The 62,559-nt window shown below is 46.8% G+C and overlaps 2 protein-coding genes across 5 annotated transcripts; one reads left to right on the forward strand and one right to left on the reverse strand.

Moving 5' to 3' along the window:
• The first annotated feature begins 12,504 nt into the window (after nt 1-12,504).
• LRRC24 (leucine rich repeat containing 24) lies at nt 12,505-51,898 on the forward strand. Of its 4 annotated transcripts, none has more exons than XM_061608226.1 (6): nt 12,505-12,656; nt 14,234-14,413; nt 42,831-43,005; nt 45,269-45,547; nt 47,820-47,988; nt 49,936-51,898. In XM_061608226.1, exons 3-6 carry the CDS (start codon nt 42,844-42,846, stop codon nt 50,952-50,954), a joined length of 1,629 nt encoding a protein of 542 aa, XP_061464210.1. In that variant the 5' UTR covers nt 12,505-12,656; nt 14,234-14,413; nt 42,831-42,843; the 3' UTR covers nt 50,955-51,898. The 4 variants fall into 4 exon arrangements, with proteins under 4 accessions (XP_061464210.1, XP_061464201.1, XP_061464186.1 ...); XM_061608217.1 differs by having other exon boundaries at nt 42,834-43,005; XM_061608202.1 differs by lacking the exon at nt 14,234-14,413.
• Nucleotides 51,899-57,123: 5,225 nt separating this feature from the next.
• IQCN (IQ motif containing N) lies at nt 57,124-58,632 on the reverse strand. The gene has a single exon (XM_061612172.1). It carries the CDS (start codon nt 58,630-58,632, stop codon nt 57,124-57,126), a length of 1,509 nt encoding a protein of 502 aa, XP_061468156.1.
• Between the last annotated feature and the right edge of the window lie 3,927 nt (nt 58,633-62,559).

Here is a 62,559-nt window from a genome sequence, read left to right on the forward strand (position 1 = left end):
ATTTCAATGTTGGCAATGCGAGAGTGTCAACAGAATAGTGGTGGTGGTGCAGAACAGGCAGCCTGGGGCACCCAGCTCTGTCCCCAAAAGAAGGGTGCAGCCAGGGGGCGGCTACCATTGCCCTCCTCTAGCATCAGCCACCTGAGACACTTGCCTCCCACTGCCTAATGGTAGAGCCGGCCCTGTCCTCCTTCCCCTCCTTTGGGAACTGATCTTGTCTTGATGTCCTCAAAGCTGACTTCTGTCTGCTGTGTAATTCAGTTCAGCCCTTCCTTTCTGTCACTCTATCCTGTTTTCTCAGTGGCCACAAGGAACAATTGATCTGTGTTCCTTTTTTTAGAAACAACCTGTGCACGTCTTTTTTAGAAATAACCCCCAACTGTATCCTTTCCCATCTCCCCACTCCCTCCCCACACCCTCTCTGCCTGTCCTGTCCTCGTGGACCTTTTCTGTTGAGCGCACACCATCTCCCATCGTCTTGACTTTTCGCAAGGGACTCCCTTGTGAAGCTCTTTTAAATCCTTGCCGGCCTCCTTTGAGGCATCAGCTGCTTCTTTAACCAGGTGTCAGGGGAACCTTCAGCCAATCTCAATGCCACAACCAGGGAACTATGGCAAGGGGAAAGAACCGGCCCACGGTTGGCAAATGAATGTATTGAAAAGGTGGCTCTTCCCTTCAATTTCCACTTTTTGAGACAGGGTGGTGGTGATGGTGGCCCTATTTAGCTTTTTGGCTGCTTTGGCATCTGGAGAAGCTTTGGAAGTGGGTACCAGAGGCATGTGCATCTGCCAGTCCTACCATTAGGCAGAGTGGGGCTGCATACACACCATATAATCAAAATGTAAATGTACTGCCTTCAAGTCGATTCTGACTTATGGCGACTCTATGAAGAGGGTTTTCATGAGGCTGAGAGGCAGCGACTGGCCCAAGGCCACCCAGTGAGCTTCATGGCTGTGTGGGGATTCGAACCCTGGTCTCCCAGGTCCTAGTCCAAAACCTTAACCACTACACCACACTGGCTCTCACCACCATATAATTAAAGCACATATAATTAAAGCACATTAAAATACTTGACTTCCCCCATTTTGGGAACTGCAGCTTACGGGTGCTGGGAATTGTAGCTCTGTGTGTGTGTGTTTGGGTGTCCTTATTTATTTTATTTATTATTTGACTTATATCCCGTCCTTCCTCCCAGCAGGAGCCAAGGGCAGCTTTGACTGTGCTTTAAGTGCGTGGTGTGCATGCAGCTACCTCAGGTGGCAGAAGCTGTATGGCAGAAAGTAGACAGAGCTGTGTGCTAGCTGCGGGTTTAGTGTACAGCAGCCTCTTGTAGTTTGGGAACGGCCATAGCTCAGTGGCAGAGCATCTCCTTTGCATGCAGGGGGACCCAGGTCCAGTCCCCAATGCTGGGAAAGCCTCCCTGCCTGAAACTCTGAAGAGCAGCTGCCAGTCAGTGTGGACAGCATTGAGCTAATGGCCTACCTCAGTATGAGGCAGATTCCTGCGTTCCTAACGGGAAGAGGCCCAGTCTTCTCCTTTGCCTTGAGCAGCAAAATCTCTTGGACCGGCTCTGCTGGCAAGGTATTAAAAGCTAGTCCTACTTTGTTATGAAATAGGATGGGCACAGAGACTTTGTCATAAATATGAAAAAACTGGGCATGTTTAGCTTGGAGAAGAGAAGACAGAGGGGAGATACGATAGCACTCTTCAAGTACATGAAAGGTTGCCACACAGAAGAGGGTCGGGATCTCTTCTTGATCGTACCAGAGTGCAGGACACGAAATAATGGGCTCAAGTTGCAGGAAGCCAGATTTCGACTGGACATCAGGAAAAACTTCCTAACTGGTAGAGCCATATGACAATGGAACCAATGACCTAGAGAGGTAGTGGGCTCTCTGACACTGGAGGCATTCAAGAGGCAGCTGGTGAACCACCTGTCAGGAATGCTTTGATTTGGATTCCTGCCTTGAGCAGGGGGTTGGACTGGATGGCCTTATAGACCCCTTCCAACTCTACTGTTCTATGATTCTATCCACAGACAGCCAATCTGTCAGGGATGCTTTGATTTGGATTCCTGCATTGAGCAGGGGGTTGGACTTGATGGTCTTATAGGCCCCTTCCAACTCTACTGTTCTATGATTCTGTGATTCTATGCATTCAGCTCTTTGACAAGAAATTCCTCCTCATCCTTTGAATTTGTTACCTTGTTCTTGGCTGGGATCACTGGGTCTCTCTGCACATACATTTTACTAAGTGCTTGCATGCAAACACCCCCACTAATACAAGGAACAGTCATCTTGCATTTATACAGTACTTTTAATTTGCAAAGTGCTTTACAATCTTTACTGTGTTTCATTTTTCTCTCTCTCTCTCTCTCACCCACACCCACCCACCCACCCACCCACCCACACCAGGTGATGATGGATAGTTATTATGACCCTTTTTCCAGGCTGCAGATTGAACGAACGTATCTGCAAATGGCCAAATCATCATGGCATGTGTGGGATTTGACCCCAGCTCCCCTAAAGCTGGAATCAGTGAAGTATTGCTTGCGCCAGCCATGGTGGCGAAGCCAACTGAATGGTGGAGGCAGCTGTGGTTATTTATTTATTTAAAATAATTATATACCACTTTTCTCCTGTAAATTATATCCACTGCAGCCTACATAATTCTACATAAAATAACAATAAAACTCCAATTAAAGAATTTGAAGCAGACAATAAAACAGCAGTCGCCCACTAAAGTCATGGAGAAACCTGTCGCCTACATGTGCCAGCCATACCTGAATGGGGGGGGGGATTCTTTCAGCAAGGTGTCACATCGGTGTAAAGACAGTGACCTCCACCTACCTTCTGAAGGTGGGACAGCCACAGAGAAGCCTGCAAGAGGAGCTTACAGTGCAAGCTGGCTCCCGGAGGGTTGTTCCCAGTCATGCACACGGTGTCATTTCTGTGAATCATAGCACTGAAATATTGAACATTGTTGTTTTAAATCCTTCCACATCACTTTGATTTTTTTCTGAATATAACATGCTTAATAATATGTTGTAAAAGAAATCAATAAAAATAAATAAGTAGCCATTCATAATCCATTAGGTCCCATATGGAGGATATTTTGGGTCTGTAAAAATCCCTGGTTCCACTCTGATGACAAGATAAAGCAGTTAATCAAGAGGGAACTAATCTTGGTAGTAAGAAAAACAAGAAGGATCCACTAAGCTAGCCTTCCCCAACCAGGTACCCTCCAGATGAATAACAACAACAACAACAACAACAATAATAATAATATTTATATCCTGCCATTCCTCCCAGGAGGAGCCCAGGCCAGCAAACAAGGGCACTAAAAACATTAAAACATCATAAAAACAACCTTTAAAGCACATTAAAACAAAACATCTTCAAAAAAGTTACTTAAACTAACCCATGAAAACATCTTATAAGATTAAAAACATTTTTAAAAAGAAGGTTTCAGGAGCATATTAAAAAGCAATTTCAACACAGATGCAGATTGGGATAGGTTTCAACCTAAAAGGCTTGTTGAAAGAGGAAAGTCTTCAAAGGGCGCCAAAAAGATAAGAGAGGTGGTGCCTCCCTACTGTTTAAGGGGAAGGAATTCCACAGGGTAGGTGCCGCCACACTAAAGGCCCGTTTCCTATGTTGTGCGGAACGGACCTCCTGATAAGATGGTATCCGCAGGAGGCCCTCACCTGCAGAGCGCAGTGATCGACTGGGTCTATAAGGGATAAGACGGTCTTTCAGGTAGCCTGGTCCCGAGCTGTATATGGCTTTGTACACCAAAACTAGAACCTTGAACTTGGCCCAGTAGCAAATGGGCAGCCAGTGCAATTATTTCAGCAGTGGGGTGACAGCAGTGGGATGCTTTGGACTACAACTTCCATCAGCCCCTGCCAGCATGTGGGACGGCACCCAGTTGGGGAAGGCTGCACTAAGCTGACCAGATACAATGGTGAATTGTTGTGCAGCCAAGGGAATTTCTCCCATATGTACCTGACCAAAGTCTGATGTCAGCTCCGGAGGCTCTGCTCTCTATCCAAGCGCTGTGGGAAGATAAGATGGGCAGGTACAACAGACAGGGCTTTCTTGGAGGTGTCGCCAATCCTTGTCACAGCCCATAGCACTGGATCTCCTTTCGAGTAAGTGCAGGAGTGCTGTGGTTTGCAAACTGTGCAGATTCAGTTTCAGAGGGCAGGGAAAATGGAAGGGAGGCGAGAGGAGGAAAGAACTGAGTGTCACTAAATGGCAAGAAAAGGAAAAAGATTACAGCAGGGAATATTTTGCTTGGGCGGTGGAGAACTGTGTGCTGTTACACAACATGTGACTAATTTTTGGTGCAAAACTAACTTGTGGAGCTCACCACAGTTGGGGGAGAATGTGATGTTGGTCACTAGCAGAGATGGCTTTAGAAGGGAGTAGGCTGAGTCATGGAGGACAGGGCTGTCAAATATGATCGCTGAAAGAGAAGTTGCATGTTCAGAAGTAGCAGACCTCTCTCAATACTTGTTGCTAGGGGACCATCAGAAAGGAAAGGCTGTTGACTTCATGTTCCCATTTCTGAGCCTCCTAGGAGATCTGTCTGCTCATTGTCAGAACCAGCCCCACCCCCAGCCCCCACCTGCCTTCTTACTTACAGCCAGTCCAGAGAGTGGCAGTGCCTGTCACTCTCTTCCTCTTCCTCCTAAAACTCAGCAGAGAGAAGGCTGGAGTCAAAACAAGAATTAGCTAGCTCTGCCTCTCATTAGCTCTCTGGCCTCACCTGCTGTTGGGCTCCTTGACGTCTGCCCTGCAAGTCCCCCACAGTCGCCAGCCGGCCACTACCGGATGCAAGACTAGAGGGGGCAGCCTTGATCTGAGCCAGCAGGACCATTCTTATGCTCTTATGGCAGTTGCCTCAGCACGGTTATTTGAAGTCATCCTGCCCATGTGATATTTGCTTCCTTCCTTCCCTCTTCCTTCCTGTCTTCATCCATCTGTCCTCTCCGGAGACGCTTTCCATCCAACCATAATTTGCACACAGAACCCCTTTTGACCTGGGAACTGGCATGCCGGATCAGGCCAAAAGTCCGCCATGGTCCAGCATGAGGTTTCAGATGCTTCCCAAAGTGCCGTTCCTTTTGGGGGGAGTTCCATGCCAGAGCGCGTGGAGACGGTGCCATGTTCAGTCCCCAGCATGTAGCTCGTCTCTGGCAGTAGCAGGCGACGAGGAGGAGGGCCCTCCTGTGCCGGGCCCCTGGAGAGCGGCTGCCAGGCAGGGCAGACAGTACCGGGCTGGATGAGCAAATAGTAAGGCCAGCAGGGCCACATCCACACCAAACATTTATTCCACTATTATCCCGCTTTAGACAGTGATGGTTCCCGCAAAGAATCCTGGGAAGGGTAGTTTGCGAAGGGTGCTGGGAGTTATTAGGAGACCGCTATTTCCCTCACTGAGCTACAATTCCCAGAGTTCTTTGGGAAGTTGTTGTTGTTACATGCTTTCAAGTCGATTACGACTTAAGGCGACCCTATGAATCAGTGACCCCCAACAGCATCTGTCATGTACCATCCTGTTCAGATCTTGTATGTTCAGGTCTTCTCATGGTGTGTCCAAAGTATGATAACCTCAGTTTCATCATCGAAGAAGCTGAGAGCAATGCCATCAGGGGGCTAGACTCCTAGCAGGGGAACCCAAAGTGGAATGGTCAGAGCTGAGACACCAAACTAAGATGCATCCAGACTCAGAGAAAGCAATGGTAAACCACCTCTGCATACCTCTTACCATGAAAACCCTTTGAATAGACTATCCAATGCAACATGATAACAAATGCGATTGGAGGTTGCTGATTCATAGGGTCAACATAAGTCATAATTCAAGGCACATAACACACACACACATAACTCCTCCCAGCACCCTTCACAAGCTTCACTTCCCATAATTCTTTGGGGAAAGCCACGACTGCTTAAAGTAGAATAGTGGAAATAAATGTATATTGTGAATGTGGTCCAGGTTCCTCTGTTCCTAGGCAATGGCTTCTCACAATTGCTCGCCATTAATGTCTGGCATTCAGAGATATCCTGCTTCTGAATGCAGAGATTCCATTTAGCTGTCAAGGCTAATGACTGTAGGGAGACTTATCTTCTACTAACATGTCTTCTTCCTTTCGTTGCCTTCTGTTGCCTGACTCTTCGCTGTACTCCCCCACCCATCACTGTACATGCTCTTCCCCTTACCATCACTTTGCACCTGTCTCCCTGTGTAAGCATTCGGGGTGGGTTCACTATGTGATTGTTTCATTTTTCAATTTGTCACATGGGCTGCCAGTTACAATTCACCATAAATTGTGTTCTGCTAGTTATCGCGGTTCCCGGTACTCTTTTTCCCCTTCTTGTTATTTTTTCTGAAAAATTACACAATTTCCCCTGTTATGCTGCTGTGTAATTTATATAACGTATACAGCAGCAGCTGATCCCCAAAATAATTACATAAACAATTACATAATTCTCAGCACAATGTAAAAAAAAAATACAGTGTCACCGACAGCCGTGAACACACACAGAGTGGGAACCTGTTCAATGACAAGACAAACTTGTGGATTATCCAAGAACTCAAAACCAAATCTGATTTTGCCAATATTCTATACCATCTCTAGTAAGCATGCATTCCTTTCCCTGTAAAGGCCCTCATCACACCCTTTCCAGGGCACCCCCTTTCCCTACTTCCCCCCATCCAGGCCGCTGTTGTCTATGCTGCTGCCTTGCGTGTTCTGAGTCATGTCTGACTCATTTGAAGCCATCAGCTCCCCGTCAGCCCCCCAGAGAGCCTTTCAAATCACAGCTGCCCTTAGTTATTGATTTTATGCAGCAGCAGCAGCTGGCCTTAAGCCATTTCTGGGGGCATGCAGGGCACTTCTACAGCTGGTATAGCACAGTGGGGAGGAGAGCCTGGCTGGGAGTCCAGAGTCTGTGTGTTCAAATCCCTTCTTGTATCTCCTGGGTGTCAAGGGCCGGCTAAAGATCACCCCCACAGGGAGTGGCTCAGGGGTTACGCGCCCTGCCACCTGTGCAGCTGTGGGCAAGCTGCATAGTCCCAAGGAGCCCAGTTGCCCCCCAGCTGGCAGTTGCAGACAAGGAAGGGGCTGGCGTGTGCAGCTGGGGCAAGCTGAGCAGACCCTGGCCAGCTGGGGAGGACTAGCCTCAGAGGGAGGCAATGGTAAACCCCCTCTGAATACCACTTACCGTGACATCCCTATTTGTAGGGTAGCCATAAGTCAGGATCGACTTGAAGGCAGTCCATTTCCATTGAAGGGCACTTGCAGTCGCACCAGTGGGGATGGTATGGGAGAAGAGGTGTGGCCCGGGCTTTCCCAAAAAGATGTGGGCATGGAGGTGGTGCTGAGGATGCTCATGTTCCAGGAAACTGAATGGGCCCTTCAATGGTGCTTCCATCTGAAAGGTGCTGAAGAAAGAAAACCAAAGGCAATCCATCTCTTCCCTCCCCTCTCCGCTCCCAATTCCAGGTGGAGATGTGGGAACATGTTGGTGCACAGGACTGCGTACACCCCATACATTTAAAGCACATGACATCCCCCCAAAGCATCCTGTGGGGTGTCAGTTGGAAAGGGGTGCTCAGATTTGTAGCTCTGTGAGGAGTAAATTGTAGTTCCCCAGAGTCAACTATAGTTCCCCAGTGTTGGAAGTGGGGCAAGACTCCTGTTTTGTTCTTTTGTTTAAGCTCCAGAAGGAAGATAGAGCTCGGGTCCTCCAGATGGAGAGGCTTGTTCACCTTTTACCTGTGATGCTCTGACTGACTTCCTTCTGTCGCTAGGCTGTGACGCCTTTAGGGAAGCTTACCTGCCCCTCCTCCTTCCGCCCTTTCCATTCCTTTCTTCTCCGGCTGTCCACGAGAGAGGAGACATCCCTTTGTCTCTCTCTCTCCGAGCATGGGGATGACTCCCAAGCCTGGGCGTTGCACCTCCAACGTAGCTAGTTAGTTAGAACTAGGTATGCCTTTTCTATCTACTATGTATTTCTATAAATAAAGTAGCTTTTCTTATTTTACTGTCTCCAGTCTCAGTAATGCTGTTGCAGGGTAAAAGCCTGCTTTCTTAGGCAAACACACGCACACGCTGGCACACTTGCATTTCAACATCTGCTGTTACTCTCTGCTGCTGTGGTGCTGCTTTTAAATGAAATTAAGCAACACAACTACACACAGTGCAACACCCAGAGTCTTGGGGTGAAGCAATGTGCTTTAAGTGTATAGTGTGCAGACAGCTTCTATGTGTGTGTGAGCATGAGTGAGCCAGCAAGACGAGTGATACCAGGTAGAATTGTTGTGACCCCACCCCTTAAACACTTGCTCTTGGCCAACGGCAATCTGGACCTGGGAGGGAGGCAGGAGAGTTCCACTGGGCTTTTCAATCAGTTAATGTGGCAGGGGGAGGGTTTGTGGTCTACTCTTAGTCAATGCTTCTAGCATTACACTACATACACATGACCACATCTTTTTGAATCATAAGTAGAGATTGGAACTCCCACCTCACTCATAAGTGTGCATGAAAACCAAACAAAACTCCGTTCCCCCTGCCTTCACCCCCTCAATTGTTGTTTATTGTTCATTTGATTATTTATTAATTAAATTTATATCCCACCCTTCCTTGTTATATGTCGCCTTCCACACACATCTCAATGCAATGTACAAAATGCGTAAACCACCAGCTGAAAACAACACAGAAAACAACAGCAGATTTAAGAAACATATCAAATAGACACACACACCCCTTGCAGAGTCTTATCTTCTTCATCCAACTAGGCAGGCCTGTTGGAACAAAAATGTCTTGACTTGTTTCCGGAGAGTGCTGAGAGTGGGCACCTGTCGTGTCTCAACAGGTCCACATAACAGGGGCAGCCACACTGAAAGCCCTGCTCTGAGTTACCGGGGAGTGGGCTTCTGATATCCTTAGAACTTAAAGAAGCTCTCCTACAGAACGCAGCAACTTACTGGGTATATAAGGGATAGGGGGGTCTCTCAAGTTGTTGTGAACATGACAGTGTGGTTATGGGGGAATTTAGGAGTATGCAAGGCAACTTGCAACCGAATGAGCTCTTGTTCAGGGTTCCAGGCAGATACATATGCTCTTTTTCCGGATACGCCATTCCATTCCCCTCCCCACTTTCCCAAACATCTGGTGTTCTGTGGCCACTGCACACACTCAGACCTCACTGGTCTGTTTTGTGCTCCCCTTTTGAGGGTATCTTTTCCTAAAATATTTTTTTGGGTTGGGTGGGGGAGGTGTACTTTTGTGATCCTCAGGGTTTCCAAGAGCCTGCTAATGCTTCCCTCTTGTGTGTGAATGGAGCACAAGAATGAATGAATAATTTATTTCGATCAAATATCAGTACATAGCACAGGAATGTATTTTGCACATGTTCTGATGCACTTCCCTCATATGGGTCCACACAGAGCACCAGCATTTAAAACAGGTTCTGGAGCAAAACCTGCCTTCTGCCTTTTCCTTGCTCTTAAAATGCCACCATGTACAAGGATGGTCTGACAGAAAGCTAGAGAGAGCCAAGAGTGGAAGGCTCCCTGGTCTGAAAGACGGGCATGTGGCTCCTGCGATGGAGGAGCAGAGAGTCCTAGAATCGTAGAGCTGGAAGGGGCTTGTGAGGCCATAGAGTCCAACCCCCTGCTCAATGCAGGAATCCAAATTAAAGCATACCAGACAGGTGGCTGTCGAGCTGCCTCTTGAAGGCTTCCAGTGTTGGAGAGCCTCTACCTCCCAAGTCATTGGTTCGATTGTTGTACCGCTCTAACAGGAAATTTTTCCTGATGTTCAGTTGAAATCTGGCTTCCTGAAACTTGAGCCCATTATTCTGTGTCCTGCACTCTGGGAGGATCGATCTGGAGAAGAGATCCTGGCCCTCCTCTGTGTGGCAACCTTTGAAGGAATTTAACAGTGCTATTATGTCTCCCCCTCAGTCTTCTCTTCTCCAGGCTAAACATGCCCAGCTCTTTAGTCTCTCCTCATAGGGCTTTGTTTCCAGTCCCCTGATCATCCTTGTTGCCCTCCTCTGAACCTGTTCCAGTTTGTCTGCATACTTGTTAAAGTGTGGTGTCCAGAACTGTATGCAGTACTCAAGATGAGGCCTAACGATAGCTGAATAGTGGAGAACCAATACTTCACGCAGTTTGGAAACTATACTGCTGTTAATGCAGCCTAAAACAGCATTTACCTTTTTTACAGCCACATCACACTCTTGGCTCATATTCTGGTTCTGATCAACAACATTTCCAAGATCTTTCTTGCATGTAGTATTGCTGAGCCAGGTATCCGCCATCTTATAACTGTGCATTTGGTTTCTTTTTCTAGGGGATCCCAGAGAATGCAGTAATTATCAAACTATTGCCTTAATATCCCATGCAAGTAAAGTCTCAAGATTCTACAACAAAGGCTCTTGCCATATATGGAGCGAGAAATGCCAGACGTCCAAGCTGGATTTAGAAAGGGAAGAGGCACCAGGGATCATATTGCAAACATACATTGGATAACGGAACGGAGCAAGGAATTTCAGAAGAAAATCACCCTGTGCTTTATAGATTACAGCAAAGCCTTTGATTGTGTAGATCATGAAAAACTATGGAATGCTTTAAAAGAAATGGGGGTACAACAGCACCTGATTGTCCTGCTGCGCAACCTATACTCTGGATAAGAGGCTACTGTAAGGACAGAATATGGAGAAACCAATTGGTTCTCCATCGGAAAGGGAGTGTATTTTATCACCCTATCTATAATCTGTACGCAGAACATATATGGAAAGCAGGACTGGATTAAGATGAAGGAGGTGTGAAAATCGGAGGGAGAAATATCAATAATTTAAGATACGCAGACGATACCATACTACTAGCAGAAACCAGTAATGATTTGAAACAAACGCTGATGAAAGTGAAAGAGGAAAGCACAAAAGCAGGACTACAGCTGAACGTCAAAAGGACTAAAGTAATGATAACAGAAGATTTATGTAACTTTACAGTTGACAATGAGGACATTGAACTTGTCAAGGATTATCAATACCTCGGCACAGTCATTAACCAAAATGGAGACAATAGTCAAGAAATCAGAAGAAGGCTAGGACTGGGTAGGGCAGCTGTGAGAGAACTAGAAAAGGTCCTCAAATGCAAAGATGTAACACTGAACACTAAAGTCAGGATCATTCGGACCATGGTATCCCCGATCTCTATGTATGGATGTGAAAGTTGGACAGTGAAAAAAGCGGATAAGAGAAAAATCACCTCCTTTGAAATGTGGTGTTAGAGGAGAGCTTTGTGTATACCATGGACTGCGAAAAAGACAAATAACTGGGTGTTAGAACAAATTAAACCAGAACTATCACTAGAAGCTAAAATGATGAAACTGAGGTTATCATACTTTGGACACATCATGAGAAGACATGATTCACTAGAAAAGATAATAATGCTGGGAAAAACAGAAGGGAGCAGAAAAAGAGGAAGGCCAAACAAGAGATGGATTGATTTGGAGATAGGGACAACATGAGTCTCCTCCAGTCATCTGGAACTTCACCCTCCTCCATGATTTCACAAAGATAATAGACAGCAGTTCTGAGAGTTCTTCAGCCAGGTCCTTCAATATGATGTGGTTCATCAGGTGCTGGAGATCTGAACTTGTTCAAAGTGATTAGATATTCCTCGACCATTTGTCTATCAATCTCAAGCTGCAATCTTGCCTGTTCTAATTGATGTTTCCCGGGAGGGTCATAGACCCTCTTATGGGAGAAGACTGAACTAAAGTAGGAATGGAGCACTTCCACCTTTTCTTTCCTTCACATCCATTCCACTCTTGCCTGCCTCTGGTCAACAGGCTCTTCTGTGGCAGGGGTAGCTCACGTGGTGCCCTCCAGATGCTGCTGCTAACCCACCACTCCCGGCAGCCAGCTGGGCCAATGGTAAGGGATGTGGAGGGTTGGAATCCAACAGCATGCAGAGGGCCACAGTTTCTCCATTTCTGGCCTCTTGTTTGGGAACCCTTTTTGATGGGACGTGAGGGTGGGGAGGGCGGAGGTCCTCAAGGAACTCAACCGTAGGAGCCTCCGGCTCCCTGTTGGTTCTGCAGGACCTCTTGGCTTGTGTGTGTTTTAATGCTTAGACCCTCAGGATCGCCCGGCAGGGACTGGCGTGGGGCCACGGCGGCCTTGCTCTGCGACGGGCGGGATGGGGGATGGCGAGCCCTTCCCGGAGGAGGGGCCGGGAGGCTCCCGGTGCCTGTCTTGGCTTTCGGCCGCATCTCGGCCTGCATGGGGCGCCTGGGGAGCGCGCGGCGGCTGCGCATGGCGAGCACGTGCCCGGTGGCCGTTCCTTCCGTCGGGGCAGGCAGGCAGGCAGGCAGGCGGGCGGGCGCCCAACCGGAGCAGCCGCCGGGCGAAGCCGCGCTGACGTCACAGCGGAGCGGCGGGGGCGAGGCGGGGCCGCGCCGCCCATCGGCTTCAAAAGCGAGCGGGGGGCGCCGGAGGGGCGGCTGGGCAGAGGCGGCTCGGGCGCCCGGCTGGACGGAGGGACGGGCAGAGAGACGGACGGGCGCCCTCCTTCCCCTCCTGCGGGGCGGGCCGGCTGATGCCATGGAGAGCAGCCTGGCGGCGCTGCAGGTGAGCGCGTGGGGGGGGGGGCGACCTTCGCGGGAGGGTCCCGGCTGAAGAAGGGCGCCCCCGTCACCCCCTCCGGGGAGCAGAGCCCGGGCAGGCCCCACCAGGCGGGCCAGCTCCGTGTCAATCTCGGGGGGGGGATCTGCCGAAGCAGGCGAGGCTTGGGCTGGGGTGGACCTCGACCCAGGCGAGGCCTCCGGGACTCCCCGCCACAAGGTCCTTCCTCTGTCTCTGTCTCTCTCGCCCCCTCTCCCCCGGCCTTTGCCGAGCGACCCTCGCCGCCTCTTGGGGCAAAACCTCCCCTCCCCCTCCTGTCAGTCGCGCCGCTCCGGGGGTGGGTGGCGGGGGGGGGTCCTCGCCCTTGTCCTGGCGTGTAGACCCCCCCGCTGTCCAAGGCCGAGCCGGCGAAGAAGAGGGGCCTTTCGGGGACGCTGGCGAGCCTCGGGCGTACCTCGGAGCCCGGCTGGGCGAGAGGCGCGCCGGCTCCGCGCAGAGGTCCCGGCTGGGTTACTCTGGGCTCGCCCCGAGTGGGTCTTGCCTGGCCCCGGCCACGTTGGCCTCGGATGGCGGGCTGGCGGCTCCACTCTCGGAGGAGAGGCGGGGAAGGCAGCGCTGCGGCCGGCGGATCCACTAGGCTCGGCGGCGCCGTGCCTTGCCTTCGCCCGCCGGCTGCTGGGCTGGGGCCTCGCCGGGAAGCTGGCGGGGGGCGATCCGGCTGCGGGGCTGCCTTCCGGGGACCGCTTGTCCCTGCAGGGTCGCACATAGGAAGGAAGAGAGCTGTTCCGGGCGCCTGGTCCTTGGGAGGGAGGATGCCGGGGTTGTACCGGGGACCTTTTGTAGGCAAACGGATGCGTCCCACAAAGCAAGGCTCCCTTTACCCCCGCCCCGCCAGGTCTTAGTGGGATTTGCACCCGGGATCTCTGTGCCCGCAGTGAGAATCCCACCCCTGGAGAGCAACAGGCATTCAAGAGGCAGCTGGACAGCCATTTGTCGGGAATTCTTTGATTTGGAGTCTTGCATTGCGCAGGGGGTTGGACTGGATGGCCTTATAAGCCCCTTCCAACTCTGCTATTCTATGATTCTAGGCCCGTCTGGGGTGCTCTTGCGACTGCCCCGAGGACGGAGGGGGCACCTCTCGGGTTGCATGCAGGCGCTCCTTCCTTGTATCACTGTCCCCAGGAGACCGCTGGGGTGGTTCCTGACAGCGGCACAGTCCTGGCCAAGGGTTTAGCGACCGCCTTCCTGGGGCTGCCTGTCCTCCTTCACTGGTTCCCCAGGTAGCATTCAAGGCGCTGTCTTTCATCTAGAAAGCCCCCTGTAGCTTTGGACCTCCATCCTTGCCCCCCACCCCCAGATGTCCTTTTTATGCATACGTGGTGGTTTGTGCTCATGATGCCGTCAGGACGGTCACTCCTGATCCCACCTCCAATACAGTTTGCCCTCCCCATAGTTTTGGGGCGGTCACACGTCCTCACTTCCAATCAGTACATGTCCTGCAACTTTCTGCTGAAATGCTGTGATTCTTTTTATATGCCACAAACATTCTGGTTTACTTTTGTTCTTCTTCTGTTGTGCTACAGCCCTTCCAGACAGCAACAAGGTGGCAGCATCGCAAAACAAACTAAAGCAGAATAAATGCCCCATTGACGCACACTTATTGCGTCAAGCGCATGTCACAGAATACACTGCAGCGAAATATCTGGCTGGAGCGGCACTTTCCTTGGAGGCCAGCTTCTTCCTTAGGATGCCACGTCCAGGAGGTGAAGGCCTGTAGGGCCATGGTGTTCTTAGAACGCTCCTCTCTAGGAGACTCGCCAGAGTCTGAGCCCAAACAGTTTCCTGATGTGCTGAGTGAGGCATTCTGGTTTTGGTTTCCGTTTCTAGGGTTAGCTTTAAGTTCCATATGGCAGGTGTGGAGGAATCTTGGGTCCCCCAGATATTGTTGAACTGCAGTTCCCATTATCCCTGCCCATTGCCCATGCTGGCTGGGGCCAGTGAGCACTGTAGTCCAAAACCTCTGAAGGGCACCAGGTTGCCAAAGGCTGTTAGAGAGTCTCCACCTGCCCCAGGCGATCATGTTCCCTGAGTTCATGGGAAGGGCGTCCCAATGTCATTCTTGCTAAGCAGGCGGCATGGAAGAGAATTCAGCAGCTTCCTTTCTTAACAGTTTTGAAGGCTGCTTGGTTGTAATATATTTTAAAGTCTGCTTTTATGATGTTTTACAGTATTTTCAGTGCTTTTGTTTGCCGCCCTGGGCTCCCACTGGGAGGAAGGGCGGGATATAAATCTAATAAAATCTAATCTAATATTATATTATAATATATATCAATCTAAGTCAAATATATGAATAAATAATGTTCTCTGCTCTGCCTTTGAAAAAGAAAAGCTATTCTCCGGTGGATAGAGGCATCCTGGAAAGGCATGGAATGGGCCTGGTCACAAAACTGTAGGAAGCTGCCTTAAGCCAGGCAGAACCTTGGTCTATCTAGCTCAGTGTTCTCTGCACTGACTGGCAGAGGCTTTCCAGGATTTCAGGCAAAGGACATTCCCACCGAGATGGCAAGAGTTGACCCTGGGGCCTTCTGCATGCAAAGCAGATGCTCTGCCACTCAGCTGCACTGTGTTCTTGGGGGTGACGTACACATGAGCTAATGCTTCAGAAGTAGGGTTGTTGTTGTTATGGGCCTTCAAGTCGATCACTACTTATGGCAACCCTATGAATCAGTTGTCGGAGAGTGGCGATGCTGGGAACGGAGATTACTGAGTGAGCGTATACGTGTGTTTGAATCTTTGCTAAAGATTCTACCTTCCCTGCAAATTAGTCAGACAGAGGCTTTAAGCTTTAAAATAAGAAATAACTACTTTATTCTGGAGGTACATACTTGATAGAAAGAGTCCTATATCTAACTGGCTAAGTTGGAGATGCAAACATAAAGCCTAGTCTTTGGCCTCCTGCTGGGAGGAGAGCGAGAGAGACAAAGAGAAGATGTCTGCTCTTCCTCTCAAGAGAAAGAAGAAGGAAGGAGGAAGGAGATGTGGTCAACATCCTAAGCTTATCAGTCTAGCAGGAAGGGAGAGTCAGCAGATCAAAGGACAGGTATTAGCCTAGCAATCAGGAGGTCTCCTCTCTAGCTACCCTTTTAACCCCATACAGCCTCAACCCACAAGTTGGAGTTGAACCACATATTGCAACATCAGTGACCTCCAAGAGCATCTGTCATGAACTGCCCTGTTCAGATCTTGTAAGTTCAGTCTGTGGCTTCCTTTATGGAATCAATCCATCTCCTGTTTGGCCTTCCTCTTTTTCTACTCCCTTCTGTTTTTCCCAGCATTATTGTCTTTTCTAGTGAATCATGCCTTCTCATGATGTGTCCAAAGTATGATAACCTCAGTTTCATCATTTTAGCTTCTAGTGACAGTTCTGGTTTATTTGTTCTAACACCCAATTATTTGTCTTTCTCGCAGTCCATGGTATGCGCAAAGCTCTCCTCCAACACCACATTTCAAATGTTTATTTTTCTCTTACCCACTTTTTTCACTGTCCAACTTTCACATCCATACATAGAGATGTAGAATACTTTTAATCATGTCTTCTCATTATGTGTCCAAAGTATGATAACCTCAGTTTTATTATTATTATTATTATTATTATTATCTGGCACCCAGAGGTGCTCTTTCCAACAGACATTCAGATAAGTCAACCTGTTCTCATTATCCAGGGCTATGTCAAACTTGCATGAAATAAATTGTTGTTATGTTTTTTCATTCATTTTTTTTCATTGGTGATCACTCGTGGACGAGTAAGATTGTCTTCCAAGATAAGGTCTTTAACAGTGGTGCCTTCAGGTTGATTACGACTTATGACAACCCTATGAATCAGCGACAACAGCATCTGTCATGAACCACCCTGTTCAGATCTTGTAAGTTCAGGTCTGAGGCTTCCTTTATGGAATCAATCCATCTCTTGTTTGGCCTTCCTCTTTTTCTACTCCCTTCTGTTTTCCTCAGCATTATGTTTTTTTCTAGAGAATCAGGTGTTCTCGTTATGTGTCCAAAGTAGGGTTACTTCTTTCAAAAGGAGTGTTTGCCCTACCACTTTCTCTCACAAAACCCTCTAAAAAGAGAATTAAATGGAAGGGTTTGTGAATCCTAATTTGCAAGCCCCTGCTTGCCAGCCTGTTGATTAGCCAGTGTTTGCACAATCTTGTGAATGGTCTTTTGCTCCATCTCCTGGTTCACACAGGTTGCCATAGCTACTCATGGCAAATGATGGAGCTGTATAGTAACAAACAGGGAGTGCCCCAATTCCTTGTATGCACAGCAAAGACTGGGATCAGAGGCTTCCCCCACCCCCACAAAAAAAAAGGATTGAAGCTTTTGGTGCAGAACTACTCTCCAGCTTCTTTCTGGAAGACTGTGCAGCAAGCAGGAATCCAACAGGTGCAGCTCCCCATAACAACACAGAATTGTATTTGGTTTGTTATAAACCTTCTCCTGTTTAATTTCTGCCTGTTTTGCCGCTATTAAAGGCTCCCTGTGAGTGACTTGAGCAGATTCCCCCCCTCCTGAATTATCTGCCGTGTTGCAAATAATTCTGGGGAGCATGGCTACTTTATTGCAATGTGAGCCCCAAATATTAAAGCCCCAAGCAGCTGTTTGGATTGCTTCCATGTGGAGACCGACCCATAGTCTGAAGGTGTCACTTGCACACAGTGCTTGGACGTCCATTTCAGAAGTTAAACACCTCTGTGATGTTGTATCTGACCACTAGTAGGTAAGATCATGCTTAAAAATGTGGGAAATGATGGGGTTTAGGGATTAAACTGCATGAAAATGTTTAAAAAAGCTCTTCAGGTATAATGAGAATTTGTGTTTTAATATAAAAAACAGGTGATGCTGCTTTTCTTCTGACAAAAGTTGGATGTTGTGCTACACTGCAGGGTGATTTTTTTACCATTTATATGGCACGATAGTGTGCATGATAGTATGAACTCTGGTGGGTCTTTGTGGATGTTTTCTGCAACAAGTCATTGACTCAATAATAGTGCATTAGTGGTGGATTTACACTGTACTGTCCAGACATCATTCCACTTTACACCATTACTTGTTCAGCGATGCTTCCTCAATGTAAAAGCATTATTGCCATCTGGAGGGGGACTCTTGCGATATAGCACAACACAAAAGGTACAAAAAGGAAACGAGAACGTTTGTGGTGTAAAATGTTACAGGAGTTCACCAGGAAGCTCTGGGCCATGCACTGATTTGGAAACAAAGCAGCATACCCCCCCCCCAAAAACCTTTACAGGCCCAACTAGTATCGAGAGAGGGATCACATTGAACTGCCCCGATGCCATCATGATCACAAATCATCATTCATGCACAACAAGAATGACATCTGAAGTGGCCCCCAAGTCCAGAATAATTTATTCCCAAATGCAACTCCTTCTCTGGAAGGGGAGGCACTGTTCTAAAGAAACTTAGCAGTCATGGAATAAGAGGAGAGGCCCTTGTGTGGATCAGGAACTGGCTAGGAAACAGAAAGCAGACAGTAGAAATAAATGGACAGTTCTCCCAATGGAGGGCTGTAGAAAGAGGAGTCCCCCCAAGGATCGGTATTGCTTAAGAGCTTTTATTTGCTGGATGTACGTGTGAACTGACCATAACCGTTTGCTCTTTGTTTGTTTTTTAAAAGACAAATGTTTAATCTTGCAAATCTGGTTGGCACTTGTAGTGTAGCAACTGTACACACATGGAATCAGAATGAATCCCCTGCCCCCGGTGTCTAAGCCCTAGAGATCCAGATGAGAAGCCTGAAACACTGGCATTATGTGCACATCCTGCTTTGTCTCCCCAAAAAGCAACAAATGGACAGTGTTTTAACAAGCACCAGAAAATTCAGAGGCTGTCCCTTGTAAAGAGAGTGGCTGTTGGAGGTTATGTTATGATAGGGATGTAAAACTCGGCATTTGCTTTTACATGCATTGGATATAGATATCTTTCTCTTTTGAGACTCTGCCTCATATTAACCACCTTTGTTAGCTGAGCCTTCAGGCAAATAACAAGTCTCCTTAAGCCTCTGTTGTGAAAGACCCTAAATTGGTATGACAGGAGCCTTCCACTATGACAGCAAAATGAGGGAATTGTGCCCTAGGGGGTCCCGCTTGCCATGGCATCAGTGCCACCCCTCTCCCCTGATGTCTCCCTATGTGGTGGGCTTTGCAGCCAGTCTCCTGCTCCTTGGTAACAATGGACTTGCCTGGCAGAAGGGCCCAGCCTGTGATTGGGCCAACAATAAAGGCACTAGCAATTATGTGGTCCCCTTGCTGCATACATGGGTGGATTTCAGAGGGCCCCCCCATATACTCCTTTCCTTCCCCCTTCTGACTCACACTGTCCCCACCCATACACCAGGAGAGATTGCATCTCCACTGAGCAGGTTTTACACAAGCTTGACTGTAGGGGATTGGGGCAATGGTTCTCGGCCTCAGTGCTAGGAAATGGGCAAGTTAAAATGTTAAATTCGTTTATATGAACTGCCGTATTGAAATGAGCGATGCCCAAAGGCTTGGAGAGGGGAGGTGTCTCTAAGCCTGTTGGTGATGCCCCTTTACATAAGCGCATAGTCATATTTTTATCTTGCATCTTTTCACAGAAGTGAATATGCACGCTCCTGTCAAACTTGCACCCTCAGCTCAAGCAAATTCCTTATACACATGTGCACTTGCATGCATGTGCACATGTGCAAACACAGTAGCATTTTTTTCACATAGGGAACAGCCCTTCCTATTACACCTTTTCAGCAGGTAACCCACTGTGGCTACAGTCCATAGTTCTCCTGTGCAAGTCCTGCTGCAGTCCTGTTGTGTGGCTCCTGCTTTTCATGGGGGCTTGTGCAGAAAAACTTCCCAGCAGATCCTGCCTTACTTGTGTCAGCTGCTGTGGGGCAAGAGCAACTCCTGTTTTTGTTCTTTTGTTTATGTTCCAGACGGGAGATAGAGTTAGGGTCCTCCAGATGGATAGGCTTGTTCACCTTTACCTGTGATGCTCTGACTTCTTTCCGTTGTTAGACTGATACGTCTTAAGGGAAGCTTACCTGCCCCTCCTCCTTCCGCCCTTTCCTTTCTTCTCTTCTCCAACTGTCTGAGAGAGAGGAGACACCTTTGTCTCTGCTCTCTCTTTCCTAGCCGTGAGAGCAACTCCCAAGCCTGGGTGTTGCGCCTCCACCTTAGTTAGTTAGTTAGAACTAGGTATGCCTTTCTACCTACTATGTATTTCTATAAATAAAGTAGCTTTTCTTATTTTACTAAGTCTCAAGTCTCAGTGATCTCAATGCAGGGTAAAAGCCTGCTTTCTTAGGTAAACACACACACTGGCACACAGACATTTCAGACTGCTGTTGTTCTCTGCTTAACAAATATACAAATTTACACAACATTGCATTTGCAGTGAATTACAGAATATGCTCTTCAAAAATACTAATTGAGATATTGAATCTAACAACTTCTGATTGTCCATGGAGGTTGCAATCCTATGCATATGTATTTGGAGGCAACTCCGATTGTGTTCAGTGGGACTTTCTCCCAAGTAAGTGTGCAGGACAAGCCAGCCTTTCCTGTTTGGGAATTTAGGTTTGTGCGATGTTTACAAAGTCTATATTTTTTCCTGAATCTGAGTATATATGAGCATATATAGCTAACACAGAAAGGCCAGTTAGTTTTTAATAGAATGAGCCAATATTTCTATTCCTTTCAAAAAATGTGACTGTGTTTCTAGAACTTCATCTCACCCTGCTGTTAAGAAGCTGTTTCTGACTGGACATTTGGCTTTGCTGGCAGAGGAGATAAGGCATTATGAGGAGTTTTTGCCTGACTCCTGCAGAGGAGCTCTAGACTTGGAATAAATTTTGTTCCAATATAATAGACTCAGCTCATGGAAAGTTTTGCTCCAGGTGAAAACGTTGGCAGATGAGGAAGGACAGTATGCAGGTCAGGGATTTAGAGCCCCAGGACTTTTAATGCCTTCAATTGAGTCCTAGGCATCCATGGCCACCCTTTCTGTTTCAGGAAACTGCTCCCTTCCTGCAGTTCCATATTTGTACAGTTCACAAATTCTGTATTCAAGAGTGGGAGAAACGCCAATGCAGCGTAAAAGTTGTTATCTTTTTGCAAAACAGACGTTTAATAGATAGTTTTCTTCAGCATGGAGATGCAGTGACTAAAAGAAAATTTCTTCACCAGCTGGATTTCTGCCTGTCAAGCTCCTCTTTAAATGCCCAGAGCCTGTGTTGGGATGGGGCGGGGGATGGGAAAGGAAAAAAAATAAACCAGACATCTTTCTTATGGAAAGCCAATCGGTCTGTTTTTCCTGCCGTTTCAGTTTCTGCCCTTTGCAAAGGATCTTTGGAACCACATTAGTTGTTCATATGGAATAGTAGAGGTAGCAGTTATTTCAGATTATTTTGGTGTGATGCTTTGCATACACCTTGTGTGTGGTAAAACAGTGAAGTTGCAAAGTTGGAGAGGAGGCTGGCAGTTTATGTACCTCTCCAGCCATGTAGCGTAGCCACTTGGGGTAGCAAAATGTCTTGGGCTAGCCCTATATATAGCTCAAGGCCTGATGGACGTAGCTAATTGGAGAGGAAAGAGGGTGCTTTAGAGGCATTCTCCTGGATCGTGCTCTCAGGTTTTGGCTGAAGAACTGCAATCAAGCTGGAAACCATTACAGTGGAAAAATGTTTGTTAACCTTCCTGTTCATCCTCTCCCCCCAAACCAGCCCCACAGCCACCAAATATAGCAGTGACAAACAGAGGCCTGACTATTCCATAGATGCAATCTGTTTGTACAATAATGCTACTGAGCCCTTTTACATAACACTCACCGGCCACAATACTCTGAGTAGTATATACTCTGAGGTCCTTTTGCTGCACCTAATGGAAATCTGCTTTGTAGTAACCTGGAAAAGGGTCTACTCTGCGTTGGCCTCCTGACTATGGAACTCTATTCCTTCTAAATGCAGCTGGTGCCAGTTCTTGCGAGTTTGGTTGCTAGCTTGTTTTCTGCAGTCCTTGGTAGGATGTTAATGTTCAGGCCAGGTTACTGTTACTGTTTATTGCTATATTGATTCTGCTGATGCTTTCACCTGGTCTTGTTTTATGATACTGCGGTTGGTGTTTATGGTTTTCATTTCTTTTGTTGTACCCTGCCCTGTAATTGCTTTGCAGTGAAGGGTGGCCTAAAAATATTTTAAATAAATATACAATTTTTAAAGGCTGTGATTACTCTCTGGCAGACAGGCATAGGACTGTAAGCCTCATTGAACATAGTGGGGCTTGTATGTTATAGTAAACTTGTATAGTAAAGGTTGCAGCATTTGGGGCTTTTTAGTTTAGAGAAAAGGCGGGTCAGAGGAGACATGATAGAAGTGTATAAAATTATGCATGGCATTGAGAAAGTGGATAGAGAAAAGTTCTTCTCCCTCTCTCATAATACTAGAACTCGTGGACATTCAAAGAAGCTGAATGTTGGAAGATTCAGGACAGACAAAAGGAAGTACTTCTTTACTCAGCGCATAGTTAAACTATGGAATTTGCTCCCACAAGACGCAGTAATGGCCACCAGCTTGGACGGCTTTAAAAGAAGATTAGACAAATTCATGGAGGACAGGGCTATCAATGGCTACTAGCCGTGATGGCTGTGCTCTGCCACCCTAGTCAGAGGCAGCATGCTTCTGAAAACCAGTTGCCGGAAGCCTCAGGAGGGGAGAGTGTTCTTGCACTCGGGTCCTGCTTGCGGGCTTCCCCCAGGCACCTGGTTGGCCACTGTGAGAACAGGATGCTGGACTAGATGGGCCACTGGCCTGATCCAGCAGGCTCTTCTTATGTTCTTATGTTCTTATAGAGGATTCCATTGCAAAACCCAACAACTAAAATACAGTATTGTAACAATTTTTAAAAATCCAGTAACATGAAACTCCCAGTGGAATAATTACAAAAGGATGAAAGGATTGTGTCCAACTAGGTGCTGAGTGAACAGCCTATCAGTGCAAGGATTTCCACTTGCACAATGGGACTTCCCCCCTCTCCTCCCTCCATGTCTTCCCCAAATCTCTAGGGCAGATTTAGGGGGCATGTGGGAGGAGGGAGGGAGTTCCATCATGCAAGTGGAAATCCTTGTGCTGACAGGACACTTGCAGGGTTGTATCTAGTTTAGCACTAAGTAACTCAATGGCAGAGTGCATTCTTTGCATGCAGAAGGCCTCAGGTTAAATTCCTGTCACCTTCAAAACCTGTCCAAATCCTGAAGACCCATTGTCAATCAGTGTAGATTGGGGATTGCCAACCTGGCACCCCCAAAGGCCTTCAGTGGTGCCCCCAAGGAGGTGGCCCAGACTCTGAGCTTTCATTTCAAAAGAAAAGGTAAGTCTCTAGCCCCCCCCCCAGTATGAAAGTTATGGAGCAAAATGTGCAGATATCCTTCTAAGCAATTTGCATTAAATGAGCCAGCCTGGCTGCTCTTCCTGTCAGGGTTTTTAGACCATGAGTGAAGTCAGAGTTGTGATTGATAAGTGAGTTGTTTGGACACCAGACAATAGGAATTCCTGGGGTCCCAAAGAGCTTCTGTTTTCCCCTCCCTTTTAGTGTACTTTTAGGTGTATGGCAGGCAGAATTCAACAGGTCAAGCTGTTTCTAGTATGGGCATACAATTATGGGGAAAGCTTCACCATGATTACTCTTTCATTTTGTATTATGCCACGCCCCCATGGCAGTCATTTTTTAACTGGTGCCCTCAGCCCTCTCTCAAAATTTGAAATGTATCCTCTGGTCCCAAAAGATTGGCAAGCTGTGGTGTAGACAGCACTGAGCAAGGTGGACATAGTACCTGATTCTGCAGAAGGCTGGTTCCTACGTTCCCAATCATATATGATAAAAATGGAAATAAGTCTGCATAAGTATTGGATAAATAGCTAAATGTAATTTACCAATTAACTTTAGATGAAAACTTGGGTAAATAAACAAAAAGTGTTTGCATCTTTCCTCCCCCCCCCCCAAAAAAAAATTTGCTGGGAAGGGCTGCAGGTGGCCTCTTTGGCAGTTAATTGGGGCCATAGCCCTGGCAGTTATGAGGGTATCTTCCTCTGGGCTTTTTGAAACATATTTGTCTTCCCTGCTTGAGATGGACGATTGAGCCATATTTTTCTGCTGCCCTTCCTAAGTGGCCTATGCTTCTTGCTGGTGGCTAATCCAGCTCCTTCGCAGGCCAGCTATCAAATCCTCCCTGTGCTCTTAAGCTGCTTTAGAATTATTTTGCTGCTGTCTAAATACAGAGGAAACCCAAAGGCGGAAAAAGCCTAAAGAGCCCCCAGCATGCTTCTGTGGCATTTTCCCACTGGGTAAATGGAGCAGCCATCCAAGGCTCTGGGTCTGCTTTGGTGAAAGTCGCCCCTCCCCAAACATGCCACCTTAAAATCTGTCAAAATTGCAGAAAGAGAGGTGATCACCACACCGTGGATTGGTCTCCCTGCCCACAAGCCCCTCTGTCCGTTATCTGGGCCAGCCTATCTCTGCCCCAGAATTCCACTATGTTTTTAGACCTCAAGGTCAGTTTTGGGTTCCCCCCCCTCGTATGAGCTTTATGATGAAATGTCATATCCATTATAATCTCATAGAATCATAGAGTTGGAAGGGGTCTTGTAGGCCATCTAGTCCAACCCCCTGCTCACAGCAGGAAATCCACAGCTAGAGCATCTCCCGCAGATAGCTGTCCAGCCTCTGCTTGAAGACATCCAGCGAAGGGGATCCCACCACCTCCCTAGGCAGTCGGTTCCATTGCCGAACTGCCCTTACTGTCTTCTCAAAGCAGGATCTTTTATAATCCCACGTTAAGAAGGTGATGATTTTATTTGTTTATTTATTTATTAACATTATTTTTACCCCGCCCTTTTTCCAAAACTGGAACTCACGGCGGCTTCCAGATAAAAGCACACATATAATTAAAAACATACAAAAGTCTAGATTAAAATCGAATTAAACAATTTACAGTATTAAAACCATTCATACATACAGTTAAAATAATTCAAACTCAGTTTAAAATAATACAGTTAGACAATAGCAATGCAGCACCCTTCAAGTCCTGTCCTTAACAGATTTTACATTTAATCTCCACCCTAACCCTTTGAGGATCAGAGTGGATTACAATGTTTTGATGTTTTAAAGTGTTTTTAGTGCTTTTGTTTGCTGTCCTGGGCTCCTGCTGGGAGGAAGGGCGGGATACAAATTAAATAAATAATAGATAAAATATTTTAAAAACACATTATAGCTACATCTCACTTATAAGCGCTTCAAACTCGCCTTTCTGTCTTTATGGCGTTTGACCCTCACAACAATCTCCTGAGACAGATCACTCTAATTCTTGCTTTTGCAGTGGGAGTAATTAATAATTAATTAATTAATAATTATTCCCAAGGTGAAAAAAATGGAGAGGGAGAGAGAGGGAAACTCTCCCTTGGCCACCCTAAGAGGTTCATAACCAAGTCAGCATTTGAACTCATCTCCAGGAGGAGGAAATGGCAGACTATAGAATAGAGAGGGATTTCTGTGAGGAGCAGAGCAGCTTTCTGTTCTTGCTCAAGTAGCTGGTAGGCTTTGGATGATTCAGTTCAGAGACAATGTTTTCCTGACATTAGGGAGATGCCCGCATGAGCACCCTTCAGGCTGGGGTGGCGCATGGGATGCTGCCTTATATCGAATCAGACCCTTGATCCATCCAGTCTGGCTTTGCAAGGCAAGGATGGTGCTATGGTAGTGGCTGGCATTCTGGCAGTGCCATTTTGAACCTTGGAAGGAGCCTAGCATTGCAGCAAAGCTCTGCAACTGGGCAAGAACCATACGACAATGGCACCAATGACCTAGAGAGGTAGTGGGCTCTCCGACACTGGAGGCCTTCAAGGGGCAGCTGGACAGCCATCTGTCAGGAATGCTCTGATTTGGATTCCTGCCTTGAGCAGGGGGCTTATTTATTTATTTTATTTATTATTCAATTTATATCCCGCCCTTCCTCCCAGCAGGAGCCCAGGGCGGCAAACAAAAGAGCTAAAAACGCTTTAAAACATCATAAAGACAAACCTTAAAATACATTCAAAAAACAATGTTAAAAACATTTTTAAAAGCTTAAAAAACATATTTTAAAAAGGGTTAAAAACATATTATTAAATATATATATATATATAAATAAATAATAATAAAAAGTACATATCAAAAAGCAATTCCAGCACAGATGCAGACTGGGATAGGTCTCAACTTAAAAGGCTTGTTGAAAGAGGAAAGTCTCCAAAAGGCGCCGAAAAGACAGCAGAGATGGCGCCTGGGGTTGGACTTGATGGCCTTATAGGCCCCTTCCAATTCTACTATTTTATGATTCTAAGGTGGGCAGCACTGCTGTGGCAGCCTGAAAAGGGCTGCTGTCCTGCTCTGGGCCCATGGAGCAAGGCAGGTCAGTTGTTTCAGCACCATGGAGAGCTCATAGCATGTGTGGCTTCCTCTGGGAAGCGAAGTGAACAGAGCCCTTTCAACCCGACTGCAGTCTAAGCATGCGTCCACACCGTACAATTACAGCTCAGGGCTTCTCCAAAAGAATCCTGGGAGGTGCAGTTTGTTAAGGGCACTGAGAATTGTAGCTCTGTGAGGGGTAAACCGCAGCTCCCAGGATTCTTTGGGGGGAAGTCCTGTGTTTTAAATGTATGGTATGTGCACAGTCCTAGGCACTACCTGCTTTTTGAGAAGTAGAGTCCTTAACAGGCCAATCCTCTGGCCTGGAGACGGGCTCTTCTTTTGTGTTCCATGACCATCCTCCTGGTGCATTCCCTGCACTGCTGAACTGGTGAGGTACTATCAGAGGCACTTAGTTCTTTAGGCCCAGGGCAAAGCTTCAATCCTAACTATGGGCCCTAGTGCAGGGGGAGCTAGTCCAGTGGGCTCCTACCCTGTCAGCTAGCCTCAGGTTCAGTGGTCCTCTGATCACCAGCACCAGGCTCAGAGCCAGGAACTTGGCTGGACTCTATAGCTGGTGACTCAGTAGGCTCCGATTTAGTGACCTGGTCACTGCTGGACTCTGGGATTGTGACATCTCCTGTGCTAGATCCACAGACATTTCTGAGAGCCAGCACAAGTGCAGGAGTTGTCTCTTGCTGTCCTGCTAGAATCCTTGGCCGCTGGATCCTAGGAGCCAACAGCTCAGCCTAGCAGCACACACCAGACTGGGCTGCACACCCGTTTGTTCTCCAAACTGCTACAGCATTCCATTTACTCACCAGCGTATGAGGGAGGTAGTGAGGCTCGATAGCAAAGCACCACTTGTCAGTAATGTCATTGTATACAAAACTCAAAGAGAAGAGAATCCCTCAACCTCTGTTGAAAACCATTTTCATTTCCTTAAAACTTCATATGTAAATATTAGACTTAAATATTAGACAGGCACCATCTCTGTTATCTTTTCAGTGTCTATTGAAGACCTTCCTCTTTCAACAAGCCTTTTAAGTAGAGACCTTATCCCAGTCTGCGTCTGTGTTGGAATTGCTTTTTTAGATGTCTTTATACCTTTTTTAAAAAAACAATATGTTTTTAACCTTTTTTTAAAGATGTCTTGAAAGCTTTTTAAAAACATGTTTTTAAATATGTTTTGCTTTAATGTATTTTAAAGTCTGTTTTTATGATGTTTCAAAGTGTTTTTAGTGCTTTTGTTTGTTGCCCTGGGCTCCTGCGGGCAGGAAGGCCCAGATATACATAAAATAATAAAATAAATAAATATGTGGGCAATGTTTTTACCATACCTTGATTAAAATTTGGTAGACCCACAGTGGTGAGAGGAGGCAGAATTGCTTTGGGGTCTGGATCCAGCCCACAGGGTGTCAGTTGGCCACCCCAAAAGTAGAGAGGAGGGGGGCAGTGTTGTGACCTCGGGATTGGATTCCTCATAAATTGGGGGGTGAAGCCAAGGATTCTGAGTAGGAGACAGGATTTCCCTCTGAGCCAGCCCCAGATCTCCCTGTTAACTTGGAAGTATTGGTGCACAAGGAGACCATTCTGCCAGTACCTCTGGGGGGCAGTGGAGGCTGGTGGCTCTGATGTCAGTGGGGCAGTGAATCTGCTCCAGGTTTTAGTCTGAACTTTCAAGGTGCTGTCTAAGGTGCTTTCAGCTCCTTGAAAGTTCAGACTAAAACCCGGAGCAGATTCACTGCCCCATTGGCATCAGAGCCACCAGTCTCCACTGTCTATGGGCCAAGGAGGTGTTTGTTGCCACAGTGAAAAGCGGAGACCCCCCCCAAAAACTGGATCCTTTGCTGTGCTATGAAATTTTCCTTATTCGCTTGTGCTGCAATGAGTCGAGATCACCGAGATAACATAGCTAGGGTCATTTATGTCCGTAGTTCATCACTGTACCTCTCTTCTCTACTGCATAAAAGTGCCGGTGTGCTGTCACCTGCTCCCATCCCACTTGTACTTCCTCGTAACAGAGAAGAAAAATCACTTGGACATTTCTTAAGAGGACTCCACTCCAGTAAAGCACAGATGTCTAAATTTATATTTTAAAGATATTTTCCTCTTATTTGTTTATTTTAAGGAACTGGGGCCCTAATGTGCATCCACAGGGAAAGAAATGGTGGGAGCGACCAACAACACAATAGGTTTGCGAAGGTTGATTGGTTGGAGTCTCTGCATTTCCTCAGAGCCGCTCCCTTTATGATGACCACACTTCTCCCAGGGCTGAGCCATGAAAGAGATGGAAGGACCTTGGCTTCCAAGCGCAGCAGCGTGTCTCTTCTTAGCAATTAGCCGGCGGAGAGGACTGTGCTGCCCTGCAGCCAATGTATTCACACTGTGGGGGTGCTGTGCATTTACAGAGTGGCGTTAGAGGGTGCTTGCCTTCTTGGCCTCCCTCCCTTTCCACGGTATCCTAGGGAGGTTCTGATGAAGGTTTCTCACACGGTAACAGCTGATTAATGTAGCCTGATGCTCCCCTAATTTGTCTGCTGGGGGTGCCAAGCTGCCTCTATGAGTGAGCAGATGGACGGCAGCCCCCCCTTTGCCCCAATCTCTTGCGGCTGCTGCAAACTCCTGATGAAAGTTTAATAAGGCCTTGCTTGCTCATTATTTATTATGCATTAAAGAGAGTGGGAGGCAATTAACTGAGCAAGAGACTGAGCTGCATAACACAGGAGGAGGTAACCCTTTGGGCAATACAAGCAACGCCTCCTCAGCTGGAAGAGTGTCTGAGTGGCAAAAGGGGATTGATGGCTTCTAATCACAATGGCTCTATCTGTGCTGCCTCCCGGATCAGAGGCAGCCGGCTTCCCAATACCTTATTTATTTATTATTTGATTTATAACCCGCCCTTCCTCCAAGCAGGAGCCCAGGGCGGCTGTTGCTGAGGAATAAGAGTGGGGGAGAGGTGCTGTTGCCCTCATGCCCTGCTTCTCGGCTTCCTGTAGCCACCTGGGATACTGGACTAGATGGGCTCTTTTCACAAGTCAGACAGGACACCCCCAAATGCTCAACCCTTGCACAACTGCAGCTCATTCTGCCTTGACTGCTCCTGCAATAACAGCAATGTGGTAGAAAGGTTGCGGCTCGGGGTAGAACACCTGCCTTGCATGCAGAAGGTCCCTGGTCCATTCCAAGGTATCTTTGGGAAGGGCTGGGAGAGATTCCTGCCTGAAAGTCTGCAGAGCTCCTGCCAGTTAATGTCAACAGTCCTGTGCTAGATGGACCACCGGCCCAACTCTGCATTGTTGCTGTGTGTGTTTGTGTTAAATTTAGTTTGAAGCGCAGTACAGCAGCAGAGAGTAACAGCGGATGTTGAAATGCGAGTGTGCCAGCATGTTTGTGTGTTTACCTAAGAAAGCAGGCTTTTAACCTGCATCAGGATCACTGAAACTTGAGACTAAGTAAAATAAGAAAAGCTACTTTATTTATAGAAATACATTGTAGATAGAAAGGCATACCTAGTTCTAACTAACTAGCTAAGTTGGAGGCGTAACGCCCAGGTGCGGGGGTTAGCCTTATGCTTGGAGAAAGCAGAGACGAAGGATGTCTCCTCTCTCCCGGACAGCCGGAGAAGAAGGAAGTGGAAAGGGCAGAAGGAGGAGGGGCAGGTAAGCTTCCCTAAAAATGTAACATTTTAGTAGCCGGAAGGAAGTCAGTCAGAACATCCCAGGTAAAGGTAAACAAGCCGATCCATCTGGAGGACCCTAACTCTATCTCCTTTCTGGAACAAAGACAAAAGAACAAAACAGGAGTTGCTCTTGCCCCACTTCCAACATGCATCAGGCAGCTTTGTATGGCACCATACACACAACAGAGGCTTATCATCGAAGTTTGGTTTGCAGAGGCAAAAGCTGCATGTGAAAAAGATAAACTGGATGGTGTAGCAAAGGAGGGAGTAGCTAAGGGAGGATTTAAAGGAGGGGAGAGAGAAGCAGCTTAAGGAACAAGAAGGAAGGGGCTGTTTCTGCTGCCGTTGAACAAAAAATAAATGTAAAAATTCATAAATTCTGCTTAAATTGCCCACTCAATACCACTCGTAAATAAATGAGTGTTAATAGTGAATTGCATGACTTCTTGCAAAGGTGGAGATCATTCTTATAATGGCAAGAGTGCTAAAGCTGAATCAGATATATGAAGGCCATGGGGGGGGAATGGAAAACAAGATTTTTTTCTGGTTTTCTTGTATTTTTCCTTTTTCTCCCTGGAAGAAACCTGGGAGGGAAACCTGTGTTTTTCTGAATTGTTCTGGGTTTTCCCCCCAGGCCCTCACACATCTTTATCTCTCCTCAGTCTTCTCTTCTGCAGGCTAAACATGCCCAGTTCTTTCATTCTCTCCTCATAGGACTTTCTTTCCAGTCCCCTGATCATCCTTGTTGTCCTCCTCTGAATTTGTTCCAGTTTGTCTGCATCCTTAAAGTGCAGTGTCCAGAAGTGGACGCAGTACTCAAGATGAGGCCTTACCAGTGCCAAATAGAGGGGAACCAATATTTCACGCAATTTAGAAACTGACATGGAGTTACAGGAAACTGCCTTATATTGAAGCAGACCATTGGTCCGTCTAGCTCAATATTGTCTATACTGACTGGCAGAGGCTATCCAGGGTTTCAGAGAGGGGCCTATGCCAGCCCTACCTGGAGATTCTGGGGACTGAGCTAGGAACCTTTTGCATGCAAGGCAGATGCTGTGACTCTGAGCTATGATTCTGTGGCATCTTGGAGACTGGCTGTTTTATTGTGATGAAAACTTTCACACAGAGACAAAACCCTACTTCATGAGAAGCATGAAGCAGATCATGAAGCTGTGGGTACAGATGCACTGAGGATAAACAAGGTCAACAAAAAGTGACTCAAAGTTAACAGGAATGCAATGAACACATGCTGGATCACTGCAGTGTGAAACATTAACACAGTACACTTTCAAAACATAATGTGCATTTGCTGCAGCATCAGCGCAAGAATACTAAACCATGGCTAGAAAACCAAAGCAAGGATAATTACTTTTGTAGCAGGAGATTGCTTGAGTGCAACGCTGCATATCAAAACTGACCCACAGTTTGGGGCGGCAAAGGCAGACAGGCGGACAGGCGTGCAAGGAGCGGTGCCTTGAGTCTGATGGAGAAATAAAGAAGGAACCACATTCGTGTTTTTGGACAGGGTCAGCCAGAGTATATAAGCAACGTGCCCAATCTTTTAGGACAGCAACACATTTCTAGGTGCCAGTGAAACAGTACACAAATCAAATATAGTATTCAATGTAGCACTAAGGCTAAGGTTCCGTCACCTCAAGGATTTCTCCTTGTGTGACAGAACCATTCCCTCTCTTGTCCTCCTTTCCTCCCCTAAATCTATAGGACATAACGTCCTGTAGGACCTTGCAGAGTTGCATAGCGGAACGGAGAGTTTTGAGCGAGCTTATGTGTGTGTGTGTTTGAATCTTTGCTAAGATTCTACCTTCCCTGCAAATTAGTCAGACAGAGGCTTTAAGCTTTAAAATAAGAAATAACTGCTTTATTCTGGAAGTACATACTTGATAGGAAAGAGTTCTATATCTAGCTAACTAGCTACGTTGGAGCAGCAGACTCTGATCCCAGGGTCTGCCCTCATGCTGGACGAGAGGAGAGACAAAAGAATATGTCTGCTCCCCTCTTGAGAAAGAAGAAAGACTGGAAGGAGGGAGGGAACTGAGATCAACATCCTTTGCATATCAGTCTAGCAGGAAGGAAGAGACAGCAGAAGATCAAAGGACAGGTATAGCCTAGCAACCAAGAGGTCTCCTCTCTAGCTACACCTTTAGCCCCATGCAGCCTCAACCCACAAGTTGGAGTTGAACCTCATACATTCCAACAAAATCTGTTCTGAGGGTTCCCCCAACCCTCTGGAGCAGATTTGGGGATGGGGGGAAATCCCCTTGAACTAGCACTACTCTTTGCTAGCACAAAAAGTTAGCTGAATATCATCCAAAGCTCAGGACCAATTAAAAGTGCTGGTTTTGACCTATAAAGCATGGCTTGGGACCCCAGTAACTCCGGAGACTTCTGAAAACGATCTTGTTCCGGAGAGTCTTTGGGAGGGACTGACGGTTGAGACTGACACTGATTTTATGCCGTCTACGTTAAATTTTACCTTTGTAGTCCCTTTAGGTTAAGACCGTGGCACAGAGTGGTAAGCAGCGGTAATGCACCCGAAGCTCTGCTCACGGCCGGAGTTCGATTCCAATGGAAGAAGGAAGTCGAATCTCCAGTAAAAGGGGTCGAGGTCCACTCAGCCTTCCATCCATCCGTGGTGGGTAAAATGAGTACCCGGCATATGCCGGGGGGTAAAGAAAGACTGGGGAAGGAACTGGCAATCCCACCCCATATATACGGTCTGCCTAGTAAACGTCACGTCACCCTAAGAGTCGGAAACGATTCGCAGTACAAGTGCAGGGACACCTTTACCTTTAGTCCCTTTAGTACCAATTCCTCTGTGTGTGTGTGTGTGTGTGTGTGTGTAGAGAGAGAGAGAGCGTGTATTTTATGTATTTTAATTATATTTTATGTATTTTAAATTTATTGCAGTGTTTTTGTGATTTTACTGAAATGAAATTTATTGATACAGTCATTTGACCATTTCAGACAGACAAGATACAGAAACATATGTCAATAGAATAAAATGGGTACAAATAATTTCAGTATTTAGTTTTGACAATAAAATAGTTAATAATTGATTCACATTAGAAACTAGTATGCAGCTATATGCTTCACCATTGCTTTCCTACGTTGAATAGCAGCAGCACTAAATTTGGCGACTGCAAATGTCACCTCAGGTGAGTAGTCTCCTAGTAAATAATCAAGATAAAATGATTCAGGTCTGCCTGGATAAGGCAATAAAATAGGTAAAATCAATTGCTGTCTTAAGTCACAATAATAAGTACATCTGAGAAAAACATGTTCATTAGACTCAATTTCTTCACCAGCACATGGGCAAAGTCTCTCAGGATATGGGATTTTATTATATCTGCCCGTAAGCACAGCGGATGGCAAGATGTTTAATCTGGCTAACATAAAGCCCTACGATAATTGGGTAGTTCCAAGGTCGAAAGATATGACATTAAAGTACAAAACTTCGGATTGTGTCTTTGTTTTTTAATGAGCAATAGATGGTTCTGGAAGTCAATGTCATTAAGCCGTTGTTTAACTGTCCCACGAGCAGATTCATAACCCAATTGGAGAATATAGGATGACGAGAAACCTAAAGTTAATAACTTATCATGTATAAGTTTTCCCCAAGGGGAGTGAAAGTTATCGGAAAGGACATGGGGAGCCAACCCAATAGGGTTGAAAATCAGTTTCAGCCATAGAAAAATTCTCAGCTTCCATGCACAGGACTCTATAGATGGAAGTCCACATTCTAACCTCAGAATATGATTAGGGACACAGGTGGATACTCCTAATATGGTTCTTAGAAAGGAGTTTTGAATAGCTTCTAGTTTTGAGAAATTAGTAAATGTGGTAGTTTGAACACCATATAGAAGTTGCGGTATAATTTTTGCAACAAATATTTTCTTGGCCGGGAGGATAAATTGGCCCCCTTTCGTGTAAAAAAAAGATATTAAGGCCTTTGTTGTGCGTCTAGCATTCAGCAGGCTAGAGGTGATATGCATCTGTTGTGAGCCTGATGATTGGAAGATAATTCCAAGGTATCTGATGGTTTTTACCTGTTCAATAGAATGAGTACCTATCCTCCAAACATGTTTTATCTTTTTTTTAGTAAAGACTAGGGCTTTGGTTTTCTGGTGATTGATTGTTAGTTCCTCCTCTAGGCAAAATGATGTTAATGTCGCCAACAGTCTTTTGAGGCCAATAGGTGTCTGCGAAAGCAAGACTATGTCATCTGCATATAATAAGCAGGATCTTGGAGCGTGGAACAACGTTGGTGGGTGCGATGAAATAGGTGCAAGTTTGGTAACTAACGCATTTATATAAATGTTAAATAATAAGGGTGCAAGAACGCATCCTTGTTTTACTCCCTTTAAGGTAAAAATTTGTTTTGTTAAATGGCCTTTGTTGTTACAACGGACTTGTACAGAAGTGTTATAGTAAAGTCCTTGGATCAAAGTTAATAATCGCTTCTCTATTCCCAAATTTTCTAGTTTTAGCCAAAGTCTTGATCTAGATATTGAATCAAAAGCCGCTTTTAAATCAATAAAAGCGGTGTATAAGGAACGGCCATTGATGTTACTATATTTAGTGATTAAGTGTTGGAGAACCAGAGCATGATCAGTTGGTGATCTTCCTGCTCGAAAGCCTGCTTGCTCTGGTGCTAAGAGGTCCATTTGGTTAACCCAGTCTAAAAGTTTCTTGTGAAGGTAACTGGCATAGAGCTTGCTTATTATATTGAGCAAACTTATTGGTCTATAGTTTGCTGGATCTGAATATGATCCTTTTTTATGAATAGGTATTATAATTGCAGCAGTCCGTCCTTCTGGGATGACCATGGAGGTGTTGATATTGGTAAATAGGGTCGCCAAAATGGGAGCCCACCAATTAGCATTTGTTTTGAAGACCTCTGAAGGTATATTATCTGGTCCTGGTGCCTTATTTAATTTAAGAGTGGATATAAGATCTAGAACTTCATCAATGGTGACAGATGGCCATAGAGGGAATTCCATTTGCGAGCCTATAGAGGCTTTTGCCATCGTGGTACTATTATGGTATAAAGTAGCATAGTACTTTTCCCAGACTGCTGGAACAATGGCACAATCCAATTTAGAGTTGGTTTTAGGCCACTGTTGATCTATTATATGCCAAAACAAGGTTGAGTTTTTTAATCTGGAGGCCTGGATAAGACTATGCCACGTTTGTCTCAGTGTGAGATTCTTTTTTATTTTTATTAGTTGCTTAAAACTTTTCCTAGACTCCCTAAATTTATCTAAGCATTCTTGAGATCCATATAGTTTATATATTTGATGCGTGGATTTAACTTGTTTCCTAAGTTCAAAGCATTCCCTATCAAACCAAGACCTCTGCCTGTAGCTAGAGCTAGCTGGTATTTCAGTTGAGTTCCTCTTAATCAAATCTTGGATCTTAGTAATCAGTTGGTAGAAGTGGTGATAGTGAAGAGTGTCATGGGAAGCTGATATAAATTGATTTTTAATGGTCTCCATTTCTAAAGAATTGAGACCATCTGAAATCCCCTTCTGAACTTTAGGAACCCACTTTAACCGAGGTGGGCGTATTTCCACATCCGTTATATCAAATGTTCTTTGAGTCAAAAATGGGGATTTATTATTGCCATGGATTGTAAATATTACCGGAAAGTGATCACTTTCTGGTCGAGCCAGCACTTTGCAACAATCAATTAAAGTAAAAAGTTCCTGAGAGATGAAAATCATGTCTATTGCAGAAGCTCCCTTGGCCATAAGATAAGTTAGTTCCCCTTCTAAATCTCCTTTCGTTCGCCCATTTAGCAATAATAAATTTAGTTTCACTGACAAAAACTTTAAATACAATCCCGCGTAGTTAATTCCTTTGTCCTTAGAGCATCTTGTAGGGACATTTGGTGGTCCATCAAGGATGGGAGGTTCTAAATGGAATTTTGCATATAGCTCATTATCTGAGTAACCCATTCTGGCGTTAAAGTCCCCAGCTAAAATTAATGCAGCTTCTGGGAATGATTCTGCTAAATTAAGCAAGTAAGCCTCTAATTTCTTAAATTGTTGTTTGGTATAATTTTTATCTTTGCTAGGAGGGATATAGGCATTTACAATTAGATAAGTAAAACACGTGAGTTTTAATAATACTGCAACTGCTAAGCCCGAAAGGGGACTTGGGTTAAACACTTCAGCTTGTAATCTGGTGGTAACTAAGGTGCACACACCACCTTTAGCTCTTCCTCTACTGGTACTCGGGTGTGCATCAAGCGCGAAGGCTGAGTAGCCATCCAGATGTATTTCACCTATTGCCCAAGATTCCTGTATTAGGATAATGTCGTATTTAGATAAAAAAGGTTTAACAGTTGGCAGTTGAATTTTACTCCACCATCCGGCAATATTCCACGTGACCAAATTGAGGTTCCAATTTGGAGCAAATTTCTTGGTCAGTTTGGAAGAAGGCATTGAGGGCTAGAGTTGGAGATGGATAAAGGTTGGGACGTATCCACTGGGAGTCTCTGCAATGATTGAATGTTTGTGTTCTCAGAAGTGGTAATCCTATCTTTGTCTATTCTGGTTGAGCTTGATTGGATGTTCTCGTTGCTTATATCTCCCAAGGACTTTTGTGACAATTGCATCTTTATAGTCCATAATAAATTTTCAAGGTTTGTAACTATTTCCATTTTGGCATCCATCGGCAAGGAAAAAAGTGAATCAAGTAGTAATAGTTCTTCTGGAGTTAATTTCTCTTTATCACAAGTATATATGTCTTGCGTTCCTCACAAATTTGTTGGAGTCTGATGGGTTGGTTCAAAAGGCAATACAGGTATCAATATGTTAACTTCCTCTCCTGATGTTTGATGGTGTTCGTTAGTTCATTGCTTTAATGGTGATCACACTGTTGTAACTTGGAGAATGATAGGAGTTAATTGTTGGGAATTAGCTTGTGATCACTTTTTGTTATATCCTAGTGTACAGAATTTCTTACATGTTACTTCGTGGTATTTGTTGTAAGTCCCCTTGAGGCTTTTGTGCTATAAGGCAACTAAATAGTAATTGTGGTGGTGATGATGAGGATAAAGATGCATCCAGAATGTGTCACCAAGGATTCCAGGGTGAACTTCTCAAATGTGCATGCACCTGCACTTTGACCCCTCTCAGCATCTTCTGAAGCATAGCAAGGGGTTCTGACGCTTTGATTTGGATTCCTGCATTGAGCAGGGGGTTGGACTTGATGGCCTTATAGGCCCCTTCCAACTCTACTGTTCTATGGTACTATGTGCAGCCAGTTGGGGCAGCAAAATGTCTCGGGTGGGCCCTGGGTTTTGGAGACACTTTTTTAACATTGCTGATTTAAGAACACAAGTGCAGCCTTTTGAGTCGGGCTGAAGGGCCGTCTAGTCTATCTGGTACAGCATTCAGTTCTCATCATGGCCGGCCGGATGGGCTAAGGGGAAGCCTGCAAACAGGACCTGAGTGCAACAGCATTCTCCCTACTTATGATTCCCAGCAACTGATATTCAGAGGCATATCTGTGCAGGTAGAATATAGCCATCAGGGCTAGTAGCCACTGATAGCCTTATCAGCCAGGAATTTGCCTAATCCTCTTGAAAAGCTAGCCATGTTGGTGGCCATCACTACCGCTTGTGGGAGCAAATTCCATGGTTCAACTATGTGCTGCATGAACAGCTGCAACAGCTCTCTTCCCAATTGTGATTCCCAGAGACTGGCATTCAGAGGCTTACTGTCTCCAACCTTGGAAGTTTCCAACTCGAGTAGGCTGGTAAATCTTGCTGATGTTAACAAAGATGATCAGGGGACTGGAAACCAAGCCCTATGAGGAACTGAAAGAACTGGGCATGTTTAGCCCGGAGAAGAGAAGACGGAGGGGAGATACAATAGCACTCTTCAAGTACATGAAAGTTTGTCACATAGAGGAGGGCCGGGATCTTTTCTTGATCGTTCCAGATTGCAGGACACGGAATAATGGGCTCAAGTTGCAGAAAGCCAGATTTCAACTAAACATCAGGAAAAACTTCCTAACTGTTAGAGCCATACAACAATGGAACCAATTACCTAGAGAGGTAGTGGGCTCTCCGACACTGGAGGCATTCAAGAAGCAGCTGGACAGCCAATCTGTCAGGAATGCTTTGATTTGGGTTCCTGCACTGAGCAGGGGGTTGGACTTGATGGCCTTTTAGGCCCCTTCCAACTCTACTATTCTATGATTCTATGAGGTAGAAAATATGTAGGAAAATCCTCGCCTGCCTACCCCACCCCCATCTAACAATCTCTGCACCCTTCCAGATCCCACTAAATGCATGATTCTTGCAGCATGCATACTCTGCCCCCACGTCTCCACCCACTGTATCCTTCACCCACCTGGCTGTGCCTTCTTCTCTGGGACTCGAGCAGGGGTGACTTCAAGAACATCACCCCACACACTGTGTGGACTACTTCACCCTAACCCCTCACTAGGACACTTGTAACATTATAGGACTTTGCCCTGATTTTTGGTGACATTGATCAAAGCCTCTAGTGGCTTTTGAAGCAACTGAGCTGTCCCTCTCATGTTAAGGGGCTGGAGCGAAGCTGAAAAGGTGGCGTGCCCAGCCTAGATGCCAAGGGTGCAAGGTGAGATGCTTCCTCTGGGCCCCTTCACCAGTAGCCCTTACTCCGGCTTCAGCCCTACAAGCAGTTTCCCCCGGGAGGCAATGATCCATCGGCATCCTCGAGCACCTATATTTGTAGATGCTTGTTGCCATGGCAGCCAGTGGCCAAAAACAGAGGTTTCCATCGGCCTCGTCCCAGAGAGGGAAATAGCAGCCCACATTGCGAGACAGACTGTGGAAGGTCTCACTCCAAAGAGGGAGTGTGTGTGGGGGGGGTGTTCACCTGTTCTGTTGACATTGTGGTCATCCTAGGTGCAGGCAAGCTGTGGGACCATCCACAAAGAATTCTCAGTATCAAATCAACTACCATGTGAGGCAGGACTAATTCGCAGAGTGCGTAGGTAAACCATGGAATTTCCTACCACAAGATCAGAGCTTGGAAAAGTTACTTTTTTAAACTGCAACTCCCATCAGCCCCAGCCAGCATGGCCACTGGATTGGTTGATGGGAGTTGTAGTTCAAAAAAGTAACTTTTCCAAGCTCTGCCAAGATGCAGTGATGGCCACCAACTTGAATGGCTTTAAAGGGGGATTAGACAAATTTGTGTAGGAGGCTATTTATGGGTACTAGTCACAATGACCATATATTCCCCTATAGATCAAAGGTAGTATGGCTTTGAATCCCAGTCGCTGGGGAATACGGTGTGGGGGAATGCTCCAGCGCTCATGTCCTGCTTTATGGCCTTCCCTTAGGAATGTGGGAAACAAGATGCTAGACTAGATGGGCTTTGGTATGATCTATCATGGCTCTTCTTAGGTTTACTTATCCAGCACCACACACACAGCATCCCAGACCTTGGAAAAGTTACTTTTTTAAAACTACAACTCCCATCAGCCCCAGCCAGCATGGCCACTGGATTGGGCTGATGGGAGTTGTAGTTCAAAAAAGTAACTTTTCCAAGCTCTGCAACATCCTCCTTCATCCTGCAAGACGAGCATTGCATCCAGGACAGATGTCAGCCCAGCCCCAAAGGGGAGATTCCACTGTTGGAATATATGGGGTTCAACTTCAACTTGTGGGTTGAGGCTGCATGGGGTTAAAAAGGGTAGCTAGAGAGGAGACCTCTTGGTTGCTAGGCTATACCTGTCCTTTGATCTCCTGCTGTCTCTTCCTTCCGGCTAGACTGATATGCAAAGGATGTTGATCCCAGTTCCTTCCCTCCTTCTTACTTCTTCTTTCTCTTGAGAGGGAGAGCAGACATATTCCTTTGTCTCTCCCTCTCCTCCAAGCATGAGGGCAGACACTGGGCTCAGTGTTTGCAGCTCCAACTTAGCTAGTTAGCTAGATATAGGACTCTTTCCTGTTAAGCATGTACTTCCAGAATAAAGTAGTTATTTCTTATTTTAAAGCTTAAAGTCTCTGTCTGACTAATTTGCAGGGAAGGTGGAATCTTTAGCAAGGATTCAAACACACACACATACGCTCGCTCAGAACTCTCCATTCCCAGCATCGCAACTCTCCGATATCCACAACCTCCATATAAAGATATTCTTTGCAATGTAAGGTGCTTGCAGGATTAACATCCTGCAGAGCTCACTGGGTTTTGGCACTGGAACCTTTTTTAATGGCAGACCTCAGCCCAGTATGAGTAGCCACAAGGAAAAGTGTTGCTGAGTGTGTGCAGAGTGCATTTCTCTGAATTGCTTCACTTCAAATCCCTTTGCAGAACTTTTCCCTGAAGCCTTTGGCAGGACACCAAGTTAGTCCTCATACTTGAGGAACAGCTTAAGTCTTTGCACCTCTTGCTTGAGAAAATGAACCCCTGAGTTTCTGGAGGCATAGGACAATTGGATTTAGGTTTTGAAAATAGTGGGCATCCTTTGTGTAATCCAAAACACTGAGCCATTATGCGCTAGGTAATCCTTGGAACTGGCTCAAAATGCAGTCCTATACATATCTATTCAGAAGTAAATCCACTGCCTTCAATGGGGCTTACTCCCAAAATAAGTGAGTATAGGATTGCAACCTTAAATATGATTGGAGTTTGGGATACACTCCCTGCACTGGTATTCCTATGTCTTTGCCTTCTATCTCCCTGGCTTCACCATGAAACCTTATTTTGGTTTGTTTTGAAACTCCGTTTCCTTCAAGCCATGAGGGATAGGAACTTGTTCTTTCCTGTATGTAAAAACCGGATGATGATGATGATTGACTGAGTCATGGGCTGGCATTAAGAAACTGCCTAATGTGCTGCAGTTGTGAAATCTGACAGTTTCATCAGCTATCGGTTCTGCAGATTTGCAACATGGATCAGAACCATAGCTAAGAACAGAGGCCACAGTATAAACCTATGGCTTATCCCCTTGCTTTGTCAACCATTGCTGATTTTAATGGCTTAATAGCAGAGTTGGGTCAGATCAACCTGGACAAGGATCTTAGCACTGGTTACCCCCTTTCCCTGCCCTCCTTTCCTGATTAAGATCACACACAGAGCTGCTATCTGCCTCACAGGGCACGACATACGCTTATCATATGGGTGGTATCTATTTGCTTGGCCCCATGAGGAAAACAGTTGCTTTGGGAGGCGATTTTAATTGGGAAGATGACATGAAGGAAAGGGTTAATTACCACCCCCCTGTTCTAGGGCCCTGATCCAAATCGTTCTTTGCCCTTTATAGCCATTAACACTTTTTTTAAAAAAGTGAGATCATGTTCACAAATCTCCTGTGTCCCACTTAATTTGGCCCTTATGCTGTGGTAAATTTTTTATTTTTTATTATTTATTTGGTTTATATCCTGCCCTTCCTTCCAGTATGAAGCTCATGGAGCCCAATCCTGTGCATGTTTATTCAGAAGTAAGGCTCCACCTGCACTGCACATTTAAAGCAGTATCCTACCACTTTAAAAAGTCATGACTTTCCCCAAAGAATCCTGGGAACTGTAGTTTGCTACGGCTGCAGAAAGTTGTTAGGAGACCCCCTATTCCCCTCATGGAGCTACAGTCCCCAGAGTTCTCTGGGAAGAGGGATTGACTGTTAAACCATGCTGGGGATTGTAGCTGTGAGAGGGGAATGCAGGGGTCTTCTAACAACTCTCAGCACCCTTCACAAACAACATTTCCCAGGATGCTATGGGGGGAAGCCCAGACTGTTTAAAGCAGTCTATTACTGTGGGTGGGGCGTAAGATTGACTGTATTCCATTGGGGCTTTCTTCTGAGCAAGTGTGTGTAGGATTGCAGCCTTCATGCTCTAAGAATCCAGAGGGTTTTTTAAAGAGGATTAAAAGTCATGAATAGCGATGCTGAGCTGTTTGTTTATATCGAGCTTTGCCAAATGCTGTTCAAAGCTGTTTACAAGTTCTGAACATTAAATATGTGAAACAGCTGTGTATTTATTTTATTTTATTTATTTTGACAATTTGTTGTTGTTATAGTCAATTACAACTTATGTACCGCTTAACTACTATGTTCTCTAAGCAGTGCACAGAAATTTCAATAAAACGAAAATTTAAAAATCAGTTAAAATTATAAAATTGGGATTCACCTCCAATGCCTGCTGGATTTAGCTGGCGGGAAGACACACTATATCTTAATAGAGCCTCTTGACAAGGATTAGGATTCTTTTGGCGGCTGAAGTTGGCGGGAGGGCCTAGCAGAGGCCCTTGTCTAATTCTGCTTAGCAGAGAAGGGAGGCTGTTTTCTCAGGCCCAAGGCGATGGGGAAAGGTCCGCCAAGGGTGAGGCACAGTCAGTGGGGAAGACTTGGGTACACCTCTTTGGGTTCCCTCAGCCTAACGATGAAGGCTGCTGGTTCGAACCTTGTATGAGGCCTAATGCAAGCGGGATGGTCACGTGCGCTGACCCATAAATGCACAGGATTTCAAAGCATGGCTACAGAACCACCACCAAGCCAGCTTTTATATATTCATGGGGGGAGGGCAGCGGGGGGGAGAAGCCCCATTGAACCGGGTGCACGAAAGCCAGTGTCATGCAGTGGATAGATTGTCAGGGTAGGACCCGTGTTCAACTCACGGCTGAGCCACAAAGCTCATTGGGCAAACTCTTTCTCAGCCTAAGCTACCTCACAGGGTTGTTATGAGGACAAAATGCAGGACTGTGGGAAACACTGTGTATGCCAACTCGAGCTCCTTGGAGGAAAGGTGAGATATGAATCATCTGCCGCCCTGGGGTCCTGCTGGGAGGAAGGGCAGGATATAAATCTAATAAATAAATATAAATGTGATTAATAATAAAATAGCAACAGAAAGAGGTGGGGATGAGGAGGAGTTTGGCTGTTAGCTCAGGGATTTGTGTGACCTTCTTTTCTCTATGGTTTGTTGAGTGACTGCCATAACTTACTCTGGATTTCATTTCTCTCTGTGTGTGTTTCTCCTGCTAGCAGCTGGTCTAGGATGGCCCCGGCAGAGGCCCCACTTGTCTCCCTCTTGCTGTTGGGGCTCCTAGCACTCCAGGCCCGCACCTGCCCTGCCACCTGCCGCTGCTACAGCATGACTGTGGAGTGCGGTTCTTTGGGCCTCAAAGAGATCCCAGGCAGCATCCACCCCTCCACCCAGGTAAGGCTCAGGTGGGAGGAGACCCAACTCCTAATCCTACGGCCTCCCGTTTTGGATAGTCTGAATCTGCTCCAATATTGCAATCTTCCCCTGAGGTCTTTCTTTGGGGCACCCGCCTTCAAGGAAGAAGCAGGCAGAATGACTCCAGACAGGCTTCTTGCTGGTAGTGCTCTGTATTTTATTTATTTATTTATTTAACCCTGTTTATGAAGCGTTCCTCATAAAATATCTCAAAGCGATTTCACACTAAAACCAACGATAAAATCTAATTAAAAACAATTCCATAAATAAAAATAATTAAACTCTTCCGAACGCTCTGCACAGTTCCAACCTTAATGTTTTCTCGGTGCCAGGTGAAGCTCTTTCTGTTTGCTTTGGCCGATGAGATCTATTTTAAGTCTGCAATTTTAACCTAGCATGCCATCAGTTCTTTTTAATCTGTTTTTCCTATTTATTTACTTATTTGAAAACATTTTTGTCCTATTCTGCAGCCAAATACAGTGCAAGTCCCATAACAGCCTCCAGAGGCAAATACATTTTCATTAATGACTTGGATGAGGCAGTGCAGGGAATGCTTATCAAATTTGCAGATGATACAAAATTGGGAAGGATAGCGAATACCTTGGAAGACAGACAAAATTCAAAGGGATCTTGATAGGCTGGAGCATTGGGCTGAAAACAACAGAATGAAATTGAACAGGGATAAGTGCAAAGTTCTACCCCTAGGAAACACCTGCATTGAGCAGGGGGTTGGACTCAATGGCTTTCCCTCAATGACTCTACGATTCTGCTCCTATGACACTCCCTGCCCTCGCCCCCTGCAATCTATGACATAAAAGGAAGAGGGACTGAGAGGGAGGAGGAAAAAAGAAAACCCTAGCACTATCTTTTAGTCACAGAGTTCTCAGACCGACTGGAATGAAAATAGTTCCAGGAGATGAGGATCCAAAAGCTGCTGGTCTTTAAGCAGAGGAGATGGAGAGGCCCTGCACTCCTGTCTCTCCCTGTTCCTGTCCCTCAGCCCAATCAAATCTGTTGTTTTATTGTTGGCTTATTCTTTCCATTTGTTATGAGCAGCTCTGAGAGCATTTGGGCTGAAAATCAGGGCGCAATAAATAAATAAACAGTACGAGGTTTTTTGCTTGTTTTTACATAATTCAAACAATCTTACTGCCGATTTGCTTGCGCCCGTGCAAGAGCTGTAGTAGCCCTTTGAAGGCATCCAAAGGATCTGCCTGTAAGCAAGAAGGCTCCTATCTTCACTCTGCTCGCAAAGAAAGCTGGGGCAGAGTGGCTTATCATTTGGGTGAAGAGACTGTCACAGAGCTTGTGAGATGTTGCTGTGTTGGATTAGGGTTCAAATCCCCACACAGTCAGGAAGCACACTGGGTGACCATGGGCCAGTTTTCCCCTCTCAACCTAACCTACATCACAAGGCCGCTGTTAAGATAAATGGAGGGGGCAGGGGAGATAACCTTGTACGCTGCCCTTTTTGGAGGAAGGTTGGAATAAAAAAATCTAAGAAGTACATAAATTAAGCAGGACTATGGTTGTTTCAACTGTCTTAGTCAGAGTAGACCCATTGAAATTAATGAACCTAAGTTCATCGTGTCTGTAGATGGGTCTTCTCTGAGTAAGAGTAGCATTGAATACAACCTACAATCTCTGCCTATGATTCAATTAGAAAATGCTTTGCAGCCCTCTCTGAGGATCTTAAGGCTGCTGGAAGGTCTCCAACCAGTGATTTCCTGAGGGGGCAGCCAGGAAGAGGGGAGGAGGGAGTAATGTGGGCCACTGGAAGTACAGAATCACACTGCAACCCTCCCCCCCCATGCACTGCTGCCTCTTTTTCTCTTTTTGCATCCAGTGCAAATGCTTTCTTGAGGTGCTTTCATTGAAAGCTTTGAAAGTTACTTTTAATAGGCTACAAATTAGGCCCCAAGTTGAAGCTTTTAGTGTGTTTTTAAACTGGGTTGTGGGCTTTCATTTTGTTTTTATGTACCTGGTATGATTTTAAACTGCAGCAGCCAGGGACCCTTTGGGATGCAGTGCTAGGAAAAAATATATTAAACCAATAAAATGAAGGGCTTATAAAGCCAAGTCCGTGCGCACACCCCGCTGTGACCACCAGGCCTGAGGGCTCCCAGTCCAACCTGCACATGTGAAAGGGAACATACACTCCCCCCACCCCATTTACTGGGGAGATGCTGAGCTGAGCTCAGGATTTATCCGGCTGCATTTGTCTTCCTTCTCCCCCCTGCAGACAGTTTTTCTGCAGGACAATGGCATCACACAGATTCACCAGCAAGATCTGGCGTCTCTTTCGGGCCTGCAATACCTCTACATGCAGAACAACACCATCTCGGCACTGGAGCCGGGTGCCTTCCGCAATCAGAACCGGCTCCTGGAACTGGCACTCAACGGCAACCGTATACACCTCATCAACAGCAGCATCTTTAAGGGACTGGAGCACCTGCGTGTCCTCTACCTGGCTGGCAACCAGATCACCCAGCTGCCTGACTTCACCTTCTGTGACCTAGAGGTGAGGCCAGCAAGGGCAGATCCCAAAGCAAGCCATTGTTCTTTTGGATGGCTCCCACAATCTAAATGAATAGCAGCCAATGTGATGCATTCGGTCCTTGCTGTTCCCATTTTATGGATGGGGAACTGGGGCTCAGTGTTAGGTGTGATTTAGCCAGGGTTTGAACTTCTTCACTAATCCACAATGGCTCAGTGTAAATAAATGGATGGCTTGGAGGAGCTGTTCTTTAGCTTATGCCTACCATCACCTACTTCTTGTTGGAAGTAGGGCAAGAGCAACTCCTGTTTGGGTTCTTTTCCAGAAGGAAGATAGAGTTCGGGCCCTCCAGCTGACTAGGCCTGCCTACCTTTACCTGTGCTCTTCTCTACCTAACTTCCTTCCGTTGTAAACTGATATGGTCAGGGAAGCTGGCCTGCCCCTCCTTCCTTTGTCTTTGCCTGTCTGAGGAGAGAGGAGACATCTTTGTCGTTGCTCTCTCTCCTGAGCCATGGGGGCAATACCCAAGTCTGGGCATTGAAGCTCCAACTTAGCTAGTTAGAACTAGGTATGCCTTTCCTATCTACTATGCATTTCTATAAATAAAGTAGCTTTTCTTATTTTACCAAGTCTTAAGTCTCAGTGATCTAAATGCAGGGTAAAAGCCTGCTTTCTTAGGTAAACACACACACTAGCACACATGCATTTCAGACCACTGAGAATCTCTGCATACATATTTCCATAACATTTCTGATGTGTGCACCAGAAAATAATGTAAATATCTCCCAATACTAAGTCAGCCACATAGGTTTGTGACAATTTGAAAAGTGCAAAAGTGATCAAAACTTCTCATAGCAAGTTCAAGTACTTGTTAATATTAGGTAGAGAAAGGGCATTTGGTACATGATTAAACTGTGAGATCTGTTGCTGAAGTACTGACTGATGCTCTGCAGCAGGAACTTGACATGCTCTTAATTTAACCAAATGGCTGAGCTCTGAGACTTTCCTATGCCATTGCGTTCCTTTAGCTTTTGATCTGGCTCACCAGTGGTTTTCATGTACCAGTCTCACAACAGTTAACATACAGAAAAAGAGTTCCTGTGTATTTTTGGTAACACACCTTTTTAACATAGTTAAGAAGATGCATTGGGGGTTTCCAATCAGCTCTAAGTGTGCAACCTCAATTTGCTGGTATGTGACTGAATCCCACCTGAAAATAGCGACCCAGCGCCTGAGGCGTCTGGGTTTGGCACACGGTGCTCTCTCCTCCTTCTTCTACGCCTGTCCCCATGCCAAGCTGTTGCATCTGCAGCAGTCTCCCCACCACCGCCAAAGACTCTTACCCCCTTTTTTTCTCTATCTCAAACCTTCTCCACGTTCACATCTTTTTCTGAAGGTTCTCTACAGGAAAACAGCTGGTATAGCACAGCGGGGAGGAGAGCCTGTTTGGGAGTCCAGAGTCTGTGAGTTCAAATCCCCACTCATGTCTCCTGGGTGTCAAGGGCCAGCTAAAGATCACCCCCACAGGGAGTGGCTCAGGGGTGACGTGCCCTGCCACCTGTGCAGCCGTGGGCAAGCGGCATAGTCCCAAGGAGCCCAGTTGCCCCCAGCTGGCAGTTGCGGACAAGGAAGGGGCTGGCTTGTGCAGCTGTGGCAAGCTGAGCAGGCCCTAGCCAGCTGGGGAGGACTAGCCTCAGAGGGGGGCAATGGTAAACCCTCCCTGTGAATACCACTTACCATGAACACCCTATTCACAGGGTTGCCATAAGTCGGGATCGACTTGAAGGCAGTCCATCTCTGCAGGAAGCGTTGTGTTCACCCTCACAGGCTTGGCTTACCTGCATCTCCACTGCCACTTGACTCTCCTCAGGGTTTGGCAAACACTGCCAAGGAGCAACATCTGAAATGTCCACAGGAGGATTTATAAATATCTTTAAGCTGCTGTTGGTCTTGTTGCAGCAAATCTACTCCGGGTTTCAGTCCAAACTTTCAAGCACCTTGTACGACCATGGGCAGCTCCTTGAAAGTTCCGACTAAAACCTGGAGCAGAGCTGCCACTGCAGCTCACTAATTACCCTTTGGGAAGTGTGCAGATCGTGAGACTTCATACATAGCACACACAGACACGAGTGAGCACGTACATGTTAATCCTCGCCAAGATCCATCTATTTTTGATTGGGCTGTGCAAACCAATGAGGGGAAGAGCCAAAACTGCAGTGGCATCCTGACGAGAGATAAGTGGAAATGGCATGAGGTCTGTTCCTAGTTAATGTGTCTGGTGATTCTCACTTTGCAGAGGTTGCAAGAGCTTCATTTACAGGAGAACAGCATAGAGACTCTAGAAGACCAGGCGCTGGGTGGATTGACCTCGCTGGCGCTGCTTGACCTCAGCAAGAACAACCTGCGCACCATCAGCCGGGTGGCCCTGCGGCCCCTTGTCAGTCTGCAGGTGCTGCGTCTGACTGGTGAGTACCACCGGAAGCTCTTCTGGCGCCACCTGCAGGCCAGGAGTGCACCTATCAGCTCAGCAATTTCAAAGTGGCCCCAAATACAAATGCTAATAGAATCATAGAATAGTAGAGTTGGAAGGGGCCTATAAGGCCATTGAGTCCAACCTCCTGCTCAATGCAGAAAGCCAAATCAAAGCATTTCCGACAGATGGCTCTCCAGCTGCCTCTTGAAGGCCTCCAGTGTCGGAGAGCCCACTACCACTCTAGGTCATTGGTTCCATTGTCGTATGGCTCTAACAGGAAGTTTTTCCTGATGTCCAGTCTCAAATGCTCCAAGGTAGAGAAGTCAGAGTATGCAGGAGGGATATAGGCATTAGTCAAGCTGAGAGGAAATTCATGCAAGGAAAAACCCAGATGCAACTGGAGCTGCTACATCTGGGAGATTGGATGCAATGATATGGGAAATAATGTACTGTTAAATATGGTTTGCTAGTGACTGGGGGCAGAATTAAGGTCTATTGTGCTGGCACTGGGCCACAGCTGGAATCCAGGCATGTTTGTTTGCCTTATACTATTTCTTAACCACCCTTTATCAAAAGATTCCAGGGCGCTATACAAAAGTGTGAATAAAATGAATTTACACAGCACATAAATGCAGCTTAAAAGCAACAAATAAGCTCTATGAAATGCAACAAGGCAAAACAAAAGCACCCAAGCACTGAAAACAGAATTAAAACAAAATTCCAGAAATCATCTGTAATCTAAAAGAGGAAAGTCTTCACCTGGTGGCAAAAAGCTTGTAGTGTCGGTGCCAGGTGAGCCTCCCTAGGGAGGGCATTCCAAAGCCAGGGTGCTGCCAAAGGAGAAAGCCCTCTTCAGCCTCCTTTCCAGCCCAAGGACACCAAGGGACTGTAGGCTGATAAAGAGGCTATGCATCTCTAATACAGGCTACTCAGTGACGTCCTATGTCCAGAGCTTGGAAAAGTTACTTTTTTGAACTACAACTCCCATCAGCCCCAGCCAGCATGGCCACTGGATTGGGCTGATGGGAGTTGTAGTTCAAAAAAGTAACTTTTCCAAGCTCTTCCTATGCCATGGGGGAGGAAATGCACCTCTCCAGTTCTCTCTGTCTGGGTCTTGGGACTCTCCCCAGCTACGCCCTCTTTCCTCAGGCCACACCTCTCATCACCCTTGCTTTGCACTCTCCTCAGGTGCTTTTGCCTGGCTGAAATGTGCCCTTGAACTCCGATAATGCTTTGCTGGATAGCAGACAAAGAAGGGAGTGTAGTAAGTGGCCTACTGTACAAAGGTAAAATTTACATTAGCTGCTCCACCCCTTTTGCCTCTGGCCCCATCCACCACTGGTACATGGCCCCTGGAAGGTTGCCCAGAAGTGTATGTGGCCCTCAGGCTGAAAAAGTCATCCCCATCCTCCGGTACTATAGCTACAGTTTCCAGGATCCTTTGGGGTAAAGCCTCAACTGATTTGACAGTGTGATCGATGTGCCTTAGAACTGGGAGAGGAAGAATGAGCATTCTGGGATTAACAATAGGAAACAGCCTTATCCTCAGTCAGGGCATCTAGCCCAGTACTGTCTACACTGACTGGTAGCAGCTCTCCAGGGCTTCAGGTAGGGGACATTCCCAGCCCTACCTGGAGGTAGGGCTGGAGATGCAAAGCAGGTGCTCTGCCACTGAGCTATGGCCCTTCCATTTCTACTCAAATTCCATAGGTTTAGTTTCCCTTCTCTGGGGGTGTAGAATGGAGATTGATGTGCAAGGATGAGGTTGACTTGTGGAAGCTGACTTGTGACTGGACCTCTACTTTCCTTCCTTCCTTCCTTCCTTCCTTCCTTCCTTCCTTCCTTCCTTCCTTCCTTCCTTCCTTCCTTCCTTCCTTCCTTCCTTCCTTCCTTCCTTCCTTCCTTCCTTCCTTCCTCCTTCCTTCCTTCCTTCTGGCAGAGAACCCTTGGCGATGTGACTGCTCTCTGCACTGGCTGAGTACCTGGATCAAGGAGGATGGGCGGCGGCTCTTGAGTCCTTTGGACAAGAAGATTGTGTGTTCGGAGCCCCCCCGCTTAGCCTACCAGAGCCTGATGGACATCTCCGGCAACAGCTTGATCTGTATCCCGCCAGTAGTGCAAGTGGAGCCTCTAGAGATGACCGCACGGCTGGGGGATGACCTGCGCGTCTCCTGCCAGGCCTCAGGCTACCCACAGCCACTGGTGACTTGGCGCAAGCTGGCGCATTGGCGAGCAGGAGGCTCCAAGGCCAAGAGCGCCTGGCCGCCTGGTGGAACCTTTGAACTGAGCGAGCGCAGCGTGGGGGAGCGCTTTGAGCAGTCGGACACGGGCAGCGGGATGCTCTTCCTCAACAATGTGACAGTGGCCCATGCCGGCAAGTATGAGTGTGAGGCTTCCAACCCAGGTGGTACAGCCCGGGTGCTTTTTCACCTCATGGTCAACCTCTCCCAGCAGCAGCAACAGCAGCAGACGTCGAGGGGCTACCCAGCTTCAGTGGACATCAGCCAAGAGCCCCTCTATGACATGGAGAGCATGGACTTCAATGCCCTCAGCATGGCCACCCAGACTGCCATTGCCGTGGCCATCTCGCTGTTGGCCTTGGTAGCCCTCCTCCTGGTGATCATGATCTACCGGAAACACCGCAAGCGGAAAAAGGCCAAGAAAGAGGAGAACATCCTGTATGTCAACGACTACTCGGACGGGCCTACCACCTTTGCCCAGCTGGAGGAGTACCGGGATGAGAGGGGCCACGAGATGTTTGTCATTGATCGCAACAAGCCCCTCTTTGCCACCTACAAGGACCCCCAAGGTCTGTCTGGGGTCTTTCCTGAACAACTGCAAGATCAAGCTACTCAGACCCTGGAAGGGGAAGAGGACTGCCCTCCAGAGGTCAATGAGCTCTTTGTCAATCAGGGACTGATGTTCCAGCCTCAGATTGCTTATGAAATCCACTGCTGAAGTGTTGGGGGAGAACCATGAGCAAGGTGCCACAGAACCGTTGGGGTGGATGTACTCCCTAATGGAGCTGCTGTTGCCTTCTTGACCTTTCACCTCTGTCCCGGCCTTCCCAATAGATCTGCCTTCTCTGTGATTTAAGGTGATGGGAGAGGAGTCCATGATGCTTTGGTGACTGTTAATAGTGCCCATCAGGTGGAAGAAGATTTGTTTATAATCCTGTCCCTGACTCGAAGAGGAAACTCACTCAAGATGGCTACTAAGTGCAGGCATATCCCACCCTCTTGGCACCATTCCTCAGAGGTAAGCACTTACTTGCTCCCTTTGGAGCACCCTAGGTGACCTCCGAAGAGATCGGAGAGCAATTCAGAAGGACCCTGCTAAAGTTCCTCTCTGGTGGCAGAAGGCATTGTGGAGTACTGAAGTGATGGATCCCTTAATACCCCTTAATTCATCCTGATAACCCATTGTTTTCCTTTCCACGTGCCCTGTGGCTGGACAGTAGAAACCTGCTACTCAGCGAGACAAAGGACAACCACTTCCTAGGCACACGTTGGGTCCAGTGGAGACCGGTGGCTCCCATGTCAGTGGGCCGGTGAATCCGCTCCAGGTTTTAGTCTGACCTTTTCAAGGAGTTGTCCAAGGTGCTGAAAGCACCAACCTCCACAGGGTAGGGCCCTGTCTGCCAAGAAAAGGCAGCTTGACAAAAGCTAATGAAGACAGGAGGCTGAAAAGGAGGCTGGAAGAATCGTACACTGTGCAAGCTTAGCCAACCCATTTTTCCCTTCCCCTGACCTTCAAGTGACACTGTGGAGACACTAGGGGTTCCTTCGGAGGACGGGGAGAACTCGCTGGGTGATGGACAAGTGGGGGGGAGTTTTGTTTTCCAATTTGTTTGGTTTTTAAATAAAATAATAAAAGAATTAAAAATAATGTGACAATCACAAGGAATTGAACAGAACCCCTGTATTTATAAGTCCCACAGGAAGACATCCCCCCACACCTGCATAGTGATACCGCCTTCTGGTGCTACACAACATGGTTTTCATAGGAATTTGTGGAAGTCACAGGAAATGGGGGGGGCACCTCCAGGCTCTGCCACGAGGGGGCAAAGCAAAGCAGCATTGCAGGGTTGTTTGAGGAAACAAGCAACCGATAAGATGTAGTTGGTGCTGGGGGATGCCAAGGCTCTGTTTTGTTGTTATTATTATTATTGTGCAAACAAACATTAACCAATTGGGAGAAATGGCCAAGGAATATTTTTCATCCTGTGTGTCATTTTTGGCAGCGCTTGGAAAAGTTCTTTTTTGAACTATTTATTTATTTATTTATTTGATTTGTATCCCGCCCTTCCTCCCAGCAGGAGCCCAGGGCGGCAAACAAAAGCACTAAAAACACTTTAAAACATCATAAAAACAGACATTAAAATACATTAAAACAAAACAGCGTTAAAAACATTAAAAAAAACTTTTAAAAAGGGTTAAAAACATTATTAAAAAACATATTAAGCAATTCCAACACAGATGCAGACTGGGATAGGTCTCAACTTAAAAGGCTTGTTGAAAGAGAAAGGTCTTCAATAGGTGCTGAAAAGATAACAAATGGTGCCTGTCTGATATTTAAATGGAGGGATTTCCACAGGGTAGGTGCCGCCACACTAAAGGTCTGTTATCTGTACTGTGCAGAACGAACCTCCTGATAAGATGGTATCTGCAGGAGGCCCTCACCTGCAGAGCGCAGTGATCGACTGGGTATATAAAGTGTAAGACTGTCTTTCAGGTATCCTGGTTCCAAGCTGTATAGGGCTTTGTACACCAAGACTAGAACCTTGAACTTGGCCTCTTGTAGGAGCAAATTCCATAGTTTAACTTTGTGCTGTGTGAAGCAGCCTTTCCCAACTAGTGGGCCACCAGATGTTGTTGGACCACAATTCCCATCTTTCCTGACCATTGGCAATGCTGGCTGAGGCGATGGGAGTTGTGGTCCAACAACATCTGGTGGCCCACTAGTTGGGAAAGGCTAGTGTGAAGTATTACTTTCTCTTGTCATAGAGTCATTGAATCATAAATAGTAGAGTTGGAAGGGGCCTATAAGGCCATCAAGTCCAACCCCCTGCTCAATGCAGTAATCCAAATCAAAGCATTGTCTGTCATTAATCTTCCAATATTCAGCTACATTGGATGTCCACGAATTCTAGTGTTATGAGAGAGGGAGAAAAACCTTTATCCACTTTTTCCTATGCCATGCATAATTTATACACTTCTATCATGCCTGACTTGCTTTTTCTATAAATTAAAAAGCTCCAAATGCTGCAAATACCATCTTGCAAATGTGCACACCAAGGCATGCACAAACCCATACACAAATGTTGCTGATACACACATTTCCTTGCATGCCTACATGTTGGGTGTAGCTTTCAGAATTTTTTCAAACATTATGTTCACAGAATCATAGAATCGTAGAGTTGGAAGGGGCCTTGTAGGCCATCGAGTCCAACCCCCTGCTCACAGCAGGAAATCCACAGCTAGAGCATCTCCCGCAGATAGCTGTCCAGCCTCTGCTTGAAGACATCCAGCGAAGGGGATCCCACCACCTCCCTAGGCAGTCGGTTCCATTGCCAAACTGCCCTTACTGTCAAGAAGTTCCTGCTAATGTCCAATCTGAATCTACGCTCCTGCAACTTAAAACCATTAGACCTAGTCCCACCCTCTGGGGCAGCAGTGAACAAATCTGTACCCTCCTCTATATGACAGCCCTTCAGGTACTTAAAGAGTGCAATCATGTCACCCCTCAGCCTTCATAATGCTGCTGCTGCTGCTGCAAGACACTCCGAGGTTTCCCAGAAGGTTCTGCAAACCAGATAACCAATCCCAGCAGAATGTGGCCATGGGCCTGGGGCAGGCTGGTGCCCAAGGGCCCAGTCATGCCTGGTGCTGGACCTGTGAGGAGGGTGGACTCACAGAGGTGAAAGGGGAGAAAGGCCAGCTGGTCCAACTCTCCCCCCTAACAGATCCCATCCAGGCCACAGAGAATCAAGAGCAAAAGTGGTACATGCAGAACATCAAACTGGGGAGGAGAAGCCTGGCTTTAGTTGGCTGTTTATGCTTGCTACCGCTTAAAGGTGCGTTCTGGGTTGCCTGTTTTAACCTTAAAATATCAGTCTAGGGCAGCCATCACCGACCTGGTGCCCTCCTTATGTTTTGGACTACAACTCTCATCAGCCAGGATCTGGAAGGCACCAGGATGGCAACGGCTGCTCTAGCGTGCACAACAAGCGGTCCCCCAACCGTTTTGTTGCCTTATTCCTTTTGTCACCACTCCCCTTCTCTCACATGTTCTCTATCCTGCACGCCCTTTTCCCCATTCCTTTCTCCCCAGCCCCTTCCTGTAACCCACCCCTCCCATTTGGATTGTTCTTTTACTTTTGTATCCAACTTTCCTTCCGTTGCGGAAACCAAAGTTGTGCATGCATGGCTCCCAGGCGACATCCACGCCCTGGCCAGACCCTAACCTGTTTAGCTTCAGAAAAATAGTGACTGCCCGTGCCTCTCTGGGATACCCTCTTCCATCTTGATGGCTCTTTTTGCCCGAGACATTTTGGTGCCAGAGGTGGAAAGTGTAAGTGGTGAGTTACAACATATAAACACATCGTTAAAACATGGCTTGGTTCTGACCATCTCTTTTGCTCACTTTTAATGCATTTCTCTTACGAACAAAACAGACTGAATTTAAGTAACTATGTAGATCAGTAGTGAGGAATCTCAGACCCTCCAAACTTCTCTGTCTGGGGCTGGGGGCTCTTCTGAGGCCACACCCCTACCACCCCCACCCCCACTATAGCCCCTCAATGAACCTGTTCCATGCAATCCTCAAGTGCTTTTGCCTGGCTGAAAAAATGGAAATGGCCTGCCTTCAAGTCGATCCCGACTTATGGCGACCCTACGAATAGGAATTTCAGGGCAAGTGGTATTCAGAGGTATTAAATCATGATAGTGACTCTTGCTTGCCTGGTTGGAGAATGGAGAGATGTGTGTGGCTGTACATAAAAATTATTGATTCGTGTATGGCTGAAATACAGCCTACTGCACAACAGCTAAGAGCCACATCTCTTGATTCTGTCCCCGCTCACCACTGGCATGCAGACCCCCAGAAAGTTGTCCATCAGGAGATGCAGCCCATGGGCTGAAAAAGTCTCCCCAGCCATGATGTAGATGCAGCCTTGGCCTGAGCATAGAGAGGACAACCTCCTTGTTTTTGTGTGAGAACATCAGAGTTACTCTGCCCAAATGCCTATCAGTGCTGCTGAGCCATTTCCTCTTTCAGCTGGGAGTGGAGTTGATGTGGTTCCACATGGCATGACTTAATATAGTGCTCTAATAATCCTCATAACAATCCCATAAATGCCTGTCCTGGTGGGTAAGATGCGAAGCACGACTTGGAACAAGTTCACTGAATTAGTTCAAGAAGTCTCTGAGCTATGCCTGAAAGTAGTTACCCTAATTGCCAAGTGAACTACAGGTCAATTAAGTTCACTGGGGGTAGAACTCTGAATGGTTTCTAGTTCAAGTTCTAGTTTAGAAAGGTAACTGGGCCTTTAAATTTAATGATTATTAACAATTCGTATATCGCTAGGGAAAACAAATGTGGGTTTTTTTTGCGGAGGATGAGCTTCTTACGAAATAAAAAAACACACTTGGATGAACTTGAACTGAACTTTTAGTTTGTAAAAGGACAATCTTGAGCTTGAACTAATTTCTTTTAGAAACAAGCTTTCTGAGCGCTGATGCTAAGTATATTTGTTTATTTATTTATTAGATTTATATCCCGCTCTTCCTCCCAGTAGGAGGCCAGGGCGGCAAACAAAACCACTAAAAACACCATAAAAACAGACTTTAAAATATATTAAAACAAAGCATCTTTAAAAACATTTTTTTAAAAAGCTTGAAAAACATCTTTTTTAAAAAAAGGTTTAAAACTTATTAAAAAGCAATTCCAGCACAGAAGCCTGTTTAATTCTTATTTACTCAGAAGTCTGTTCAGTTCAAATCGATTTCCTGCCTGGAACAGGGTTAGCTAATCTTTTTTGACTCAAGGGGCCACATTCAGCTTTGGCTAAATCTCCAGGAGCCACATGCCACCCGTAGGTATGGCTATACTACACTCAACATACCTGCACACTCACCTGATCAGCACAGATCAGCTGGAGAGGGAAGGCTGGTCTCCTTCCCATGAATTCATGGATGCTGAGCAGGCGGTGGAGATCTGCATCCTGCTCAGGGGGCTTGGCTGAGTGGAGATGTTTAAACCTCTCTGCCTACACCAGTGCTATGTCTACTGTATTTATTTTTTCTTTTTGCCATTCCTTCCAAAATCGGTGCCCAGAAAGTACTCTTAGAATTGCAGCATTCAGTCAGGAAATGTCTTTTCAAGCTGCTTTGATGGATCACTGTCAGCTTTAAGTGGCTGATTCCTATTCACTCCCAGCCTTGGGCAGTGTTCCATTTAGGGTTGCCAGGTCCATGGCCTGAGACTGATCCTGGATCTTTAGGAGAAGAGAAAGTCAGCCAAGTGCAGGTGTTCTTGCAACTCTGTAATGGGAAAACACCCAAGGTGGAATTCTCCCTTCTCCCTGCACAACTTTTTAAGATACAGAAGACCCCTTGGAGGCCGGGTCTGGCAGCCAAGAGGTCTTCTGTATCTTTCAAAGTTATGCAGGGGGAAGGGACAATTCCACCTTGTGGTTTTTCTCATTAGTGTTGCAAAAACACCTGCACTTGGCTGACTTTCTCTTCTCCTAAAGATCCAGGATCAGTCTCAGGCCCTGAGCCTGGCAACCCTAGTTCGATTGGTTCATACTTCCCTCTCACTAGTCATGGGGGGAATGGTGGTGAACTGATGACTAAACAAATATTGGCGACTCTAGAAAAAGGGACTCCTATGGATTGTGGAAACAGCAACCCCATTTAAAACATAACACTTGAAACTCTGGCTTCCACCATGTTAGCATGACTTTTCTGAAGGGTTTGCAATTAGGATTTATTTATTGTGATGTATGCTCGTTTGTTGTGGGAGGTAGGAAAAGGGAGGTGGAGAAGAGCCAGCCAGTGGCGTCCACCACCCTGCCTGATCCTCCCACTGGCTCCAGCCTAGGCACCATCTTCCTTGGGCGCTCTCACTCTGTCTCCCTCTCACTCAGCACCCCGGCCTCTGTGAGGTAAAGTCTGGTCTTGTAGCCCCGGTAGGCGGACTGGATCCTGATTGCCGCTTCGTGCTGCTGGCGCAAGGCCTGCCGTGCCTTCCAGCCCCGCCAGAAGGACTGGATGAGGGTGGCTGCCCGGGACACCTGCCACATCTGTTTCCTGGTCTTGAACACGCGCTTCTGCCCTTCACCCATCCGGCGGGTGCAGTAGTTCTCATAATGCCAGTCAGAGGTCCCTGCGGATGGCGGCCCCGGCTGGCAGATGCTGGTTGAGGAGAGGCTCCTGGCCGTGTTGCGCTCCCGCGTGGGCCGTGGAGCCATGTGCACCGTGGCATAGCGCTGGCTTAGCCCTCCTGGGTCCCGGCCCTGTCTCCGGGGCTGGTCTTCGGCCACCGCACTGGGGGTACTGGGATAATAGGCTCTGGGGCTCGTCTGGTAGGACACGTGGGCCCCATAGGGCTGGGATCTAGCAGGTGACTGCCCTCCTCGCGACCTGGAGGCTGGGCTCTTCCGCCTGGCAGGAGGGCGAACGCGCCCCTCGCATTCACTGTCGTCCGTTTCTGACTTGGAGGGTGGGCCCTTGCCAAACCCCATGAGCACACGGACGCTGGTGCACCTCCCGCAGCGAGGGCATGTCTTTGGCTGGGCTGGCTCCATGCGCTCCCTGGTGTAGGGCGGAGCCCGTGGGACCTTGCTCGCCCACTCCTCGGGGTCTCCCACAAGACACTTGTGCCAGTGCTTCCTGGGATAAGGGCCCACCCACGAAAAGCTCCCTGGCATGTAGCTGGGCCGGCCGTAGTAGGTCCCCTTTGGGCCGCTACGAGGGTAAGGGCGCTCCGGCCTTTGGGCCAGCTGCTGCCTGGTGCGGTAGCCCCTCCAGTGTGCTTGGATGGTGGTGGCCGCCTGCTTGCATTCTCTGAGGGCCCGTCGGGTTTTGTAGCCCCGGTAGTGCGCCTGAATGACCTCGGCGGCTTTCTCCCTGTCCGTGTCTGGGTGCCCCCAGGATCTTCTCCTGTCCTCGAAGGAGGCAAAGGAAGGCGTTCTCCTCCTCGGCTGTTGCCGCTGCCTGTACACCTGCCACGAGGGCACCTGGTCCCACTGCATGGCCACGTACTCCCGGGTGATGAAGCGCCTCCAGGCTGCCTGGATGGTGGTGGCAGCGGCATGCTCGTGCATGATGCGCTTCCGCGTCAGGTAGCCCCGCCACGTGGCCTGGATGGTGGTGGCTGCCTTGTCCATGAGCATGTCCAGTTCGTCCACCAGGAAGGAGGAGCGGCGGCTGGACCGGCTGTTGCTCCGGGCCCGCACCCTGGCCAGGTGGGGGTCATAAGGGTGGTCATCGTCATCCTCCTCCCCGCTCTGGGAACTGTAGGGGCACCAAGGATGATCCTCGTAGGTTTCCATCCTGGAGGAGAGGGAGGGGAGAAACATGGCAGGCGTTAGTGCACGGGACGAAATCCCTGTCCCAGCAGCGGACAACATTTCGGGGCTCAAACAGAAGCATCCCTTGTTCTTGGGGGTCCTCCCTCAAGCCGCTGCATTTTACAGGGACACCCTTCCTCTCCTGGCTTCATGACCCCTTGCCCCAGAATTGCCTACACCAAGCTGTGGTCCCTGAGCTTCGTGTTCAGGTGGTCCCTGCTTCTTTCTTATATTCTATGGAATTCAGATCTTGACATAATAAAACACAGTATACAGGAAATGAAATATGCTGTAAACATACAATTAAAAATCATGCAGCATCCAGCAAAGTGCATTGAGATTGCTACAAGTGGTCCACCAAGACCCCTGGGCATTTTCAAGTGGTCCGTGGGGGGAAATGTTTGGGAAGCCCTGGCCTACATTTCTGCCCATGTTTAATCTCACCTCAAATGCTCTTTCGTCTTTCTCTCACTATCCCTGTGAACATGCTACCCTTCTCCCTAAATACCTCAGAGTGGCATCCTCTACCATTCACCTCCTTTTCAAGCTCCTAGTTCTCAGTTTTAAAGGCTGCAGCGACACTGCTTATAACTAGAACCTCCCTGCCAATCCCCATCATTTGCCCTTGCTTCTCTGCTGGCACTCTTTGCTCTTCTCTCATTCCTGTCTTTAAGCCTTCTGCTTTGGTTGTGGATGCCTTTGCACACTTAAGTTAGAGGCAAGCTCCCTGTTCTGCCGGTTCCAGTGTGGCGTCTCCACCTCTCCTGAAAACGGGGGCACACCATGCTAGTCAAACCCAGCCCCTTTTTACTGAAAAACCTGGTGGGAGCAGCTCCGGGTTTTTTTTAAATTCAGATCAAAGAGATTTCACAACTAATCTGCAGATCAACCCGTTCCTCATCCAGGTGAGGCTAATGGAAACACTTTGCTGTAGGCGACTAGTGGGTTTACAGCCTTACATGCACACGCACACAGGATGTGTGCACACATACATTTAAAGCACATGTCTTCCCCAAAGAATCCCAGGAGTTGTAGTTTGTTAATGGTGTTGGGAATTGTAGATCTGTGAAGAGTAAACTACAGTTCCCAGGATTCTTGATGTGGGTAGGAGGAAATGTATTTTAAATGTGTGGTGTGTATGCAGCCACATACACTCTCTCACACACATACTTTTCCCAGCAGTTCCCTGTGAGTGCTCAAGTCTGCTTCTTTGTACAGCCCACCCTAGTCTTTCCTAGCCCCCTGTAGCAATTTAATTCCCCAACAATTCTCTCTCTCTGTCTCTCTCTCTCTCTCTCTCTCTCATACACAAACACACACACACTCAGGATGACATAAGAAAATTTGATTCTGGGGCTGGACATCCAAATGAGGCTTGCCCAGAAGAACGTTCGGATGGTTTGTGCCCTAGATTAATTAGCAAATGAGGTATGTGTCTGGATTGAGCAGGAGTGGTCCCAGTGTCAGATCCTGATTTTTTTAAATAAGTTTTTATTAGAAACATAGAAAGGGCACACAAAGAGAGCATTAAAAAATTGAAATTAGAAACAAGACAACAATAAATCTGCAGGAATATAAGGTCCTGTTTAAAGATATAAGCAATAAAGTACATATTACAATAGAAAACTCACCAGAACCTGTTTTAAATGCCCTCGAGACATGGGCAGTAATAGATATTTCCTGAGGATGTGCAGAATGCATGTGTCACCCTTGCCATAACCAGCTCTCCACACTTCTAGGTTTGGGGCTGAGGTCTTGGAGGGGGGTCATGAGAGAAGGCATGGACAGGGTCCTTCAGGGACCATCTCCTGCCACACAAGCCACCATCAGGTGCATCAGGTGCCATCAGGTGTGTGCTTGGCAGTGCCTGAGGCAGGGCCTTCTTTACTGTGACTCCCAGACTTTGGGATTCCCTGCTCTAGGAGGTTCCCCCACCCCTTTCCCCGATGGCATTTTGGCACAAGGTAAAACTGATTAACCTCAATTGCTGGTTTTAGTTAATGATTGATTTTTGTTTTGTGATTTTCATTGTGTTGGTTTGTAGGCCCCCTTAGGTACTTCTCTTTCCAACAGAAAGTTGGCCATAAATATTTTAAACAAATTAAAAAAAATAAAGAATGAACAAGGAGTGTTTCCAGTTTCTCCCCTAAATTCTGGCACCCCAGGCTGAGTGCCTCTGAACACGTGCAGAGAGCCATACCCTTAAGTAAAACCAAGCTTTGTTTTTGTTTTGAAGAAAAGGTCCAAAGGACAAATTGCATCTGGGCTGTGCAGCAAAGTGCCCTTTCCGTTGAGCTATGAAGCAGCTTTTTAAAAAACAGTTTATGTCTTGAGTATGTCTGAACATGTGCAGAGTGCTCTCTTCTGAAGGTTATCACCATTTATTTTTGTGCTGTTAAACACATCTTGAATTACATAGAAAAATAATTAAAATACCACTTATTCCCTCCCCCCAGCTTGACACAGATCTATCCTGGTAACTAGCCAGAAGGGGGATTGAACACTGGGCTAGTCTGACACCTTTCGTGCTCATGTGCATAGCCACAACAGCCAGCCAGGGCTGAAGTACTGGCAACCCCCAAGGTGAGCAGTTAAAAAGCTCCAGGGAGAAGGTGATGGGAGGGGGAATGGAGAGGAATGGGAAGGAGCCTCAGCAGGCTGGCTGGTGATAATTGCCTGTTTCAGAATGTGGCTTTCTCAGGCCAGGAGTGGGGGATAGGGTTTTCAGGCTCAGGGCCTGAGAATGATCCTGGATCTTTAGGAGAAGAGAAAGTCAGCCAAGTGCAGGTGTTTTTGCAACCCTGTAATGGGAAAAACCACAAAGTGGAATTCTCCCTTCCCCCTGCACACCATTTAAAGATACAGAAGACCTCTTGGAGGCCGGGCCTGGCAACCAAGAGGTCTTCTGTATCTTTACAACTTGTGCAGGGGGAAGGGAGAATTCCACCTTGTGGTTTTTCCCATTACAATGTTGCAAGAACACCTGCACATGGCTGACTTTCTCTTCTCCTAAAGGTACAGGCCATGAACCGGGCAACCCTAGCAGGGAGAGAAGCTGCTCCCAGCACCACAGGAGAAAGAAACACAGGAGCATAAGGGAAGACCAAAAGGCCGGCTGGATGAGCCTCCTCTTCACATACAGTGAAGTCAGACTCAGCAGGCAGCAGCTGCTGTTGTTATTATTATTATTATTGCAAATTTATGAACCACTTCACAGCTTGAAGCCATCAAAGCAGCGTATGACAAGATAAAAATGAGATAAAATATGAGTTCAAAAACTCAATTACAACCATTCCTACAATGTCTAAATACAATAAAACCGTACCTACAGATGTTCAATTAATATACCATGGATGGCTGGGATACACTTCCTTAAAGATGTTGCCTTCAGTAAGAACCTAAATATGAGTCTGAGCGCCCGTCTTAACTTCAGCTGGTAATTTTATTTATTTATTATTTGATTTATATCCCTCCCGGCAGGAGCCCAGGGCAGTAACTGACCCCTGAGGGTTGGAACTGCAACACTAAAAGCCCAGTTTGCAGTAAGTGCACGTCTGGAGCATGCAGTACTCTCAGCAGGGGCAAAGTGGTCCGTTAGGTAACCTGCTCCCATGTTTTTGAGCGCTTTAAATGCTAAACCCAAAACTTTTAATGGGTTGCATATTGGCAGCCAATGTAGCTCCCTCAGCAGAGGATACTCCAGTCAACAATCTGGCTGCTGTATTCTGCACCAAGGGCAGCTTCCCTGTTAAGCCCAAAGGAAGCCCCACACAGCGTGTGTTGTAGTAATCCAGTCTTGACGTTACCAGTGCTAACTCCACAGTGGCCAAGCTATCTTGGTCCAGGAATGGCCGTAGCTGTCTCACCAACTGGAACTGGTAAAAAGGACTCCCAGCCAGTGGTTTTGATATTGATTTGGATTCCTGCATTGCACAGGGGGTTGGACTTGATGGCCTTATAGGCCCCTTCCAGCTCTACTATTCTATG

Source organism: Rhineura floridana, chromosome 1 (genome assembly GCF_030035675.1).
Source record: "Rhineura floridana isolate rRhiFlo1 chromosome 1, rRhiFlo1.hap2, whole genome shotgun sequence".
Taxonomy (NCBI): Eukaryota; Metazoa; Chordata; class Lepidosauria; order Squamata; family Rhineuridae; genus Rhineura; species Rhineura floridana.

What these genes read in the sequence shown, in the direction of transcription:
- LRRC24 (XM_061608202.1), top strand. Translation starts at nt 12,625, where the DNA reads ATGCCATGGAGAGCAGCCTGGCGGCGCTGCAG. An exon ending in GCAGCCTGGCGGCGCTGCAG is followed by an intron (nt 12,657 to 42,830) that starts GTGAGCGCGTGG and finishes TTCTCCTGCTAG; the next exon opens with CAGCTGGTCTAGGATGGCCC. An exon ending in TCACCTTCTGTGACCTAGAG is followed by an intron (nt 45,548 to 47,819) that starts GTGAGGCCAGCA and finishes CTCACTTTGCAG; the next exon opens with AGGTTGCAAGAGCTTCATTT.
- IQCN (XM_061612172.1), bottom strand. Translation starts at nt 58,632, where the DNA reads ATGTTGTCCGCTGCTGGGACAGGGATTTCGTCCCGTGCACTAACGCCT.